Source organism: Ctenocephalides felis, unplaced genomic scaffold (assembly GCF_003426905.1).
Source record: "Ctenocephalides felis isolate EL2017-DRISC unplaced genomic scaffold, ASM342690v1 CF-g0.4_SCAFFOLD_03571, whole genome shotgun sequence".
Taxonomy (NCBI): domain Eukaryota; kingdom Metazoa; phylum Arthropoda; class Insecta; order Siphonaptera; family Pulicidae; genus Ctenocephalides; species Ctenocephalides felis.
Genome location: NW_020539725.1, coordinates 33,496,634 through 33,555,258, shown reverse-complemented (window position 1 = coordinate 33,555,258; position 58,625 = coordinate 33,496,634). Strand labels below are relative to the sequence as shown.

At 28.4% G+C, this 58,625-nt stretch overlaps 6 protein-coding genes and 1 pseudogene across 6 annotated transcripts; 4 read left to right on the top strand and 3 right to left on the bottom strand.

Annotated features, from left to right (window-relative positions):
• Positions 1–23,616: 23,616 nt before the first annotated feature.
• On the top strand, positions 23,617–30,266 carry LOC113385932 (pyruvate kinase-like). Its single transcript, XM_026623753.1, has 10 exons — positions 23,617–23,655; positions 24,214–24,349; positions 24,433–24,536; positions 25,535–25,654; positions 26,198–26,381; positions 26,946–27,088; positions 27,205–27,453; positions 28,808–29,050; positions 29,292–29,514; positions 30,076–30,266. The coding sequence occupies exons 1-10, from the start codon at positions 23,617–23,619 to the stop codon at positions 30,264–30,266; spliced, it is 1,632 nt and encodes a 543-aa protein (XP_026479538.1).
• A 1,124-nt stretch (positions 30,267–31,390) lies between these two features.
• Positions 31,391–36,124, bottom strand: LOC113385218 (TBC1 domain family member 5-like). The gene is given in 16 exon segments (XM_026623041.1): positions 31,391–31,753; positions 31,822–32,147; positions 32,470–32,622; positions 32,689–32,743; positions 33,235–33,374; positions 33,597–33,703; positions 33,768–33,857; positions 33,860–33,909; positions 33,977–34,109; positions 34,328–34,449; positions 34,562–34,612; positions 34,670–34,812; positions 35,020–35,136; positions 35,210–35,384; positions 35,727–35,816; positions 35,881–36,124. Coding segments are annotated over 16 exon segments (1,950 nt in total). The 5' UTR covers positions 36,036–36,124; the 3' UTR covers positions 31,391–31,710.
• Positions 36,125–36,726: 602 nt separating this feature from the next.
• On the top strand, positions 36,727–38,758 carry LOC113384857 (uncharacterized protein KIAA2013 homolog). Its single transcript, XM_026622624.1, has one exon. It carries the CDS (start codon positions 36,797–36,799, stop codon positions 38,663–38,665), a length of 1,869 nt encoding a protein of 622 aa, XP_026478409.1. The 5' UTR covers positions 36,727–36,796; the 3' UTR covers positions 38,666–38,758.
• Positions 38,759–40,131: 1,373 nt separating this feature from the next.
• Positions 40,132–42,583, bottom strand: LOC113385250 (tetraspanin-13). The gene is made up of 6 exons (XM_026623084.1): positions 42,345–42,583; positions 42,074–42,241; positions 41,904–42,002; positions 41,728–41,829; positions 41,535–41,663; positions 40,132–40,305 (listed from the first exon to the last, which is right to left on the bottom strand). The coding sequence occupies exons 1-6, from the start codon at positions 42,402–42,404 to the stop codon at positions 40,207–40,209; spliced, it is 657 nt and encodes a 218-aa protein (XP_026478869.1). The 5' UTR covers positions 42,405–42,583; the 3' UTR covers positions 40,132–40,206.
• Positions 42,584–42,858: 275 nt separating this feature from the next.
• Positions 42,859–45,569, top strand: LOC113384456 (chromatin assembly factor 1 subunit B). Its single transcript, XM_026622168.1, has 5 exons — positions 42,859–43,021; positions 43,406–43,636; positions 43,773–44,037; positions 44,297–44,483; positions 44,824–45,569. The coding sequence occupies exons 1-5, from the start codon at positions 42,893–42,895 to the stop codon at positions 45,545–45,547; spliced, it is 1,536 nt and encodes a 511-aa protein (XP_026477953.1). The 5' UTR covers positions 42,859–42,892; the 3' UTR covers positions 45,548–45,569.
• Positions 45,562–47,538, bottom strand: LOC113384457 (peroxiredoxin-4-like). The gene is made up of 5 exons (XM_026622169.1): positions 47,202–47,538; positions 46,550–46,667; positions 46,226–46,465; positions 46,000–46,165; positions 45,562–45,694 (listed from the first exon to the last, which is right to left on the bottom strand). Exons 1-5 carry the CDS (start codon positions 47,377–47,379, stop codon positions 45,626–45,628), a joined length of 771 nt encoding a protein of 256 aa, XP_026477954.1. The 5' UTR covers positions 47,380–47,538; the 3' UTR covers positions 45,562–45,625.
• Positions 47,539–49,074: 1,536 nt separating this feature from the next.
• LOC113385931 lies at positions 49,075–57,403 on the top strand (annotated as a pseudogene).
• Positions 57,404–58,625: the final 1,222 nt, after the last annotated feature.

The window sequence follows — 58,625 nt, the reverse complement described above, 5'->3', positions numbered from 1 at the left end:
TGAGCGTTTCAATAACTATGATATCATACTAATTGCAAATATAATTTAATTCGGTCGGGTGAATAAAAGTTTAAGTTCGGTTTAATAAAAAATATCTACTAACCTGAAAAATAATAAAAAAAAGATTAATTATTATTAAAATAGTTATAGATTCATACATGTATGCAAACAGTTACAGTGAAAAAAAAAACAAAACTTGTTGAAGTTCCTAGATTGTTAATTTCGTGTAAGGTATTATATTCAAGACTTCTTCATTACTTGGGTATACATTAGAAATGCATACTATTAAAATATACTGAAATGATTAGAATACCAAGAATTAAAGTTTATAAAAGAGTATTATGCGAAAAGTTGAAAAAATAGTTTTTTGTTCAAAATTTCAGAACGTTTGACTTTAATAGTACAAATATATATGTTTTACTTCATAGCTACTTCATCATAGTACTCTTTTTATAAGAAATAACGAAGAATGTATACTAACAGTTATGTCACTCCGATTTTACTTTGTATTACTTTTACCCACAATTGGTTTATCATAAAAAATCATGAACCTCTAACTTGTAACGTTTTTCTAATATAATTAAATAGTTATAAACCATGAAAAATATAAGATTGAAATCGTTTGAAATATATTAGAAATATCATAGTAATAATTAGTATTTAGACATTATTTTACTTAAATAGTAATTAGTATTAGTATTATATATGTATACAGTCAGGATTTAGTACTCTATGATCAGAAAATAAAATATATAGTCATTTCATAGTACTGGTAAATCTACAGGTTTATTTTTTATTTCAAAATCTTCTTCATTATAGCTACAATTTTTCTTCATCTGATACTGCAATAGTTTATTTTATTTTCTCCAACATCATATTTTTAACTTCCCGTAGGGCAAGTTATAGTAATCGCAAAAAAATCGAAAATGAAAATTTTTATATATCTTTACTTTTCAAAACCTTCTGAACATTTTGGCACACCTTAGAAAAATGGATGTATGTGTGTGTGTATATGTGTGTATGTGTGCCTGTTCGAATACAAATTTTCGTCGACGATTTCGGGAACACGGATCAACCGATTTGAATAATTTAAAAAACATTTAATTTGTATTGATAAGGAAATGTGCTGATTAGTTTTTGGCGAAGGCAGGTCTGGCCGTTCCGAAGATACGGTGCAAAAAGTGCCGAAAACGGTAACACAGCTTTTAAAAGAACGGAGCGTCCGATTTTAATAACTCAAAAAATATTTTACTTGTATTGACAAGATGAAGAATTGATCAAATTTTAATGAGGGCAGGTCTAGCGGTTTCGGAGATCCAGCGAAAAAAGTAAAAAAAAATTCCATTTGGCGGTCAAAAATGATCATTAGATATATGCACATCAAATAATCAGATATTTTATAGAGATTTCAACAATAAGTATAAATATGTTTACATTCCTATGGGTTCCGTACCAATGTTTATCCGTTAGACGGCGACACGGCGCTTAAGCGCTTTGATATTTCCAAAATATGTCAAAATACAGAAAAAGCAATTTTTTTTGAATTTTATAGTTTCTCAAAAATCTAATTTTTTCGAAATAATTTTTTTCAAAAATGTTAATCGTTTTTAAAAAAATAATAATTTTTGGTACGAGAAGTTCCAGCAATTTGCCTTAAGGCACGATGCCATGCGCCCCATTAGTTAAATATTTTTTCCACCTTAAAGTTCATGTCTCTGATCCGTACAAAGTCATGTACCAAGTATCTGATCCGGACATTATATGTAGATCCCCAATATCTTAAAGCGCTTATCAGTTTTTGCTACACTTCTTTTACATGACTCAGTGGCTTTAATATTGGTAAATGTTTGATTCAAAATTCCAAACAGTACCTACATGGAGTTGACGTATTCTGGATCCTGGCGCGGACAGAATCTTTTGTTTTGTTCATGATGCATTACCGCACGGTCTTCTCTTACATAGTCGGGGGTATCGTGAAACGCGAAAGCTCCAAAAACAGCAAGCGACCAGAATAACATGAATAACAAGCACGGCTGGAGGACTTAATGGTCCGTATGATGCCTAACACCTACCCTGGGCGAAGGTACGTCTACGTGGAAACCCATGCATGTTTAAGAGCTGTTTTACTATGAATTTTCTACAAGCAGTTTCTTATTGTTAGAGAATGAATTCGATAAGATGGCGCATAGTTTTTTTCACAAAATCCATCGATAGATACCCGAATTATTATTTTACTTTTTGTCTTCCGACGTCGCATGTATGAAAGACAACGAATTGTAACTTATACATAAAATAATATATATGTCAACTAAAACAACATGACTGAGCTTTTATATTAAAGTAATATAGGACCTCAACAGGTATTTGCAGTTTTATATTTAACCTTCAAAATAATCATCCACAATATAAGAATCTACTATGAAGTATTTGATTTTAAATTAGAATTATAAATAACTGATAAAGTACCAATGATTCATGTGAAGTAAATATTTATTTAAATATTTTTTTAAATAAATAAATTAGTACTGATAAAGTTCAACCATATATCATTTTTATTTTATCATTTCGTGAAGATCGAAACTTTTTTATAAACAGTCTCTATCGATACTAAGTACATAGTAACTAATAATAATTAAATTAGTGAATAAATCATTTCATATTAATCATCCATTATCAGTATTTATTGCGTTTATATGCAGTACATTTTTGTGTTTCAACAACTGAAAACTTTTAGATGTTATTTGTGCAGGAACATATAATTCACCATTAAAAAACGTTTTTATTATTATTTATGGTTTTTGACTAACAAAGCAAACTATAAAAATTAAATCATAATTTCATAACTAAATATTTTTATCGGACAACTGAACAACATAATAAAAATATTTTTTTTAAAGACAGAAGATATTTATAAAGCTTTTCTCAATAATAAAAATTGTTTGTCCAACGTAACTATAGATATTTCATTAACCTCCTCAAGGGTGAATTATAGTAATTGCCAAAAAATCTATAATAACATTCTTTATATATCCTTAGTTTTCAAAGGTTTCTCAACATTTTGGCGTGTCTTATAAAAAAATTATCTATGTGTGTGTGTTCAGATAGAAATTTTCGTCGACGATTTCGTGAACACGGTTTGAATAATTCAAAAAACATTCGATTTGTATTGACGAGAGGGCGTGCTGATTAGTTTTTGGCACAGGCAGGCTTAGCCATTTCAAAGATACAAGATAAAATGTGCAAAAAATAAATATTTTGAGAGAACGGAGCGTCCTATTGAAACGCTGATTAAATAATATGATAAAGAATTAGTTAATTTTTTTCGAAAGACAGGTTCAGCGGTTTTGCAGATACCATAAAAAAAAATTTGGCACAATGAACAATGTCATTTGGCCGTTGAAAATGATCATTTAATTAATGCACATGAAATTATCAGACATTTCATAGAGATTTTAATAATAAGTACAAATTTTATTTACATGTGTTCCCTACCAAGATTTATAATTTCTAACCGTTAGACAGCGACGTGGCACTTGCTTTGTCTATTAATATCTTCAATATTTTATCTTTAAAACAGCTACGCAGCACAATTGCTTTGAAAAAAAACCTGAATGTTGAAAAAAAAAATTACTACGGTACGGAAAGTTCCAGCAATTTGCTTTAAGGGGGTATTCTAGTGTAGAAATTCAAAAAAATCGATTTTTTTTATTTCATATTTTCAAAGTTTAACTATCTAAGAATATGAGTACGAGAAGGTTTTTGGAAATTTGAATTATTTTCGGAGATATAAACATTTTACTGACTCGGTCTCCATACTGGTTTGGCTTCACGCAAAACTTTAATAGCGTTTTTCTCAGAACAGACTTTTTCAGTACTGTTGACACGATTTCTCAAGTTTTAATTGACCGATTCATTTGAAATGTTCAGAGAGTCTTGTTTATAGACCTATCTATAGCTCGAATTAGGATTATCCCCAAATTCCAATTTTTACTATTTTTAAAAAATTCGAGAAACTCAAAAAAACAGTAAAAAAACTTTTTTTTTCAAACAGTCGCCAATTTGTAAAAAAAGAATTCTTTTTACTCATCGCTAGTTCGGGCGATTACGACATCATTGTAGATTATTAATCTTTTTATTTTTTGCATTTCCGATTACTAGGAGGGCTGAAATCATGTCAAGACTGAGGTGCCAATTTTTTGAGACCACCCACTTCATCAGCTGCCAGTTTTTACAATTTTCAACTTTTTTATTTTTTCATTTATGTTTTGTATTTTAATAATATTAAAAAACAAATAGTAAAAAAATGGATAGTGACATTTTGCAAACATTCATTGCTTTGTTTTACGACACTTTAAAAATGACCTAAAATTCATCGCTCTACACTAGAATACCCCCTTAAGGCAAGACGCCTTGCACCACTAGCTTAGGATAACAATAAAAATACATCTGTACACAATATGAAGCCTAAGATTACATCTTTTTTGCAGTGTAATGAATATTTTTATTGCAAGTTAATATTATTAGGCTTATATCACTGAACCGTCGCCTTATAAGACAGTTGCGTAACAAAGCTTAGATCGAATATCCGAGTCAGTCTCAAGTCATGCAAGACATCCGCAAGATCCGCCGCTGGATCCGATTAGCAATCTCTGCGGAAATCCAGCTAACGCAGCCGGAATGTCAAGATCTCATTTACAAATGGACTTACAGATATTAATAATATTCTGATCGTCTAAGCCGAGCACTCCGACGTTTCTATGGACGTGCACCATGTATAGGATTGGAACTAGTATGATTGAATGAAAGACATTTTATTTGAGCAGATAGTAATATTAAATTAAATCGTGATGTATACTTTGCAGTGTAATAGTACATACTAGATATTTCTTAATTTATATTTATATTTTTGCAAGAAACTAAAATTTTATTTAAAACTAGCAAACCCGGCGAACTCCGTTTCGCCATCAGATAATTTCGTGAGAAAGATGAAATTTTTTTTTTGTTTTATATTTGAAATGGAAGTGAGTAGCTGTCAGACAATGTATCTACCGGCACCATTTACTTAAAATATTGATTTGTAGTACATGCTAAGTATCAGAGATGACGCTGTATGTGAAAAAAGATTTTTCCGCTTTTCTGTTGAAATTTTTCTTCAATTTTCTTTGCTATAAACCTCACGTAGCCCGAGACCTTTCCAATGAATGCAAAATCGTCGAAATCGGTTCGTGCGTTCTGGAGTTATATCGTCAGGAAGGAAAACCCGACTTATTTTTATATAATAGATTATTGTTCAAATTGTAGAATCGATTGAAAAAATGTGAAATGAAGAAATAGAGTTAGAAGTAGATACAGTAATCATTTAATCATTTATATCGACCGAAAACTTTTTGAAACAATATTTTTTTATTTTTTTTTTTTTAATTTCAATAATTATTACAACTGCTAATTTATTAACATCAAGTAATATTGATAAATAATAATATAAATTTAAATAAATAAAAGAGCAAAGGATAAAATTTACATGAAAATAATATCCGTAATATGATTTAATGTAAAATATAAGCAAATAATAATAAAAATAAGATTAATAAATAATATAAATAAAATTTCAGAATAATGAAACAATATTAACGAACCAAAATATTAAATAAAACACTCAAAATGTTGTTCATAACATATTAAAGCAAGTCCAATGTTAATGTAATTGTTTTACTATTTGTTCAGACGTATTTTCGTTTTATTATATTGGCCATGAAGGTGACAACCTTCATGACATTGAGCTTTACACGGAATGGTTGCTACCCCTGGTAGAGGGGGCAGCGGAGTGTTTCAATAGTACTAATTGTTCACTTCAGAAAGTAAAGTCCGCTAAACAACATGTATAATAAATATATAAATATATCTTCTTTCATCATAACTTAGTGACAAATCAGTGATTCTAATAAGAACTGCAACAAATACATAATATACAAACAAATCAGTGTTTAATACAGTCCACAAGGGTTAAATTATAACCCAACAACCTGAATTATCAAAGGAGAGTTTTAATAAATTCCATAACTACAAAAAATAATTACAATATTATTTATAGTTTTGTAACTTAAATTACGGTTTAGCAATATTAATGCTTGTGAATTAATTTTAATTTGTAACTTCTAGTAGATTAGATAGTAGATTTTTTAAAATTACGACCATTTGCAGGTTCTTGGTTAAGGATGATTTAAACCTCAAACCCGAAAAGTTTTCAGAATTAATTAAAGTTATCTCAAAATAATATAGCATTTCCTTCATTTAATTATAAATATATATATATATATATATATATATATATATATATTTAAAAGTTAATTATGAAATTGCAAATTACCTTTATACCATCCCAAAATATCTCGACACGCTTTTTTCATATTAATTTAATTCAAAATATCATTTTCATAACTGCATTAATTTCCGCAGAAAATCATAAGGCGCATAATTAGACCAGCACGAAACACCGATTTTGTAATTATCTTCTCTCATATACAAAATCTACATTTGCGTGTTTTTCTCCAATGAACGAATGGTCTGATATACATTTGCCACTAGGATGTGGTTTGGAACAAATCAATCGTTTAATGAATGAATAAATTCGCAGTAAATTATTCGGGTTGGCCGGCATTCCCCTCTCAGATACAATGCTACGTGTATCATTAATTAAAAGCCTGCATCGAACCGCAGACAAGAAGACGCTACCAGCGTAGCCATCACAGCGATAATACAGTGGTTCCCATACTGATGGATGGATAATGTTTCCAACTACTTGCCACGATCAATTTTAAACTGCTACTCATAAATTAGAGCATTAAAACTCAAACTACCATGTGCTGTAATATAACATATAAGTTACACAAATATATGTATATAATAAACCACCATCTGATTAACAAATTTATTGAATTAGTAATATATGTATATATACCATTTTATACTAAATGTATTTTAGCACATTACTATATACATTATATAGTATATTACATGTATATATATCCACCTCCATTATCTCAAAAACAAGTGAAAAATATAATTTTTTCAATGGTTACTAACCAACCATCACCTTAATTCTTACGACGTTTCTTTCAAGATCAGGTGATAGACGACTATGTTCCGCTTATTCATAATCATGAGAGTATGCTTTTGTTAGTAGTTTTATTGCATTTGAGCTTTTTATTAAGTGTTCGATAACTGATTATAATTTATAGGTATAGATTTAGATATTTCATACGTCACAGATGCCATCAAAGACAGAAGCTCGATCTACCTCTCAAAAATTGAGTGCCACTACTACCAGCTCATTGCTTCTCTAATCAACTCTTCATCACTAAGAAGACTGAAAAGATGCTGGCCAAGCGGCCTTAAATAAAACACTAGGCTTCACTCATTGGAGTAAACTCTAGTTAATTATTTCCTTTTTTGTTTTTCTTTATTATTATTATTATTTTTTATTTATCTATTTATTTATTTATTTATTATTATTATTCTTATTATTTTTCGATTCCTTTGTGTCACAATAGCTTATGAGATTAAATTGTATCTTGATTGCTATTAATAAATGAATAAATAAATTAGATTTAGGTATACGTTATCTAATTATTATATAAGAAGTATTGTTATTTCTTATTTAGATTTAACAGTTTTTGGCTAAGGTAATAAGGACCAACTAAACCTTGTAATATATAAAAAATACTAAATAAAATAGTAATTTTGTATTTCAGCGTAATAATTCCTTTTAAAATTAAAAATAAAACACTGGATCAGTTTGGTGAAAAAAACAAATTAAATAAAAATAGTAAAAAAATATTTCTTGGAATAAATTGGCAATTGGACTGAACTTAGATCTACAGATGTTTGTGTGATACGATTATATATTGTATTAAAAAAAATCTTTGTTTCCTCTTGTTAATAATAATAAGGATGAGATGATGAATAAACAACAACATTTTCATCTTAAGCACATTAAATAAAATTATGGGAATAGAAATATTTTCTATTATAAAAATATAAGAAATTATAAATTATATTATATTATAAAAATATAATAGTGTACAGTTTGACCTCTACTTCATTAGTATTTAGAGCTTTTCGAAAGTTCTAGTTTATAATATAATCGTAACGATATATTAACTGATTGGTATCATAGACTTTTTTAATAATATTAAAATAATAATATTTATATAATATTTCATAATTTGTAAAATTTTTATTCGTTTCGGTGTTACCAATTACCAAAACGTAAGCCGTAAATTCCCTTCTTGAGAAACTTAAATTGAAAATGAAATTAAAGATTCAAAAATAACTATATGCAATCTCTAAAAATTATGCAAATACGTATTTCCTATATATTTCATGTATTGGAATATGTTCATGTATAAAAAAAATATTATTTTGTTATAAGTCATTATCTCCACTTAACTGTGTAAGAATGTTTTTTAATATATATTTACATCAAAAATTCGCGACATTAATAAATTTGTGCATAACTTTCCCTTTCTATAGAATATTTTCCGTTTGAGAATCGAAATGTAGGGGCGGACAGAGGCGTTATGTGGGCACGAAAGAAAAAGTTTTTCGGGTGCGGTATAGAAGTTTTGGCCGGCGTTAATTTTATTCCCCTTGAGTAGATAAAATTTTCGGCGTGCGTCGAACTTCTTTTGCGCCCTCCCTCTTGTTGTTACATGTCAGCGAGTTGTTTGCTTGTTAAGTTTAAGGTTTTGCAAGATGCAGAACGAGTGTTTTGTAATTGTCTTGAAGGAAGTGCTTTAAAGAGCTCTATTTAATTTCAGGACATAATTGCCTGAGGACAGATTTTATTTTCTGTCCCCATTTAAATGTTGTAATACTGGACTTAAATTTTAGGCTAAATTAATTTTAATATTTGAAGGTAATATTTAAATAGAATAAAATACAGATCTGAACATACTGTTTTCGCGATATTACCGATAGATTCACATAATGAATTTATCCAACGTTTGGTTTATAAAATAAATTATTCATAAATGTATAAAACTGCATTAAAATTAGATATTATGACTAATGATTTTCATTATCCACGTCTCCAAATCCAAATTCTGTTGCCGCATGTTCATATAATAAGCTTATTTCTCTATCAAACGCTAAATACAAAGTGAAAAAACTTCCTCAAAAACAGGTAATCAAATTTTTAATTTTTCCCTATTTCGATAGATTATATACCTTTAAAAATAACATTAAATCGATATCTTAAATAGTTTTTGAGTTACAGCCATTTAAAGAGTTTATATACTCGTATAGTATATAGTATAACGATCATTTAACCTTTAAACGCGTTTTTCTCGAAACTACATTTTCCGAATTTGATGCAGCGATTACTCAAAAACAAATGATCCGATCACTATCAATTTTTTTTTACATGTTCTATATATAGTTCTCCGTAGAATGAATTCTCGATTTTCTGATCGGATTAAAAATCAAATTTTGGCAGTCCAAAAACGACCAAAATTTTGGGTAAAATTCGACTTTTTTTAAAAAGCGCCGTCATTTTGTCAATTTTGAATTTTTTTTCTTCGTCGTAGTTCATTTTACAGACAATATTATCTAGTTTAACAAGATTTTTTTTTTTAATTTCATCCACGTAGAAGACCGGAATCACTGCAGCAGTGAAGAGCCTTTTTTTGTCGCGCCGTTGGAGATCGACGATAACTTAAAAAATATTTAATTTTTTTCTTCAAGAATTATACTATGTATTCTTAAAACATGTATAAATATATTCCTAAAATTGAAAAAAATTGAAATGATTGATAAAGTAGTTTTTTTAATATAAATTCCCAAAAATCACCTTTTTTTAGGCGGTTACACTAGTTGTGCCCCTTAATTTTATAGTTAATATCAGCAAATCTGAATTTGTCCGTTATTGTCTAAGACACACTTGCTTATTTTATTTTATACTTGAATTAAAAAAAAATTTAAATATTGAGGGTTCGTCAAGATAATTCAATTTTATATTACCTTTATAGAGGTATGTTGAATTTGATTAAAGATGTTGCATTGAAAATTATTTCTTATACTTGTTCATTGTTGTAATACATTTAGTTTAAGAAACGTATATAACATAAATATGACAAAATTTCATCGTTGGCCTGTTTATTAATAATACGTATCACCGTCAAATAAAAAACTTATAAATGATAACAAATCTGTCCAAAAACTTTTAGAAAAAGAAAAATTTGCTGTCACAAATACCGTGCTTACGGTAACCACGAAATAATAAATTTATGAAGGTACGTCAGAATCTACGATGGCAAAAAAGTAACTTTATAACTTTGCTCTTAATGTGAAGTTTTTTCTTTAACAAAAAGTGACATAAAAAGTCTCCGCTTATAGTTTTTGTATCTACGCCAGTTTTCCGACATAACGCAAAAACAAGAGCGAACTATTACATTGCCGAGGTGTCATTTAGGAAATGCCCGTTCGTGCGAGAGCGACCTGCTCACTATTGATGTCAAGTCGAGGACTTTAAATAAACAACAGAAGAAGCCATCATTGCCATACAGAGCATGAGTAAAAATGTTCGTTAAAATGCAATCCATAGAATTTTTTCAGATTTTGTAAAATATGTTTTAGTCTTGTACATTATGATTTTATAACCAACTACTCATTCAATAATATTAAGTTTAATAAGCAACAACTTAATGGACTAAAATTACAAAACTAAAACTCATTTTACAAAATTCATATTTTTTCAAATAATCAAATGAAACATTACATCACAATTTGAATTTGATAAAATTAAAGTAAATTTACAAAGTTTTACATTTTAATAGAATAGAAATTGAATAGAATAAAAAGCACATTGGTTATATAAGATCGCTGTAAGATAAGTAAGGTGTCATTATACTTTATTAGGCATTAATGTTTTTTTTAATGAAATTAATGATTGCTTATATTTTAAAAAGTCAGAAATGTAAGTAGGTAAAAAATCACTAAAATAGGTAATGTTGTAACAAAACTAGTGGGGTGCATGGCGTCGTGCCTTAAATCAAATTGCTGGAACTTATCGTACCGTAACAAAATGTTCGACTAGACTATTATAATTTATTATTGTAATATTGTCTAATATTTATAAAAATTATATAAACTGATTTGCAAAGTTGAAATTATTTGTTTAAAGTATATTAGAACTTTAGTCAGGATTACAAATAAAATCTGAATTATTTTCGATATACAAGAAAAAATTTTGAAACAAAATTTTTTTCTCCAAAATCATTTTTTTTGTTAAAACAAGCAGAAAGTTCTTTGAATCATTTAAATCGGACGCTTAGTCCTCTTCAAAACTGCAATTTTTTGCACATTTAATTCTGTATCTTCGAAATGGGCCTGCCTTTGCCAAAAACTAATAACCACTTCTCCCAAGCATTACTAATTGAATGTTTTTTAGATCATTCAAATCGGATCCTCCGTTCTCTCAAAAACTAGTGACGATAACAATAACTACCCTGCGGGAAGTTAAAAAATATGCTAATATGTATTTTTGTTTTTTAATATATAATTTAGAATTTTATTTTTCATATGACATCGTCCAGTTTTATAGCACAGCATGATCCATCCCATGTAAAGCTTATATAGTCACTTAAAATGCCTGTCATTCATTTTTTTTGAGAATTATCTATTGATAAAGCTGATTTTAATATTTAATGAAGTTGAATACGCTAAATATTCAAAATATGGCTAACTACTAAACTAACAACTAAATCTTGTGGCATGAAGTTCTAATTTCCAAAATAACAAGATAATTATCAAATATATTCGATAGCTTAGATTGAAGAATTGATCTATATATCCAAATGATTAAAATACTGTTAGTTAGTTAAATAAAATGAAAAATCATAAAAATTATTAATTGGAGTACGGATATTGGGTACTATTTTAATAGTAATTAATAAATTTTCACTTGTAGAATTATAACTATCTACAAATATTATGATTCAAGGCCAAAGGGTTTATATTATTATTTATTAAATGTCTATCGAAATATTCATTGAAATTGCACACTATTTCGATAATGTGTACCATGTGAAATATTAAAAAATCATAGAATTTTAGTTAAATATAGGTGAATATTGAAGAGAAACTTGCATCTTACAAATACTATACTTGTATGGCATGCATCGACATCAAACAAGATATGTCATAAACCCAGAGGATTTTGTGCTGTAACATTTGTTTTGCAGGGCATACTACATTTTATTATTTTCCACCTAGAAATAAAACTTATATCACAAACATAAATATGTAAGCACAAATATCAACTTCAGAATCAGAATATTGGCTTAAATTACCTATCTTATCCTACACTACAAAAACTTTTTATAGTATGACCCAGCTTTCGAAGTGCAGTACGAGAACAACATGTAATAATTTTGTAGCAGCATGGTTGGAATAGCTGCGTTGAGTGCATTGCAAAGTACTCGAACTCAAACACGCCCCTTGATATAAAGAGTTGTGTGTCAATGATGCGAGACGCTAACGGGCTCAGGTGACGCCCTTTTCATATCGTAAAACTCTCCCGAAGAGAGAAAGCAAAAGCAAAACGTCCGGAACGCCCTGTTACAAGGCTACGCGGATGCTCCAAGGCGTAAAACCCAACATTTCAGGAAGAAACTAAACTAAAAACCAGGTCAAAAACACTAACTCGGGCTAATGATCTGAGCTACGACCGACAACCGAAAAAAAACTAGTGATGCTTCGTGTGACGCTTCGACAATACATTTAATTAGGACTTAATTTAGTGAGCAGTAAAAAAATATAATCGAATTGAATTAAGTGAAATTATATTGTAATATTTCTTATGTATAAAAAAATTCATCATCTGATAATATTTTTTTAATTAACCGAAGTCCATTTTTTTCATTGTTTAATTATTTCTGAACAACAATCAGAACTTATGAGTTCGTTAAGATGTTGTGTTAATTTGACTTAATACTAGTCGGTTCTACATGTGGCAACTCAATCGGTTATCCCATCTCTTTGTGATGGATTATTATTACAATTTCTGTAATAGGGCGAATATTTATTGATGCAGCAATGCCAGATTGAAGCTACTTTCACTTTTAATAAATATATATTGCTATCTATATTTCAATATGAAAACCGTTGTCACTACTGCTTGATATCAGCTTGATATTCTCCAGTCGTTCTAGTCAATTGCCCACGAGCGAGCTTACATTTCTTCATAATCGAGATATTTAAGTATTTGCGATATTATTATACAATGTTGTTTTTGTTTATTTTATCTAAAATACAAGTTGAGATCGTAACTATAGATATATAGTGTCTTCACTTCCAAATTATCATTAACTTAGTTTTTTTTTCGAGTCATTACCAGGTATACAAGTGTTAGCATTTTTCCCAGTTATATTTAATATTTGTTAAGCGTGTTTTCTTCTTATCACTTATATTTCCACAACGGTTTTATCACATAAACTCCTGCAATTGATACAAAAATTTTCAAATTCTTTTCACAATTGATCGACAATGGTGTGCTTTATTATCTTATTCATATAATGATAGTAACAACGACGGTCTCGACATCAAAATATTGTAAATTTATGTAAATTCACATATTTAAGAATCTGCTGTCAGAAAGCATCAGTAAAACTATACTTTGTAAATTTAATTAAATTAAATTTGCACAATTTTGGTAATAAATTATAATTATTAGAAATACTTAAATTTCTCAAGTCAAAAATAAATAATGTTTATTAAAATTATTTTTTTCAATTATGGTGCTCTTTATTTAATGAAATATCCGTTTAATTTCTTGAACCTCAAAAAACAAATAATACATTTTAATATTTAATTCAATAAGTAAAATGGTAAATTGGTTTCTTCTACGTGTTAAATAATAAAAATAAAATTTATAAACCAGTAACTCAATAACTGGATTCCACAATTAAACGAAAACATTTTAATATGCATAGATAAACAAGTATGATTATAAATATGTATGTAAAATTTTGGGTTTATAGAGGCGTGAAAATAATTAAACAAAATACTCAAATAGTGTTTGATCGTGTTCATTAAACGAAAAAAGCTGAAAAACGCTTTGATTTTTTCACGCAATTATATTAACAGATTTTATAATTCAGAATATCATTTCATTTTTATTCATAATTAAATAACGAGGTATGTAAACGAACTTTTTATCATAATTAAACATAATGATTACAATTGAGCTCAACGAATAATGCGAACACAAAGACTAAACGTTGTAAAATTTCACTCGGCTTAATTAAGGATAATTGCCGCAATATTTTTCCAAGCGGCAGACAGCCAGGGAATATATTGAATCCGTTCGAATTTTTTATACAGAGTCGGAGAATCCGAAAACTCGCATTTGACGTGCTTTGTTCTATAGAGAATCGTTACGAAGTGCGTTGTAGATAATTGACTTAAGCTTAATTGTCCAATTTAGGACCGCACATATGCGGGCGCGGCAACTAATACTCTGCTAGTCATACAGAAAATACTATGGGGCCTCTAATTATAAAACCAAAGATATTATTTTCAAATTCATTATCGTCATCGATTAGTGAATATATTATAATTATTTCAATAAAAGAAAATAAAATCGACAAATTAATTGCATTTTACATACCAAAATAACAATAATAATGCACATTGAAAATAACAATAACTTTTCAGAGTTTTTCAAAACAAAATGTAATAATAATGTCACAAAATATTAATAAAAATTTATCAACTATTTAAATATTTCAATCGATCAATTAATATTTTTCAGTTTTGTGAAGTGGATCGCAGTCGTGAAGGTTGTTAATTCGCATAAATATATAAAATGAAAAACGAAAATGAACATTTTTCAAAAATATTTCATTGTGGTAATTTTTGCTGATTTAACGTATTTTATTGAAGCATTAGAATAACTTAAAAAAAGACTTTTCGGTACCGAATAAACTACGAACAAAATCTTAAAAGCACATTTAGAGTAATTTTATATTAATTAATAAGAAAATACTCAGACAAAAACATTACCAAAAAGTTGTTGAATCACTCACGCGTTTATTATTGTACTTATTATATTATATTATTATATTATTATATATACACTTTATAACATTTTCACTGCATTCGAAGGACTATTATTTCATCACTGTACATTGCGCCAGTATCTAGACTGTGACATTACTGACTTACTTATTATCACTTTATTGATTTCTTTTTGAAATTAAAACGCGAACTGTTTAGAAATTGACTTAAAGTCGGTTTATATCTATTAACTCTTTGGGGACGACTGTCCACCTGAGTGGACAAGGACGACGTACTCTGTTAGGCTACCTGTGAGGCACAAGTTATTTTATAAACAATAACTCAGTTTGCATCGAAACGTTGAGTAGATTACATATAGCAGTGATAAACAGTGTTGTATTTTGAAAATAATTATTAGTTATTTTAGAAATTTTAGCTTTTTCTTTGCTATATAGTCTTTTTTTAAATATGGCAAAACGACCGAGCGCTTTTAAATATGGCAAAACGACTGGTAAATTTTGTAAAGTAAGCAGTAGAAGAAAAAAAAACAAAAACCAATGTCACATCACAATTTTGTAAAAAGTCTTGTAAAACAGTTGAGAGGTGATTTTCGAAAATCTCAAATTTTTCCATCTCATCGTTCTCAGACATTATACTGACTAATCAGTGAATCGTGTTTGTCCTTAATATTATAAATAGTTGTTTTTTTTTTGTTAATTTCAATAATTATTACAACTGCTAAATTATTAGCATCAAGTAATATTGATAAATAATAACATTTTTCTTGATATTTTTTACCAAGATTTAAATATAGTTTATTTTTGAGATTTTGAATGTATATAAGTGTAATGTGTATAGAATATACAAATATAATTTAATTTAATGTATTGTTATCAATTCGATAGATGTACATAGTTTGTAAGACATAATGCCTATATAATGTATCCAAATTTCAAATGAAATAAACAATCTTATAAAACTAACTAACTAATCAGTGGCATGTTCTAAATGTGAGAGAAAGAAAAAGGGATGGTATTATCGGCGGCGAATAACATTTTATTGTGAAGCACGTCAAAATCAACCCGCTCAGCAGGTTGGAAATTGTTTTAAACATCACCATTCTTTACAAAAAGATCAAAAATTAATTGATATTATAAAAGTATGTCCTTAAAATTTTTATCAAACAAATTTCATAACATACACAATAAAATCAAGTTTACAGCCGGTACAGTAGATTTTTTTTTCTTTTTTTTTTTCTTTTTTATTGTTTCCACAGCAATCAGAACTCTTTATTATTGTTCTATAAGCTGTTTTGTGTATGACTTATGACCTAAGGTATTGATATGAGAAGCAAACCATCGGTTCGTCCTTCTCCTATGTGTGGGGTTTTTATATATTAGCTCTTATGTCTAATAGTGTGCATATGATTGTATGATGCAAGTATGTCCACGAAGGACGATTTCCACTTGGAATTATAATGTGATCTATAACCCCAAGTGGAAATTTGACATCAAAGTTGCCTGATGTCAGGCTTGGCGGTAGCGGGAATCGAACCAGCGAACCTGAGTCTAGTTGGTGCTAGCCCACGCTCTAACCGATTTCGCCACCGCTGGCCCGGTACAGTAGATTGTTTTGAAATCGGTGCCGTCCCCTAAGCAAACTCGGGAAGAAATTCAAAACATTGATGACTCATACGACTCAATAGGCTACTCACTCGAAAATCCTATATTTTCAACGCTAGATGTCGAAAAAAGACCCCTGATAAAGTAGGAGTCCCGGGTGAGGTCTTTCTCGATCGATCAGATCAGAATTCACTCTACTGTTACTCCTGTACATCACGTTGCTGCATTTTCTTTTCAATATCGTATTGAAGTAGTACCTTTTAAGTTTTTTTTGCTTTATTATTATTAATTTAAATAAATTCCAGTATATTTAAATAGTAAATTTTCTAATTAATGCCTAGTTTAATTATCACACCTGTCACGTTTGTCGGCAGCGCTAAATCAAATGATTGAATCATTTGCATATTTAACGCTCAACATAAATTAAGTTATATACATAAATTTGCAGAATTTTGTATGCGTTACGAGTTCTGCACAGTGCCATTGTAAATTTTGTATTTTATAATTACTCAATCGCATTATATTCGCGGATTACATATACCGAAAACAACAGTTCTCTATAATTCAATGATGGATGGGAATTGTTTCACATAATTTATACAAGCAAATTGCATGTGATATATAAACGCATGTAAATTATATTGACCTCAATATGTTTGATATTTGTTTAACAATGCACAGAATTGATCACATGATAGAAATAATTTCCTGATTTTTAGTTGTTATGCTAATTAAAGGAATTATTTGCAGTTAATCAAATAATGTAATTATGTAATTGAATCATTTGATATTTGCTCTCATGCAATATATATTAATAAAGACCTACTTTATACTTCAAAAGTTGAATTATGTAAACACATCATTTACAGAATGTATTTGAATCACATATTATTTGTGGCATATTGCTGTGTAACTAACAAAAATTCTGTTCATCTGGGCAAAGTTCAGAAGTCTGATCGAAATTGATGTCCAATTTGATTACCATTTATTATTTAATTAATAAAATATTTGAACTTAATATATCACATTCCCAAGGCAAATAGCATTTTTTTATATCAAAACTCTTACTTTGTGGTGAAGATTCTCATAACCTGTCATCGAAAAGAACATTCCATATTTGCATTTAACTGGATATAGATATACGATATGTAACAAAATAATTGAATTTGCCATTTAAATAAAATATAAAAGTGTTTAGTGTGGCGGTCCACAGATTCAATAGAATGATGTAACGCGAAGGCATTTTAGCTATCGGCTATAAATCTTATGTATTTGAGAGGGCGTTCTGTTTCTAAATATAAATGATAGATTTTCGAATGTTTTCGATTTGTATTCCTGTGACACCGTTTATCCTGATAAAAACCGTTTTGTGTTCGTTTTTCTTATTTATTCCGTTCGGAGATATAGGTAGGTACGACATCTTGTGATACATAACGCCCAACACAAATTTATGAAAAATGTATGAGAATATTTGTGTCGGTTTTCTGCGACAATATATATTATTGTGCATAATTTATTTATGAACATCTGTGCTTTTCTTATAAAATGTGTCAACGCCGTAATAAATTTCTTTTCAAAAAGATAAAAAATGGTAATGCTATAATTTTATTACTTGGATTTCGCAGATGGTAACAAAATTGTACGTTGAAACACAAAGGTACAAAATTTACAATAGATAAATTTAAATTTAAATTGACAATATTTTTTCTATATCTACAAAAAATACATTGTTCTAATAAATATAAAAATCAGATAAATGCGAGTGATTGGCTAATTCATAAATAATTAATTTGTAAGTTAATACCAAAAATTGCGGTTAAAATTATCACAATAACTTGATATTTGTGATTTATGATTGTCCAAATCAGCGGTGTTGTGCTAATTTTTTTTTACCGGAACACTAAAATTAAAGAACCGGTTCTCGTGTTTGTTCCGGACTCCGGTTCACTGTTCGAAAAAACAAGCCGGTTTGTTTCGGTTCATTGTTTATTCTTTTTAATATAATTATATGAAGGACGCTAGAAATCTATTGGAAAATAAATAAACAATTTTGGAAAATAATATTGTTTTTTACCAGAACATAATTTACCCTTGTATTTGTTTTAAAAAAAACTAGCACGTATTTACATTTCTTGATATCAATTTAATTTTTCATGAAAAAAAGCGTGATAGGCAAAATTCAACTTAATTATCCGGAGTGAACAAGATAGAATTGTACTAGAAATTTATATATATAAATATATATATATATATATATATATATATATACAGTGCCGGTCCTGGGGTCCTCAGTGCCCGCATGCCATTATTTTTCTAGCGACCCCCCTCCCCCCATTATTTTAACTTTTTTAACAGTTCATCATCAAAATTATACAAAAATTTACATTCATCTATACTTTTTAATAATTCCGTGTTTAGTACACAAAAAATTAGATATATGTAAACTAAAAGCGCAAAATTACATTGATTTTAAAATTATTTACAAGATCGGGGCAATTCGCGGGTGCTCATAATAAAATTTTTGTGTCTTCTATATTTTTAAATTTTTATTTTCAATCCAAACTTTTCAACACATCCGAAAATTTCAATATGTTATTTATTGCTTGTAAGAATATTCTTAAATTTTTAATTATTTCTAACACATGCGTAATATTCATATTTGGGTTTTGAAATCAGAGATCACTGGTTCTTAACAGTGGTGTTGTGCTAATATTTTTTTTGCCGGAACGCTAAAATTGGAAAACCGGTTTCCATGTTTGTTCCGGTTCCGTTCGAAAAGGAAAGAAAGAAAAATCATTTCAAAATCCATTTTGTGCACATATATGTATGTTTATTACAATAATAGAAACGTTTAATAAAAATTAGTTAAATTATATGGTTTATAAAATTCACTTATTAAACGACGTTCCGGCGCGTTCCGGCTCGACAACACCACTGGTTCATAATGTTTTCGTTATTTAAAATATCCAAAATTGTAACGTAAACTTCTCCTAATTGATATCGTAAGGGACGAGTTGTATGTATTTATTTTGCCATTTGTTGTTCTAAAGTGAAATTTTTAACGTATTTTAAAAATATTTTCCATATATTAGTAAAAGATGCAAAAAAGTATATGTTTCTTGAATGATATTGAAAAAACTATATTATAAATTTTATATCCAAATCTCGTTTTGGCGCCCCCTAAGGCGTGCGCCCGCATTTTTTGCATGCATTGCATTCGAAGTAGGACCGGCCCTGTATATATATTGCATAACTGCAATAAAAAACATAATATCTTTTCCTATCGGAAAGTTAAATAGACTGCATTTGTTGACTGTAAAGTTATTGTTTCCAATAAAAGTTACTAATATAAAATAGCACGAAAGTCCGCTGCGAAACATCGTCATTCTTATTCTGTCCTAAGCCAACAAGATTCCGTTCCAAGTTCGATTTTGCATAAAAGTGCCATGGACACAAAACAGCAGCATCGGTAATGCGGATTCAATCAAGCGAGAATGCGCATATTCTCTATGGTCGAAAGTTCAAAAGAGGAAAAGCTCTAAAACTTCGGTCGCGGACCAAGATTGGCTATTGTCATTTTATTTTTATTCCGCTTTGGGAATTCACAGAAGATTACATTTTAGTGCGTTTAACGCCCGCTTCGTACATAACACGATCGCAACTATTGCCAAGATATGTCAAAACACAAACGTCTCTAAGATAAACGACGAAATGGAATATTACAACGAGTTGAACGACCAAATGGATTTTGATTTATGTGGAAAATTTAGAGCAATACGTATAATAAAACAAACTTATACCATAGGAACCAATAACTCTTTCAGATATCAATAAATAAATAGAATTTATTATTTTAGCTATAAAAATAATATGGTTTAATAAACCGTGTCGGTATATCTGATGATGAATTTTAATTTGAAAAGTAAAATGTATATTTATTGTAATTAATTAAATCAATTTCGGCCATAAACTTATTTGTAAATATGTAAATATGATACCATATATAATTCTTAACCTTATAGGACAAAGTTTATTTTAATGCATACATCTGCTCATAAAAGTGAACCCTTTAGCTTGCCTGACAAGTACTTGTGCAGGTTGAAATCGCCTAGCAATTTGATTTTTGCACTTCTTAATAAATAAATACAAGTGTACAAAAATTTGAAGTTCACAGGAACAAGTAATTTTTGGATTAATTTTACATTGTTTGCATTGCTAAATGATAATGTGCTTATTATACATAATACTTCCAACGATACACAACTTATACATAAGTACATACCTATACACAATGCTTCCGATATAAATATATGTAAAATTCCTGAATTGAATCTGTACTAAGTTGTTAACCGAGTTGTAGATACTTTTGCAAAGTGCTTTGAGGGCATTTCAGAAGTAAGTGTAAATACCAACATCGGAATACGAATCGTTTTAAAATCCAATGCTCGCATTTCAAAACGCATCTCGAAAGTTCCTTCTATAAGATCCGCATTGAGAAATATTTCAAAATTCCTAGGATATTTTTGAAAGTTTTCAACTTCCGAACTATTCCAAAACAAAATTATTGAGAAGAAATCTCATAGAATCCAAAGTTATGCAGTTTCGTTTGTGTTTGGTCCAGCCATAGCACAAAACTTGTTTATATTATTATACGATAGTACGAGGGAGCACCAGGAACGCTTGCTTATCATATCTGCATAGATGCTTTCAAGTCTTTTATAATGAAAACATAATGTAAATGTGAGAGAATCCAACAGATGTTCCTTCTATAAAGTTAAAGCTTATTTGCGGTTTAATATTTATGAAATTTGTAAAACATGCAGTAACTTCTAAAGTATTTCAAGTATTTTTAAAACACAATCAAATATTGAAATTAATAAACAAAGGCACTTGTTGATTTACCCCTATGTTTGCGCCAAATTCATAATTTGAAGTCGAGAGCAAAATATCTGGACAGAAAGACCAGCATATAACACGCCAGAAAATTCGAAGTCAATCTGAATAGTTTGAGACCAAAATAGAAAAAAATCAAATCAAATCAAGTATCGAATAAAAGCCACACGTCACAACCGAACCCAGCGTACATTTTTAAAAACAAATCATCGTTATGTCTGATCAAATAATCTACGCAGAAACTAATTGCTGGTAAGTAACTAACTAATGTTCAACTTACAGAAAAATAACAAACAAAGTGATCTTATTGTGCACAAGAAACAGTTAAAAGAAATCGAATACAATAATGGGAAAATGTTCGAACAAATATTTTAAGTCTTTCGCCCTTTAGGCCCTATGACAAAATCAGTATAGTTAACTGCTATGGCAATTGTCACTTTCGTACCCTGGTACACTCGTACCCAGTCTCCCCTACCTACCGAAGTCATAAGATTTTAAATTTTTTTATATTTGTTTTTTTATATTTTTTATAAATAGGTTTCATATAATACGTAAGTGTTTTTATTGTCCTTTACTATGAGTATTCCTGAATAATAAAATTAGATGAAAAACAACTGCAGAAATATATTGTAGAATAGAATATTAAAAAAAGTACCATATAATATGATATATGATGGAATCCATTTTTTCGTCGAATAAATATTAATTTTACCTTCGAGGGGAAAAAACTACCATTTAGAAATTTATAGTGAAATGCAAAACATTTGAAGGATATGGTTTTACGTGATCTTGTTGGTATATGAATTTTCCGAATCCGTATTTTTGGGTCGCCGCGGCTTTTTCCGCGCCTCGTACGTCGTATATTTTGTATCGTTTGCCATTGATACCGAAGTCAAAGTGACAAACGTTCACTACGTGAGGTAAGTAAGGAGACTCAACAAGCTACGTGTATAACATGAAACTACAGAATTTAGAAAAGGGTTTACCAAAACAATCTTAAATCCATTCCATTTTATATTAATAGATTGGCATACATGCATAAAGTCTTTATGCTTCGTCTCAGTTGAGCAATCACTGGACAATCAATGCTCTGATCGTAGACTTGTCCAAGTTGATAGTTCACTTTTTTTTTCTTTCTCCCGTATATGTCTCTAATTTTAATTTTTAATTTTAAATTAGTAGATAAAAAATATAATTAATAAAAACATTTTCACTCTATTTTTTTTACTCATTTTTGAGGCTCTTGCTCCTACCACTACTTTGTCATTCATTATTCTCATCTTCCTCAGAGAAACAACTACAATAGAATAAAATCGTTATTCTTTTTTGCATAAACATAAAGTTAAATCTGCATATAATTATGTTTATAAATGAATTAATATGAGTTTTATTTTTAAATATTTTATATAACCCTTACCATGACTAATAAAACACGTTCGACGCCACTATTTCATCTTGTATTTTAAATTCCGGGCGCGAGGAAAACAATACTACTGTCGTTTGCCGAACTAACTCTTCTTTTAGGTGATCAATTTTGTCTTGCAAAGTAGCGTACATTTACGTCGAACTACATTTATTGTGCCATTAATTCCCACGGAGTGAATACTAATATTTATTATTTTTTACCAATAAGTATATATTATCGAGATATTAATTTGTTATCGAGATAGGAACTGCAAAACAGGTTCCGACTAAATTTCAGTAAAAATTATACTTATAAGAGCCTATTAGTTCCAATTTTGTGAGAACTTGTGATCCGATGTTGCCCAGATCTGTAAAAATAATTGACTCATTTGATTGCTTATTTAAGTTAATATGAAAAAATTGTGCGAGGTATGATGATGTGCCAGCTTTAAATTACACGTTCTACTTTTTCTTGGAAAAAAATATTTCTTATTAAAATAAGTTAAATAGACTAGTACTCAGCTAGATTTTTTGAAAACAATTGAATTTTCCGTCATGTAAATTATATTTTTTATACTTTAAATTCTAATTTTGTACTTTTGTGATTTTCTATAAATTTTTAGTCTTTCTAAATTTCAAAATGGAGAAATGGGCAGATCAGGAGTATATTTTGCCTTGGGTAAGAATTCGTCCACAATATAATAAACTGATACTTTTATAAAAAAACAATTAATCAATATACTTAATATTATAACAGTTTCAAAACTGATTCATGTACGGCGGGAGGGTACATTAAATAATGTAAATACTTGTACTGTGAATTGGTCAAATATTTTGATATTACATATCAAGACATTCAAATAGACATAAATAAAATACTGAATAAGATTTTTTTTTCTATCTTACAATTTTATCCATTAACTTTTAATCTCAGCTTTTATTTCACTACTTGTCTTTAGTAAAAATAATATTTATATTATAACATTGTTAAAACAATAATTTTGTTCAAAAATTTATAATTTAATGATATTCGATATCCGTGGAGATTCATTATAAGTAAAAAAGTCATTAAACGCATAAGCCAGTAAACGCATAATTTTTAAATATATACTTTTGTCATTTTAATTTATTAGCCTTATGTACATAATTCATTCATATTGAGTTATCTGGTAGTATATTATATATCTGATAGTTCTCATTATTTTGTAACAATAATAATAATTTATTACATTTTTAGGACGTTGCAGTAGATGCTATTAGAAAGTCTCAAATAAAATCTACAAATGCCCAATCTCATATTGAGCATATGAGTAATATGAAATATGACTGCGATCTTAAAAATAGTAGAATTACTCAAATCATGTGCACTATTGGTAATTTATTTTCGTGGGATATTTTTTATGTATTTTTATTTTCATTTTAGATAATTTTAATTGCTAATTATAAATCTAATAAGGTCCCAACTCTGAAATGCCGCAACAAATTGAAACCATGTTAGAGCTTGGAATGACAATAGCTAGGATTAATATGGTGCACGGCGATTTAGAGCACCACAGACAAGTAAGAATCTAAAATAGGTTTAAATTAAATAAATTTATATTAAAAATTTTCTAACACTGAGATTTGTAAATTTTATTAACGAAAATCAAATTTTAGTTCACCAATAATAAAATACACCTAAGTCTGTTTTTACACGGTCTTTTTGTACACGGTTTTGATATAACACGGTTTAAAAATTGAATATTTTTAATTTTTTTACACGATTTTATTCCATTTAGCACGATTTGAAATTTTATGTACTTAAATTTTTTTGTCAAATTTAATTTTTGCGAAGAATGTTCATATCACAAAAAAGTATTTATGAAAGAAAAAAATCTGAAACCATCGATAGTATCGATAGTTTGCGAACACTAGCTTAAAGATTTAAGTAAATTCTCCTTTAGTGCGTACAAACAATTTTTACTGGTCAAAGCAAATGTGAATAGCACTAATTTAGGGGAATTATTATTAAAATAAACATGAATTCTTGTTCTTGAAAATTCTTGTTTTTCACTAATTTTAATAGGTGTTAGAGACTAGGACAAATCACCCATTTTTGTATAAGATTAATGTCTTTTTTACACGTTTTTTTTTTACACGGCTTCTTCTGGAACCAATCTCCGTGTAAAAACAGACTTAGGTGTAATATATTCATTTATTCATTTATTAGATTGGATCTAATTTTAAATCTTCAATTTTATCGAAATCATATAACATACTCTCGATTTGAAATTGTTCGTTCAAATTACTGTATCATGTTAAAATTATTTATAATTATTTTACATCCAGACGTTTAGTCAAAAAGCTTGCTTTCAAAAGAGAATAATCAAATTCTCTTAATTAAGAATAATTCAAATAAGAATAAGAATAGACGCAGACAATTGGAGAAAAAAATATTGTGTTATATCAATAATGAACTCTTTCAATGCGAATCTATCTAAGCCAATACATCAGCATGTTAATATTATAACTTCCTGATAGAATCATATTGTAACTTATATTCTTCCTATATTTTTTAGGAATTAAATTCACTAAGGATGTCTAACAACAATTACAGTACGCGGCAAGGGATGCTCATGACTCTGGGAATCGCAATAGAACCACGTGGCTCGGAAGTCAGAACGGGTCAACTTGCAAATGTAAACGTCTTATTAAAAATAAGAATTAGATATTTAATTCATTTATAATACTATAAATCTATTGATAAATCTAACCTCGCGCAGATCTTAGGTATTCATTGATTTGCTTAAACTTATTAACGACTGAAATTCTTTATTAGTTGTTGCCTCGTTTTGTAACTTTGGCATCGAAACTACTAAACTGAAATATTGTTAATAGTTTTAAATCTGGTTTTTGGTTATCATTTCTTCTCCATGCCCATCGATTAATACTTTTTGGTCTGAGCACAATTATATTTATATATAAAACTTAACTAGATTTAAGCTGAATTATGTGTCATTCTTATACATATTAGTAACTCATCAACTAGTATGTATAAGTTTATAAAAATCCATACGTTTTGACAGAAGTTCTAGCCTCCATTCATAACTAACCGAAAAGTTTCATTCTTATAATTAAAATTTGTTCATATATATGTATATACTGTAACTCCTTCTAGGATAGCAATTCTATTTTAGATTTGTTATTAAATAATATACAGTCCTGATTTTTTTTGTTTTTAGCACATGAACGCAGTTCCAATTGAGGAGGGTAGCTCGGTGCGCATTACCTGCGACCCTGCATTTTATGCCAGTTGCGGCAGTGACTTGATTTATTTAAGTTGTGAACATTTGCGAGAAACAGTTAAACCTGGCAATCGAATCGTGATTGATAATGGCGAAATTATTCTACGAGTTTTGGATATAGGTAATAAATTCGAGTAGTCAAGTACTAAATTTTGACCAGGTTACAAACCGGCTAATTAATACAGAAGTCACTCGATTTGTACGAATAATTTGATATTTGAAACATACTTTATTTGTGGTCCAATAGTTTAGTCAAATTGTTCTAAAATGGACTTTGTTAGAAAAAATATAATTTTATAATAATATAATTCCACACCGCAAATTATTTTAAAATTGCTGTATTTTCAGTCTCTGAAATTTTGAATAACTCTTCAAACTACACATATTTTCATCAAAACAAATATAGACAAGAATCTGCATTCAATATATAACTCAAAGATGATACTGATTGTGTAAATAATTTGAAGCTGTTATAGTAATCCCGATATGTTAAGCAATAAATTTTATTTAATTTGAATAATAATAGAAATATTTTAGAAACTATTTTAATTTCACATTGAGTAATTTTCAATTTTTAGTAGAGTAAGTTATTTCAGCCTTAATCGGTAGCTAATAGGTATCAATTAACATATTTTAAATAATTATCAAATGCTCTGCTAATGAATTTATTTGTATTTATCGATAGGCCCTACTGATATGACATGCAAAGTTCTATCCGGTGGTAATTTAGGAAACGATCGCAAGGTCACTTTGCCAGAAGTTCCAATTGAAACAACTACATTGTCCAACCAAACAAAGCTTGATCTACTCTTTGCGGTCAAATATGAAGTATGTTCTCTTGAGAATGAATTTTCTTACTAATAAGTTATTGAATTAGCTGAAATTATTTTCATATAAAAATGATTCTCATGCTTGACTATTTTTGTTTATTTTACGATTTTTAGGTGGATTTCGTAATAGTAAAGCGCGTAAGATTTGCAGATCAGATAAAACAGTATAGAGCTGAGCTGGGAGAAGAAGGTCAGTACATCCAAATGATTGCCAAGATCGAAACACTTCAAGGGTTAGAAAATTTAGAAGAAATTCTGGAAGAAGCTGATGCTATAATGTTCTCCAAGCACGACATGGCTACAGAGATGCCAGTAGAAAATGTGTGCCTGGCGCAAAAATACGTTCTTGGGCGTTGCATACTGGTACACAATAAATTCATAGATGATACTTATAAACACGAATTGCATATATTTTTTTTTACGTTCAGATCTCATTCATACTTAACACTAAACATACCATAACGGGTCAAATGACTCATTTTGAACTTTTGCATTGAAAATGCACGTATAATTTCATTGCGTTTGCACATTTGACTTCATGACTTTTTTTAAGTAATTAAAGAAGAGTTATAAACAATTTTTTTTTCTTGTTTTGTTTTGTTTATTCTGAATAATCCTTCTTGTATACCGATATCTACCACAATGGGAGAGAATTTTTTGATTTATGAGATTGTCGAGTCATATTTGTAGTCAGTAAGTTGCACATTCTTCTAAACACTGTTGCGCAAAGTAGTTCAACGAAAATAGCTCAGAATAATTTCAAGAAAATATCAAATTTTAGATTGAAAATAGCTTTTTATTGTTAGAAAAAGTGGCAGAAATTGAAAGTCTTGGTAAGTACCTTTTATTATTTACCCAGAAAAATGTCGAAGCAAACAAGACATTACAAGTTCTTAGAAGATATAAATAATATTGGCAAAGAGTTTTCAGAAATTAGTGAAGATGAATTTTCTGAAAATGAAGATATATTGGTTGAAAATAAAAATGAGTCTGATTCAACAGATACTGACGATGAAGAACAAAATGATAAACGTTTACCTGAAACTATTTCATATTACAATAAAACCAAATTTGGTGTAGACATTACCGATCAAATGGCGAGGAAATTTACTAAAAAAAATCCAAGTCTTGCAGATGGCCTCTCCAAGTTTTTTTCAATATCCTTGATTTAGCTGGCATAAATGACTGGATTTTGTACAAGCAAACGACAGGAGAAAATATCTCGCGAAAAGATTTTTTACTCAAGCTATCAGAAGAACTTGGCGCCGATTTTCGAGAAGTCCGTGAACAACCAAAACAAGAAACAAATACGAAAGTATCGTTGCCTAAGTCTACTACAGATGCTTATAAACTTATGAGATGTCAAATAAGATACTGTAAAGAAAACAAAACCAACAAAATTTGCTCTAAGTAAATGTAAAAAATATGTTTGCGGAAAATGTACAATGGACACAATTATATGTAAAAAATGCGATTAACTATGAATTTTTTTTTAATTTCTGCTTTTGTAATAGAAATGCTCAACATACTTTTTTGCTTAATTAATTTAATTTTTATTTTTATTTTCTTCCTAACATCCATATTTCATACATTCAAGCATGAAATATAGAGTCGGGTCATTTGACCCGCTATGGTAGAATTAGGTATATATTAAGTCTTGGTATGACTATAGTGTTAAAACAACATACCTGACTAATGTACGTACTCCATTTATCAGGCCTCCAAGCCTTGTGTCTGCGAGGTACATACAGCACATGCTGGTACAACCGTAACAGTAAGCAGCCGAGCCATAGCTGATGCTCACAGCACAATAATCGACGGCGCCGACTGCGTCATGTTGGCAGGAGAAACAGCATTAGGCAGCAATCCAATCAACAGCGTCCTATTATTGGACAAAGTTTGTAGGCAGTCCGAATTATCTGTTTGGCAGACCCAGATGTACGGAGACCGTAACGTCAGGGTAAGAATATTCAAAGAAATCTAAAATCAGTAAAAAATAATAATTAGTTTCGATATATATATTGTTAACTAGAATAAGCTTACCAATAGCTTAAGCAGACAAGTGATTTAGACCACCATTTCATTGAAATACAACAACCATCAAGCTCATCTAAATACCACAATATATTTAGTATGCAATAATTGCTTAGATAATTATATTCCCTTGATAATTGAATGTAAGTTTTTCTTTCGCTGAATAGGCTATTCCGCCAAATGGTCCAGCAGAATCAATTGCAATAGGCGCAGTAGAAACATCAATAAAATGCAATGCTCAAGCAATTATCGTGTTAACAACTTCTGGAAGATCAGCAAAGCTTCTATCACATTATGCACCTAGATGTCCGATTGTGGCTGTTACAAGACATGGAAGGGTGGCTAGACAACTGCAGTTATACAGAGGAGTAAAACCACTTCAGTACATTTGTGAGTTCATTAAATTTTGGAATCCTAAAAAGCCATCAAGTTTAACTCTAAAAATAATTAGATTACAAATTTAGTCAAACCATTTCTTTAGAATCACTAGAGTAGTGAAAAAACGTTTTCATCGTTTTTGCGAAAAATCCTGAACAGGTGAATATTTAAACTGTTCGAAAGATATCAGTTAGGAATAGGATTTGGTAAAAAAAAATAACAATTTTAAAAATGATTAAATTCCAATACCTAAATCGATTATTTGCACTTACCCTTACATCTAGTTTGATTTTGCTCTGGTCGTAAACATCGTTAATTTTTGATTATTTGGAATTTACCATTTTTTGAAATAGATATTAACGAAACCTTTTATCCAACAACACTTTCTTCGCAAATTTTTTTAAAGCATTAAGATTGGTTGGTCGACCATCTATAAATACTACTACTACATAATAAATATACACAAATGTTACGCTTAAACGACTTGTTGCAATTTCAATCATTTCTATGGACAAAGTTAAATATATTATTTTGTCAATAACATAAAGGTCTCAATAAAATATATTTAATCAGATGGTATGCTCGAAGATTGGATGAAAGACGTTAACATTCGATTACAATATGGGATAAGTTATGGAAAAGTTAGCGGATTCATTAGAGCTGGAGATGCAGTATTAATGGTTCATGGATGTAGACAAGGAGCAGGATTCACTAATACATTAAGAGTAGTTTATGCTTCAGAATATGACACTATACCTGCATAAAATTAAAACCAAAAAAGATATTTTAATGTAATTCAAATGTATTCTGTATATTTACATAATCTTATTATCGTGTGTCTCTATTTTATATATAAATATATCACATATTTCGGAATTACCAAAGGCGATATTTGAAGGATTTTAAAATTGGTTTTGGACGTTTCAGATATTAATATAACTTGAAGGACTTTTTTCTTATAAAAATGTATTTATAAGATATTATTATATTATTATTATAAATATTTTTCTAAATAAAGAAACTGTATAAAACATTATTTTAATTTACGCTGTAATCATTAGATATTATGTGTAAGTTATTACGATTTTTTTATAAACCGGACCTGAAAATTCCAAAATCAAATAAATGTTAATAATCTTAAACAAGTTTTCTCATATGAACTTTAAAATGTCATCTGCGTATAATTATTGTAAAACCAGACTTAGTGATGACTAAATTTGAATAGAGAAAGTTATACTTCAAAAATACTGTCCGTTTAATATATATATATATATATATATATATATATATATATATATATGCTAGATTATTTGGTATTTTCTTACGTTACTAAGCTTAAAATAAGACCTTAAACTATTTTTGTCCAAAATTTACATAAATGCAATTATAATTACTCTTTGCATTCGATTTACAACCATTATTACATTATGCTAAACTATCCTCATATATGAATATTGTTTAAATCCGCTAAATTATTTAGAGCATTAATGCCATAAAGTTATATTTGGCACAATAATCGCGACACATTTGATTAGTCAATATATTTCAAACTTACAGTAAAAAAATGCTAAAAAAGATATTTCATAAAAAAATAAAAATTTACTTAGAAAGTATATTGAAGTGTTAAAATAAAATAAAGGCCATTGTTAATGCTGTATTGTGTTCATCAGAAAACATTCCAATGATAATGTGTTTTACAGTTTTCAGCAAATAATTTTTTGTCAAAAGGATTAAATCATTATGTTCAAGTTTGTACTTAATGCTCGGTCTATCTATTGCTTTAATTTAAAATAAAGTATTTACTCAATTTTTGGCTCTGCGTATTGAACTTTTCACTCACATATACTCATTTATATATATATATATATATATATATATATATATATATATATACATAATATGGGTTGAGTTCAAAGATGAACGTTACACCAATAAAAGATGTATAAATTGTTTATAATTTTATTTGATATTCCTGTTGCTGGCTAACACTCTACCCCTCATTCAATGGAAATAACTATAATTTTTACTTTACTTAAATCGTTATAAATTATTAACATATTTTTAATTATTATAGTTATTTTGCACTGCAAATAAACTTATAAACCCTTTAGACAATTTTTATTGATGTAAGTAATGCGCGATCTTTAAACTCAACTCATATTTAGTAAAATAATAAAATTAATATCACGCTATCATTAATTTTATGCTTTAGAACCACTCACGAGATGTGCTCTGCATACATTTTCTGGGCCTAAAATTTACGGCTAAGATCGAATAATCAAATTAAATATGAATGAAATAAGTATTTAATCAACTCGCCTTAATCCTGTTGGATCTTCGAGTGGTACACCTTTGGTGTTTTCATATTTCACAGCCAGATGCTCATTAAATATTTTCATTGGAACTTCCGCTTTCTGTGGAATCCTATGAGGAGATTTGGAGGAGTTTTGCTTCACAGGACTAGTCGATCCATGTTCAACATAGAAAACCGACTTTGAAGAAGACTTTGATGGGGAAGAAGTATTGCGATCCTTTTGCGCCATTGCCCTGACATATTTTTCGTCTGCTTCATAAGCGCGTTCGATATAGGAATCGCTTAATGAGCTGCCCATGCTATTATTGCTATGTTTTAACAATGAACATAACTGAAACGAAGATGCTAAGTGTAAGTGGCATTTTGCCTTAAGGCAAGTTGCATGAATTTCCCGATACATGTAAATAATCTACTTGATCAAGCTAATTAGATAAAATTTATGTCTATTTCAAAAAACAGGTTGCGAGTTCCAATTGATATCTTTCAGAGTTATAATATATGTATGTAATTATATTTATTGTAGAGCACAAACACGCGCTTGTATGTCCTAAATGCGCAGCCCATTATTCCAAACTTTAATGCATTGTTTTTATTCAACCAATTTTCACAGACTATTAATATTTAAGAATGTTAGTTTAGATTCTAAGATTTACCTCTTGTATGCCATCCAAAGCCTGAACTGCCTCCCGAGAAGAACCAGATGGTAAATTTTTTCTTAAAATTGATAAATACTGTAATAATTTAATTCTACTCAATGACATAACTGAATAAGCGTGTTGAAGCTCAGATCGAACACTATTGTATTCCTAAACAAAATTAGAGATTAGAATTTAAATCTTGAAACATAAAATAACAATTACAGTAGCAGTCACCTCTATTGAGAAACCATCGAGAACCCCTTTTTGATCACCAGTAGTGCTATTATTCCTAAAGAAGAAGTTTCATGTTAATTACAAAAGTTATTTGAAATATAAAGAGATAGATGATCAATAAATTTTTATATACTAGTTCATATGCTGCAATAGGAAGTTAATATGAAGATTTATATTTTACATAAAATAACTTTACTTGCAAAAACAATTTTGCAATTAGTTTTTATTGAGAAAATTTACTACCTAAAAGCAAGCTTTATGGTAATTGTTCATCATATTTTGCAATTTATGGTATATAAAATAACAATAAAACAAAAACATAAAATTACTTTCGTTATACATAACCAAAATTTTCAAAGTGGACTTTAGCGAATATCAAGAGCATTTTAGCATATATGAGTTCATACATTTATTTTATCACATAGATCTATTTATATCTCGTAACTAGGATTGATATTAGCAAATAAATTATATATCTATGTGTTTTTTACTCAGTATATTTAAGCAAAAACATTATTCAGGAATTTAATTCTATAAAATATTTACCTCCTTGTAGACGAAGTTCTGTCGAATAAGGAATTTCGCCTTATACTCGCAATGGTTTCTTTATTTACTATTGTTGTTGGTGTTTGACTCATAGTTGTTGGCAGGGTTATATAAGAAGTAGCCGTGGGCAAAGCGTAGAGCTAGAACATTATTAAAAAAATTCAATATATACCAGATGCAGATACTAAATTGAAAAATTATTAAAATTAAGAAATTTTTTAAATCGAATTAGCATCGAACAGAAAAACAAAGTTCTGTACCATAATATTTTTTAAAAAGAAATAGGAATGTGATGAAATAATTTTTGTGTTGCAATATTTTATATATAGTTTTTTTTTAAAACAAGTGTATTTTAAAATTACCTTTGGATGCATTAAATGTAGTGCATGCTCAATAATATATGTTATATCAACAGCCGGTGGATATCGCATTAATAATGTTAAACAAGTAGTGTAATCTGCTACTAACACTGAAAAAAAAACAGAAAATTTAAATAAAATATGCATAAAAATTACATTTATAAATATTCTCACATTCATCACGAATGGCCATAAGCATAGCTACAACAATAAAATTTACAAGCCCAAAATTATCTCCTTCTGCAAATATGGCATCCCACAAACAAGAAGATCTAAGAGTGCAAATTCTCTTCCAAAGAGCAATCTCAACCACCGTCTAAAAATAAATATGCATAAATAAATATTAAAAGATACAAGTTTAAAATATTGTAATTTCTGCATACATGCCAAACAGAGGAAGTGGTATGTCTAGCTTCTCAAGATGTTGCTTAAGTTCAGGATCATATTTAGAAAGTAAATTTATTCGAATCCAATTTAATTGCGTCACAACTTCATTTTCAGGTCGATAGTCTTGGACTTCCTGAAGAAATTAATAAAGTAATAACAAAATAAAGACTTATCATTTTTAAAAGCCATGAGTATCATAGCAGTATTGATTTCCAATAGGAAGATCAACAGGAAATTTAATATATAGTTTTAGTAGTCATATATGTACATTATTTTAAGAGGTATAAACATATCTTGTACAAATAAATATATTGTTATTAATTATATTATTAATAATATACAATAACTGAATAAACTCACATCAGACTGGATTTTAGTAACCAATGGAAAGTATCCCCCAGTTGTTGGGATCATATCGTGAATTCTGTAGCAGCATTCTATACTAGACATAATGTGTGTAAATAATGTGCTAAAATTACATAAAAAATAATTAGAAATAATCTAATATTATATATGAATAATAATATTTAATTTATGATATTCCATACCAATTCACATTATTATATGAATATAATACTTACAATGAATCTGCTTCTAGATATTGTGGATTTAAAATTTCTATTATAACATCGCTGCAAAAATAAAAAAGTTATTAAAATTTAAACATGTATATAATTTATATAACTTACTTAATCAGTGCCTGATCTTTTACATGTAACATTGACTGATGATCACTATATAGAACAAATAACAAAGGTGCTAAAATTTCATGCATTCCTTGTCTATAACACATATCAGGATGTTCTCTTGCATAACAAAACAATATAGATATCTAAAAAAATTATAGTAGAATTATATTTTACATTATTATTATTATTTATAATGCATAATTAAGAGACAACACATATCAGGATGTTCTCTTGCATAACAAAACAATATAGATATCTAAAAATATTATAGTAGAATTATATTTTACATTATTATTATTATTTATATTGCATAATTAAGAGACAAATTAATATTAATATCATGATCATACCATAATATTCTGAATATCTTCTCTCCGGAAAAAGTCAACTCCTGGAAAAGTTCTAACAACATCTTGTTTTATAACACCTATTAGCTCCTGGTCACAAAAATGTTTATTCCAAAGACTCTAAAGCCAAAAAATATCTATGAATAAAATGCTATAATGATACACATTTTGCAAGAAAAAATAATAACTTTACCTCATCGTTTCTAGATAATGGGTCATCATCCAAAATTTTATTTTGTCGAGGATCTGAAATCATTTCACTTTTTAGACCAGCATATCTTTCTCTTTGTTCTCTAATTGTATCTAGCCATTGGCTTGTTTGCTGAGGCAATACTCCTAATAAAGCTCTCCAGCATACACTACGAAAACTAAAGAATAAATAAACATTAATAATATATACATTAGCTTTCTTCGTGTAAATAAATATGAAATTCTTATAAATATCAATCATCAAACTACAAAAAGAAAAAACTATCAACAGCTGACAATTATTAAATATAGTTATCGATTCAACACTGAAAAATTTTTTTAATAATTTGATGTGTAAACATCTTAGTCTCATTACTGACAATGAATTGGCCATACAATAGAAATCAACGATAGTAAAAAAATAATTCATATATCAAGATTCCAACAAAAAGAACTTCTATTATAAGATGGAACATGCAACTAGTTTTTAGAAAGCTGTTCAGTATAAAGCAAATAGTTACCGAGAAGATCTAAGCCGGCCTACAACTGCTTTTCTTCTGAGTTCTGTCCAATTATCATCATAAAAATCATAGATTTTGTGCCACTGTTCTCTGTAAACGAGGTTATAAAGATTATTGTTGTAAATATTAACTATTAAAATAATAAAATACGAACTCATATTTATTTATGGATGTGTATCGTTCAGGGGTGCTCTGAGAAGAATCTCTAGAATCACAAACACTTGTTGTAGTTGAACTAGATGTTACATCTGTAAGGCTATCAATGCTTTCACTCTTCAGCTCATTATCATTACTTTTATCTTTATCCATATTTATTTTTTATACACTGGCATTATAATTTGTATATTAATTATATCACAAATGCAGGCAAAATGTTAATAATAATTAATAAATATTAAAAATTTCTTTAATAAGTCTGTGAATTCTGTGTTTTGACAGTTACATGTGTTTTGTCATTTTAAGCCACATGTGGATTTTGACATATTTTGACATATTGTCCTACGGGAATTCGGGAATAGAAATTCTTTGTCTTTGAATAAAAAATAATAAAGAATTGCTATATGTCAAACGTATTTCCCTATTTCTATAGTATAAATAGTTCAATGTTAATATATAGTTAATATATTTAATAATATAATTATTTTTTAGTTATTATCACAATGCCGGTTATAGAGTCCATCATATTTATATCATGAGCTCTAAAAAGTCAAAATGTTAACCTTTTTTTAAAATCAACAAACAGGATTTATTAAATCACTTCGAATATCTACAGTCATCAAATTTGTTATGTGTTTGTGAATTATTTCAATATTGATGTCGATACATTTCACGTGGGATGTCAAAGATCTTGTGACTATTTTGGTTGATTTTTTTTCCAATCAAAACATATTTTAGACTAAAAATGTAACAAAGTTATGAAAACTATAATTCTTAACACTGATTTAAAATCCAGAGTATCGTATGAAACCACAAAATGGAAAAAGTATTCCTACATGTGTTATCAAAAATTTTCAACATATGATTAGAAGGTGAAAGTTGATGTGAATGATGTTAAAATATTCTTATGATAAATGTTTTTGAAAAGAAGCAATATGGATTTATCAGATATAGCGCGGCGTCTGAAGAGGAACTTCGATAGCTATTCCTCATATCGTCGTTTCCTCATAGTTTTAATACTGTTTATTCTAATGCTTTTATATATGGCACCATCAGCCTTCAGATGGTTGCTATCGAGTTCTAAGCCTCTAGAAAATTATGAATATCGTTGTATATCAGATAGATTAGCAGCATACAATTTCAAGAGTGCCGAATATGATGTGAATATCAGACATAAACCTCTGCAAATAAATGAAAAAGATTTTATACCATATGCTGGTAACGGTTTCTTTGGATTGGAGATATCTGACATAGGTCATATAAATATAAAATTGGGCAGATCACTAAATCTTCCCATATTTTATCACCCATTGGTTTATGCATCTGCTGCAAATGGAAATAGCCTCGAAGCTACAGTTGTTGAATATAAAAAAGGTATCATTCACAAATACCATTGTTTTCAGAGCGGCTATTACATATCACATGAATATTATGCTCATCGAACTTTACCTCAGGTTTTTGTTCAAGACATTAAATTTACTAATCCAACAAATTTATTATATGAAGTAGATTTAGTGTTAGCTCATATTTCAAACTGGCCTACGGCCACAACACAGCAGGTTAAACTACAGCATGGTTCTTCTATCTTGGATTATCAAGCTACAACAGGATTTGTACAACTACCAAATGAGGAGCGCATCATTGCTGTTAGTGTAGTTTGCAGAAAATTGTTACCTACACTCATACTGAAGAAAAGGTCATCCACAAATATTGAGCTCTTAATGACCATTGAATATTCAGAACCTATTTTGTTACAAGATTATTCTTTGATGAAAGATGTTGTGGAACGCAAAGCAATAGATGCAATGAAAAATGCTCTGAAGAAAGCTCAACACGAAGGCAAAGAAATATCACAAGCTTTTAGAGGTCAACATATGCAGGTTTGGCAGCATTTGTGGTCTACTGGGTTTACAATTAGTGATTCAAAAGCAGAAAATTCTATTAATGGAGATCAGATAAATGCTACGATGTACTATGTTTTGTCCCAAACTCGTTCATATGAGTTTGAAGAACATATTAGTCAAATACAAAAGAATGAAATTTCTAAATCATTGAGTTATACAGAGGGGTGTTACGAAGGATACCATACCTTGCAAGCTGATAATTTATGGAAAGATTTAAATACTTTGGAAAATGTTAACACAGTGGTTAAATCTTGGTTACTCACTCTAGAAAAACAAGGCTGTCATAATCTTGTTAAAGCAGGTGCCAGTGGGATTAGCCAAGCCATGGTTCTTAGTTTTGGTGGCCTTCGCTTTAGTAATCAACATTTAGAATTCAATATACATCCAAAATATTTGCATCGTGATTACCATTTTCGAAAATTGAATTATGGTAATTTAACTCACTTAAATATTAGTGTAGTAGTAAGAGATGACAATAAAGCTGTACTTTATGTAGCCGTCGATAGAGCTGATAGAAATTATTATGCTTGTGATGGTGGTTGCATGGACGATCCCATTCAATTAGGTCCTACAAAGAAACTATTCCCAGTTAAGCTGACTGAACCTTTGACTGCAATTTTATATATAACTTCTGACAAACAACATATGGAAGATTTGAAACATGCTATTCATGTAAAAGAAGTCAATGAGGCGCCTGCTCATGAACATCATGTGATTGCTTTACACAAACATGGCCATAGATTAGGGGGTCTGCCTACACTGTTTTGGGTATCGATATGTTTTCTAATAATTATCTTCCATGTATTTTTGTGTAAATTGATAATGACAGAATGCTGTGATCCACCAGATAAGTATCGCGGGAGGTACAGTAAACCTTGATTTCTAGTTTTTGATAGTAATATTTATTTATATAGAATTATGTAGTCACAAAATATATTTTGTTATGTACATACTGTACATACCAGTGTACTCCAATAGAATTAGCATATGTACTATTTGTTCCAAAAGCTGGACTTGATGTTATGCATTATATTATTTTCTTCTATTTTCATTTTATTAGTTATATGTTATATATAATTATATTAGTAATAAGTTATATTATGTTCAAATATTTGTATGTATGAAATTTGTATACATATAAAATTATAAGAAGTTTTACACGAAATTATAAGAAATTTTATTCTACTATTTATTACAGATGTCAGTCACAAAACTTATTAGTTTTTAATAATTATAATTTAGTTAATAAATTAAACATTTTCAGCTAGTGTGGTGAATATATATATATATATATATATATATATATATATATATATTTCATATTAAATCAATGAGCTAAATACTCTAGTATAATTTTAACTTAACTAAAAGGCAAGTAATTCTCTAATATGTTAAATACATGTATAAAATGCATTTATAAAAACATACACCGGTACACATTTAAATTGGTGAAGAAATTTTATTACATTGAATACTATATATTATAAAGAGTCTAAAAAATTCTGTAATATATTAAATAAATATTTTATAGCTGCCTGATGGCTGTAAAGATGCTTGATATAGGATGTCTTCAAATCTCTTCTCCAATGTTAAACAGTATTCTGAAATTAGTTGAGTAAGCTCCATTTTAGTATACGAAACAAAAGTTAAGAATAAATATCAAAACCATTTGTTTTAATTCTTCCAACAAATATAATCTTCAGCAAAATACATGGTGGAGCAGACTGCTTGTAGATATTAATTAGTCGCACTATTAACGTATGGAACAGCTGTTTATAATGTATGCATATATATATATATATATATATATATGTGTGTGTGTGTGTGTGTGTAATTGTTCTAGGATTCAATTACTTTTTTCCTTCGTGGCCTGAATTGCCACAAAATTATAATATAATTTGAATTTTTAACTCATTGATTTAATAACTGATAACACAAAATCTCGCTTGTATACATTGATATTGATATAATCACTTTGTAAAAATCTACTTAATCTATTTACAGTTCATAATTTACATTTGAATCTGCTTTGCATACTGATCAATCAGAAATCTACAGATTCATCGAGATCTATCCGTTTATAAATTTTCTATTGTATGAACAGTGAATTGAATTGCATAATTTCTAAACAAAACTTATAAGCCTATTAATCTCATCAAGAAAAATATATAAATGCACATTACAAAATTTGCTTTAATATTCAAATCACTCATAAAGCAAGTCACATTATCTCAGAACATTATAATTTCACACTGACTAATAGTGCAAAAAATTTATTACCTACAATAATTTAAAGAGAGCTAAATTATATTTAGTTTGTAAAAAAAACTTAAAAGCTAGTTGTGATATTTGATCAATTTACTAAACCAAAATCTTTGGAAATTGATTTAAAGACTACTAAATAATTTATAATCTCATTGTCAGTATAAATAATTATGCCTGGGAAATATAGCATGTGCCTGTTTTTCTAATGGATCACATTGGTTCCTGTAGCGATGTGTGATGATAACAGCTAACACCTAAGAAAATACTCCTTCTTCACTATACTTAATATTGCACTCAAAATAAACCACAAATACCATATTAATTAAACAATATGTACCATGGTACATATTGCAATATGATGTCCATATGCCATGCATAATTGAGTTAAATAGAGATTTGAAGAAAAGCCTTACAGAAATAATTAGTGGTACCCATTATTCTCACAAAATAAGAACATATCATGCAACTGTTGAACATTTATACTTATAATATATAATGGAAATATAAATGTTTTATTGAATTATTAGAACTACTTAACTATTTGAAAAAGTTAAAATAATTAAGCATTATTGATAGAAAGTCTTTCTTAATTATGTATTAACTTCAAGATTATGTCATTGCACACACATTTTCTGGTAAGAAAAAACGAGATAATGATTAGACAGCTGAAAGCATTTCTACCAAACTGTCATCGTAACCCAACAATTTAGATTAAAATATAATTTATTAGTTACATATATGTATATAAGTATGTCATGAGTGGCAGGACTTTAGTTACATTAACTTCATTAAATGATGTTGTAGCAAAACTAAAATATTGAGCTCCTTTTAATGTATCATCGATGAATAAAGTTATATTGATATACATATATAATATTTCAAATAATTGAAAATATATTTTAAAAAATGATAATTATAAAGTTTAATTAACCCTTTTCCACAGTAAATATGTTTAGTGCAAAATGAGTGATAATTTACATATAACATGCAATTGGCTTGTTACATACTATACGTATATTATTATGAAAATGTATTACTATTTCACCAACCCATTGTGAAGTATATTACAAGCATATGAAAATTAATTATAGAAAAGCACTAGGATTAGCACGAGGATCTTTTTGATTGCGATAACGCACTGTTAACCAGACCCCAACAAACTGCAAATTCATAAGCATTATTTGTTAGTAGCTAATTTATATGTATATATTAATAAGTAAATTAACAAATAGCTTATAAGATTTTAGAATGAAATGAAAAACATATTAAATATTATTTAAAGCTTCAATCAATATAAAAATAAGTTTATAGTTATATACAACTAGAATTATTTAATATATGAAATTATTAAATAGTAGAGTTTGAATAGATAAATACTAATAATTTTAAAAGCTTTTGCATTTGAATTACTGAAATCCATTATAACAATGTAATTATTATTAAAAAAAAGTTATATAATATTAAATTTTTCTCAACACTATACCTCAGTGAAACTGAAAAATAATCCTATTCCTCCACAAAGTTTAAATGCATGATCCATGGTAGATTGAATTTTATATAAACACGGTTCACAATGGCAGTCTGATCCAGATCCATGTGGACAACATCCCAGCTAAATGTTAAAGTGATTATTTGAGAATAAATACTTTTATAAAACATATGTTAATTTTTGCTACCTCAATAGGATTGCAAGAGGTTGTGTTTGAATGGCTATCAAAACCGCAACATGAAAATGATTTCTGTACAGTTTGTCTTACAGTTTCAGATCTATTCCAGCCCTGAAATATAAACATAAATAAAATTACGAATACATTCAAAATACTGTTCAATATAGTAGTGAGGTATAATATACCTGTTCTGCTAATCTTTCCTGTTGAGTCGAATTAACAGCTAATGCAGCACATGCGATTGAGAATTGTATTAGAAATAGCAGGAATAATATTACCATATACTAAACAGCATTAAGGTCAACATTATAGTTGTACAAAATGTTTATATATGTGTTCATCATTAAAAGGATACAAAAAATAGCATGACTTGATGATGTTTTACTGCTCCTACTAATCCCAATATAGATATCATTATTAATAATATCCCACAAGCCAATATTCCTCCAATAATCGGCAAATTCATAACAACACTAGCTGCCTGGCCGTATGCTGCTACGCCAATTAAAATAAATGAAACGATCTATAACAATAAACGTTTATAAAACTAAAGTTACAGTAAATTCTAAATAGCACATTGTTTATAATTTTGTCCACATAGGCAAAAATGTTGATTATTAACTTACAATGTATAATATATTTAGCGCCGTAAGGGCATTTTTTGAACACGTGAATCCTCCACACATTTTAATTATTCTAATAATTTTCTCTATGTATTTTCAATGGATAAAATAATTTGTATATTATTTAATATGTAAAACACTTTTAATTTCTAGTATCACATTCATGGAAATGACCCCAAAAAAATCATGGTATTAAGAAATTAGTGAAGATAGTTTAATAGCACATTTTACTTATTGCTCAAACGTGGAGATTGTCGTAAATGATAAAACTAGTTAAAAAAAATATTCGATTTATTTCTAAATATAGTCACAATATGTCAAAAGACTGTCAATATTTTTAGTAGTGACTGATTATAATAAAAGATTAACAATTAAGAGTGTTAACAGAGCAGCGTAAAAATCCCTATTTTTTACTTCCATGCGCAAATCTATTGGTATTGTATCAGGCAACACCACGGAAATGTCAAAAATAAACCGCGAACTTTGTTATTATTGTTTAACCTTCGTTTAAGTTTTTAACATTTTATTAATTAGTTTTAAATGAAATAATAATGAAGTGCACAATCCCGGAAATTTCATGGCATAATCGCGATCCTGTTTTATCAATTGATTTACAGCCAACCATCGCGAATAATGAATTTAAAAGATTGGCTACTGGTGGAACCGACTCTCATGTTCTGGTATTAAGTTTGTTTCTAGGAATGAGAAAAGCAAAATATATATATATTCCTAATTATATTGCTTAGTAAATAGGACAGGTGCTGGGTATTTAGATGCACTTATTATGTTAATATATAAAATTTAAAGTCCTAATAATTTAACAATTACATATAAATAAGCAAAATCAAATGTACAAATATATTTTATTACCCTTTCCAATCTCTGAAGCATCAAAATAATTTACAGTACTGCACAGGCATTATTAAAAAAATTAACAAACTGATTAAATTAATTAGATTTTAGAGTTTCAGAGTTTGTAAGCAATTAGTTTTGACACAATATGCATTACATCAATTGTGAGATTTATTATAACTTTAATATGACACATTATCATAATTGTTTAGATATGGTATATTCAAACAACCGTTGATGGTTTGGCAACTGTTGAAATAGCAGCTGATCTTACTAGACATGAGAAAGCAGTTAATGTAGTGAGATGGAGTCCATCTGGGGAATATCTCGCATCTGGTGATGATGATAATATAATTATGATTTGGAAACAGAGAACTGATGCAGATCCACCTTCTTTAGAAGAAGATAACGAAGCTGATAAAGAGATTTGGTCTTCTATTAAGGTTTCTATCTCTTAATGTTATGTTTTATTTATATGTGATGTTCTAAACATTTTAAGAATATATTCTCAAAATATAGAGATTTAAGCTGTTCTTATCTTAGAAAACCCTGAATTTGTTTAATTAAATTCTTTACTAGGTTTTGAGAGGACATCTTCAAGATGTGTATGATATTTGCTGGTCTCCAGATTCATTATTTCTTATAAGTGGATCAGTTGATAATACTGCAATTTTGTGGGATTTAAACAAAGGGAAATCATTAGGAATATTGGATGATCAAAAAAATTTTGTACAGGGTGTTGCTTGGGATCCTGATAACAAATATGTAGCGACAATGAGTAGTGATCGAACATGTAGAGTGTATGATATTAAAACAAAGAAGGTTGTTAGTCGAAGTTCTAAGGGTAATTATCATTCACATATTTCATTCTTAATTTCTTAGTTCTAGTCAAAGTAGATATGATCCTTGCCAGAAATGAAATAGTTTATTCAATAACATGTTATTTCTTAGATCACTCACTTACTTGGAAATTTGAAAAAAAATTGTCATTAAACTAATAGTTAATATTAAGTCATGTTTTTTACTATTTTCCAATAATTGTATGTATTAAATATATATATATATATATATATATATATATATATATATATATAAAATTTTAGGTAAAGCTGAGGGTGAGAATAATATGTGTCCAAGAATTTATCATGATGACACTCTACAAAGTTTTTTTAGAAGATTATGTTTTTCACCAGACGGTTTACTTCTGGTTGTACCTTCCGGTGCAATAGAAAAAGAAGGAGGGAAAGTTCTTAATACTACCTACATATATAGCAGATTCTCCTTAAAAATGTATGTTTTTTAGAATCATAATTATGATAGGTGTATATCAAATTTATTTAAATATATCTTAAATATTATTTGAGAGTATGTACTTAGGTGGAAATTGATCAATGTTTATTTTGATTTCGAGTCTTCAATTTTAATTTCATACCAGTATAAATATTTGGTTTTATTTTGGCACACTTTGATTTTATTTCCATAAAATATCAAACTATGCTAAAAGGTTCTTTGGATATTCTACTTTTAAAAACAGGAAAAATCAAAAATATCAAGTTTTAAATTATACTTGTTAAAATAATAATTATATGAACCAATTAACACTTACATTTTTAAATTATTTCTTTTTCAGACCTATCGTCACCCTACCCTCGAAAGAATATTCTATAGCTGCAAAGTTCTGTCCTTTATTATTTTGTTTACGTCACAAAACTCCAGTTATACCTTTACCTTATCGTATGATTATAGCGGTTGCCACTCGCAGCTCAGTCATATTATATGATACAGAACAATCAACACCTTTTGCTGTGATTTCAAATATTCATTACACAAGGTTAACTGACATATCTTGGTCTAGTGATGGAAAAATTTTGGCTGTTTCTAGTACAGATGGTTTCTGCTCTATTATAACATTTTCAAGTGATGAGCTAGGTGAGATCTACAAAGTTGAAAAGAATTCAGAAAATAATAACAAAGAAACCGAAAAAAGCGCAAAAATTAATTTACATGTACTTGATGAATCTGCAATGGATTGCACAGAAGGTACTGAAGCATTGAATGATGAATCACAAGATGAAATAAGATTAGTAATTGAAGATTCACAAATTGATGGAGAGGATATAGTTCCATCAACTCAGCAACAGAAACAAATCTGTGCAGACATTGAAAGTGAAAAAGACTCACATAATGATCCTACACAGAAAACTGATATTAAAGATGACATAAAAGAAACAGCACCTTTAAAGAAGGATTCAGTCACAAAAGATGATAAGCCAGTAACAGTTAAAACGCCAAGAAGGGTTTCACTGATTACCTTGTCCAGCCCTAAATCTTCCAAAATAAAAACGAAAGAATGAGACTTGTCATAATTTTTAATAAAATATCAAATTTATTATAAACCAGCTTTTATTTAAAATTGTATTTCAAACTATAAACTATGATGAACCTGTCTTAGAGTCAGCCTTTTCGAAATATTTCTTCTTTTCAATAGGATTTGGAATTATCTGCAAAAAAAAAAAGTAAAACATTATATATATTCTTATCACATTACACATTGTTTACTTTTTTTTTCTATGTTTCTCTATGAACTCTAGTAAAGAAAATAGATAAACAAAATATTAAAAATATTTTTCTGAAATCATAATTTGTTTTTATAATGAAATTTAGTAAAAAAAATTGTGAAGACTACTATTTATATTTTGTAATAAGCTTGTAAATGGAGAAAAATTAATTATTATTTGTAATAGCATATTTTGTTGCTAACCATATTTGCATTATTTTGTAGAAACAACAGATAAATTATGTTTACCGTATCTTGGCCTGGTTTCCAGTTTACAGGACAAACTTCACCATGCAGATCAGTAAACTGGAATGCCTGTACAAGCCTTAAGGTTTCATCAACTGAACGCCCAACAGGTAAATCATTCATAGTAATTTGTCTTAAAATTCCCCTTTGGTCAATTATAAAAAGTCCTCTAAATGAAAAAATACATGTTTATATGGGGCTATAAATATTACAAATTAAGTAAAATTACCGAAGAGTGTGGCCTAAATCTTCCAAATATACGCCATAATCTTTTGAAATTGTGTGAGTAAGATCTGATAATAATGGAATTCTTATTTTTCCAAGACCACCTTCTTTTCGTGGTGAGTTCATCCATGCCAAATGTGTAAAATGAGAGTCGACTGAACATGCTACGACTTCTGTATTTATTTCACGGAATTCATCAATTCGGTCAGAAAATGCAAGAATTTCAGTGGGGCATACAAATGTGCTAAAAAAAAGATGTTAGGTCATGTTTTAAATGCCCATGGTATGGCTTATAACATAACAGTAGACCAAGTGTGCCAATACTCACAAATCCATTGGATAGAAGAAAAATACTAAATATTTTCCTTCAAAATCTTTTAGTGATAGTTCTATGAATTCACCATTCACTACCGCGGTTCCTTGCCATTGTGGCGCTGGCCTAGAAACTATTATACATAGTTTTAAATGTTAATATGAGCTCAGCAAAAGAATTGAGTTAGGTATTTTAATATTATAAAACAGAAACATGATAGATACATGGAGTAAACAAATAGGAGGGTCAAATATTAAAATAAGTGAAAACTTAAATAGAAAAAGATCTTTTAAAAAATTAGTTAATTTTTCCTAAATACATTCTACTTATAAATCTATGAATTAAATTTTGTTGGATTCTTATTGAGCATATGATGAAATCATGTAATTAATACTTTGTTCTACAATTATATTATCTTAAATTTCTTTTGAATATATTGTACATTTACTAAGTACAAATCTTAAAAGATATACAGCGCAATATATCTTGCAACTGTTTTAAAATTTTTCAAAAATAAAATGTCATTATTTTTCAATTAATATCGCTGCTACAACTGCCAATAAAAGCTACGATGTGTTTATGAAAATAATATTACTGGCAATATAATATTTTAAAATTTAGTACAGTTTACATATAATATGTTTACAAGTTTTTACAAACTACTTACTAACAGCTTTCGTCCACTGTAGTTTGTGATCAGATTTATCTGTTCCTTGAGGATAAACAGTTCCTCCTGCGTAGGACTGACATGAGCCTTCGTCATTTGACATACTATTAGCGCAAAAGACATAAAAAACTAAATACAGTCCACAAATGACATTTCGATTTTGAAGCAATTGTTTCATTTTTGATAAACTATTTGATCGATTCAGGGACTTTCAAAAACATACGTGCAACGTGTAAACCTCGGCTATCTAATTGTTTATCTATAACCTATAACCGATATCCAACAATCCATCCCACGTCAAACAATAACCGAATCAACGAATCAACATAAAAATGGATGAATTGAGGTAACCCTAATCAGAGACTGCAAGGCTTCTTCATCTTCTGTCTTAAGAGTTAGCGATAACGCATACTAGTGACTTTTATTGTAGAACGTATCAATAATTTGAATGTTCAATAGATTTTTTTTTTTTTAATTGGCGTATGGGGTTGCTTTAAAGTAAAATATTAATTAATATTTTAAAATATATTGATTTAAATACACTGAGAGAATATTTAAAAAAAAGTGTTGATTATACAATTCTTTTTTCAATATTAAATTTATCATAAACTTTTTGATATTTGTTCCACAAATAACGTTAACAAAATAATCAAAAAGTTATCCCATTCATGTATATTGCTAATTGCCTACAATTGACTTAGTATATGGATACGTTACATTAAAAAAAATAAAATGCAATATAAAAACAAACAATCTCTGCTCATTGTGTGTACTACATTAACAGATCGCAGAATTCATACAAAAATAATAGAAATATAACAAATGCGTCTAATACAATTGTAACACGAAGAAAACAATATCATTTCAAATTTTTCATGGATCACAAACTTTATTTCATGAAACGTCTGTACATTTGAGACCAAGGTCTGTAAACAATTAGTATATTGTCTAGGGTCTGTAAATTTATTAAAAATATAATTATTACTACACAATAAAATATTAATTATAATTTATTAATATTAATAGTAATTACTGTTTAAATACAGATCAACTTTCTCTAACAAGGCTAGACACTATACTAAAACATAAAAACATATAGCATGTATAAGAAACGAATTCATATAGATAAAGGGATAATGATGGATATTTTTATATAATTTAAACATTCACGATTATTATTCAATCCCTTCATTTTTAATTAACCATCATTTTTTTCTTCTCACATTTATTGATTTTATCAGTATTCAAAGTGCTCATATCTTCATTTTGTTTCCATTCTAACAATATCTATAATAATATAGATTTATAAATTGTATAAAAATATTAAGGCAATATGATAATATAATATATTCATTATTTTGGGTGTATTAAAATTAGAAAAAAATGTACAAGTTACATGCTAAATAAACAGAATCCATAATTTTTCATAGATTACTGATATGATTATCTAAAATTCAATGCAACATATTTAATCAAAACTGATAATCTTTAGGCATAATCGCATAATCAAAATATAATAATGCACAATTATTTTATATAATTATATTATCCCTTTATTATAAGTTTGTATGAAATGTTTATCGACATATGACATAAGTATTTCATGTCATATAAGACAAATGCAAATACTTTTTAATTTACGATTTTATATAGATTTTAATATTAAGCATATGTGTGGGTAGCATGCCTTCCTCGGCAACCCGATCAACCACGACCCACTTCTTGACAAAAGTCACTATTGCTGTTTTAACCTAATATTCAAGCAGCTATCTCCTATCTCCCATCAAATGAGTAAACTTTCAGTTTTTGTCAATAGCATATTTCGATGTATATAAAAATTAAAATAGAGGAGAATATGTCTCACAACATTTTCTCTAAAGAAATATGCACCATACACACAATAAAATGGACAAATACCTAAAAACGAATCATGTGCTTGCATGTGTGATTAAATATCTAATGTAAATATAAAAGTCTACCAGATTTAACATTCACGCTCCAAGATGAGTGGTGTTATCGAAGATAATTTCATTGGCAAACTGCTTGTTGAAATGAAATCAAATTTCAATAAATCAACAGCAAATTGCACGGAAGATGTTTCTGGTAAAATTGTCAAGGATAAAATTGTAAAAGTCGTTCCTAAACCACAAAAAGTAGACGAAAAGGAAGAGAAAGGTGATACTGTTAAGAAGATTAGTGATTTAAAAGTTCAAGATAAAATGAAAGTTCAGAAAAGAACAAAAAGCTGTGAAGTTGAAAGTGTCAAACGTTTAAAAGTGACTTCACAAATTGTGCAATCTTTTAAAATGCAAGATGTTCAAGCAGCAGATAATGATATTAATAGCACGACGACTTCTGCAATTGATTGTGAGAGTGAATCTTCAAATATATTATCAAAGGAGTTGAAAAATAAAGAGGACAAAGATAAATTTTGTGATACAAATGCTGGCTTAGTTGAAAAAACGAATAAAATGGAAGATACCAGGGATGTTAAGGAGTCTGTTTCACCAGGACGACGTTCTTTGAGGCTCAAGACTTCTGCACCAGAAGTGATAAAAGGTTTGCATGATAATTACAGTGAATAATGTTGTTTTCTAAATATTAAAAATTGTCTGGTTATATGTAATAGTTATAATACATATTAGCGAAGAATTATGAATTACAAAATCAATACTTTATAGAACTTTAATAGGATTCAAATAAATTACAATTTGTCAGATCATTACATTACTGATTCTATTCATTTATTTCTGTTTTTTACATTTTAATTTGCAATGATTTTTTATATAATCTAATTACTGAAATTATTTCTGTTGGTGTCCTTTTTATGTATAGATTCAATATACAAATATCACTATATATTATATTATATTTTATACATATACATATATATATATATATATATATATATATATCCTAAAACAATTTAATGGTAATTATCTTATTGCCTTAATATATTTTCCTGTACCTCAATAATTAAATGTGCAGGCAACATTCAATGTGAATCCAGGTCCTAGAATTGAATTCCAGCTAATCATAAATTATTTTAACTTTGAATATTCCAATTTATATTTTAATTGAATTAAAAATCCATAATTAAAGCTATATGTGTTGTTTTCAGTAATGTTTTGGGATCCATCTAAGTCTACAATTTTGTGTTTACCTTTTTCTTTGCATTAGAATGTGTTTTTTCTTGTCCTATTATTAAGCTTCAGGATAAAAGTTTATTAAGTTATCACAATAATATATTCACAAAGTTGTGAATAATTTTTTTTTAGATGTTGATGCATCAAATATTAAAAGATCTCCAAGGCGCAGATCAAAAGAATACAGTGATAGTGTTTTAGCAAATGCTATAGCAAGAAAAGAAAAATCATACGAATCTTCAAATCCACAACCCCGGCTCTCAAGAAGAATTAAACCTACAGCTAAAATATTAGCTAATAAAGAATTACGTTTGGGAATTGAGATGCAAAATGATGCTAGATCATTAAATAATGATATTTGCAAATTAAAATTCAAAGAAAATGAACGAATTAGTAAGGCAAAATCTGATTCTGGAATTGAGTCTGTAATAAGTTCAGGTTCTGAAGATAATGAAATTCTCAATAACAAAAATAATCTAAAACAAATGCAGGAGAAACATTTGAGCATATTAGGCTTAAGGGCTGTAGATAAAAGTGAAGATGATTTTGCAAAATATGAAAACACTCAAATTTTGATGGATACTGGAAATAGCAGTATAAGTCCAACTGATAGAAACCTAAGGTAATGTTATTAAAAAACTTAAATTTTTATGCTAACTATATGAATTATTGCCCTATTTGTTATTTTTATGTTCAACTAAATATTTAATTCCATTTTGAAATTAAGAAGAAATAAAATCTTTAATTTATTAAATATTTTATGATAGTTTCTGTCAATAATCTTGTAAAATCAAAAACAAATGCTAGTGTATTAATTACATTATTATATCATATTCTATTATTTCATAATTTAATTTTATAATTATTTCAAACTATATAAATATCAATCAGTTAAGTATTTTTCTCAAATTATAAACTAAATAAAATTAGTATTTTATATTTATATAAGATTTTAATTTTTTATTTTATTCTTTTTCTATTAACATTTATAAAACTATGCTGATTTTTTGTTGACATGTTTTGTTTTTTGACTTGATTTCCAATTTTTCAATAGTTCAATCACATACTTGAAATATTGAACTGATGGCCAGTTGGTTTTTGAAGCGTGATCTATAGTTTACCTGATTTTCTTTTTGGGAATCAATTATTATATTCAAAGTATAATATTCATAATTCATTAGTTACTACTTAAATCTCTACCCAAATCTTTCAATTCCATCTGCAATCACACTTTACTTCTTCATGACTTTCTTCTATACTTTATTTTGTTTATAAAAAAAATATATATACAATATTTTTACATTAAATCATTGTATCTACTATATTTCTTATGTTCCATCATTTTATTGCATTATATTTGTACATATATCTTTTTTATATTTTCCATCACTAATCTTAGTTCATTGGTTATTTTCATTTTTAATTTTGGGTTGTTTGGTACTTACTGCATTTTGCAGCTTGTCAATATTGTTATCGGGCATATATTTACATTTTATTTACTATACTTTTTAACGCCAACGCTGTACTTTTAATCTATAATGATTTGGTTGTCCTGCTTTCTTTACGTAAATGCTCCTCTTTTAAATTAAATCTATAATCTTTCGGGCCTTTTTGTTGTATAAAATAATTTTTTCTGAATGAATTTTTTAGGCGGAGTCAACGAGATCGCACGAAAAAATCTGATAATAAATTGGATGATAATTCAGTACTGATGAAAGAAAGTAACTATAAGAAGTATTTTAGGAAATCTATTATTCCACATAGTAGTTCATTTGCTGAAGGCGATTGTGTTAATGATACAGATAGTAACTTATTTACCTCATCAAACTTAGAAGTCGAGAGCACTAACGAAATGCTGGACAATAAGAAGATAGAAACAGATTTGAACAAGTTTGATAAAAATGAACCAATGGATTTAGATTGTACAATCAATATAAGCAACAAATCATATAAAGAGAGTAGAAATGATACACATGATGGTACAGATATGCTGTGTTTATGCCAAAAGAGGAATAATATTTTTATAAATTTGGAAAATAGATTAGGTAGATTTTTATTTAATTTAATTATAATTTACTGAAGTATTAAAGTAATTAATATATTAAAAAGCATCAAATTGAGTAATGAGTAATTGAAGGATATATATATTTTGTCTTCTTGCTCTCGCAGATCTTCTATATTTGATCAAATCGATCTTCAAATGTTTATTTTCCAATAAATATTTTTAATGCTATTTATTATTGCTATTTGAAGGAAATATTTACTGCGGTGCAGTAGACTCCATAGACAATCGATTTATTGGTTGTTCCAACAGTCTGTTAGACAATGGCGTTCCAGTTGAAAGTAATAGTGATGTGATGTTACTGAGAGCTAATAAACACTTACCTTACATTATTATGTGTTCTAATCATGTCAGCAGATTTACAAGACATTTATCTTGTTCTGGCTGTGGTGCATTTTGCACACAAGTAAGATATTGTGCATTAACTTGAATCTAATTAACGCAAAACCAAAATATACATCTTATTTCTTCAAATATTTTAGGGAAGTTTTGTTATATGCAACAACAAACATCTTTATCACAGGCAATGCAGTATTATGAAGAATAACAATTCCATATGTCCCCATTGTGGAATTTTATCACCAAATTTTAATATTCAACTTCAAATAAAGAAAGGACATAATATGGTGTTCACACCAAACCAAGATGATTCAACGTAAATTGAAAATAGTTTATTATGTTCTGTATTTATTACAAGTATAAAAAGTCTTATTCTTAATTACAGTATTTCTGCTAGAATGAGTTTTTCAAGTGAATGTAACATGAGTAATTCTGCAAAATTCAGCAATGATTTCAAGTCAAGACCACGTACGCCGCCAATTTTGAGTCCAGATGTTGTATCTATGTTGGCTAATATGAAATATTTAGAAAATAATCATGATATAGGCAATGCTGATGAACTTTCGAAAGCCATCAAAAGGAATAACTGCGAGAAAGTAATACAGATTTTAGGTAAGGTTTTAGCATATTAGTGTTATTGTAAATAAGAGTTACTTCATTGTTTATTATTTTTTATATATTAAAAAATATTAACATATAATTTAATTAGTTTTAGTATATGTTTATTATAGTGGTCTTGATGTATCTGCCGATAACTCTTATATTTAAATTTTTTTTTATATGATGTGAGTGGCACGCCGGCAATCAACTGCGTTGTAATGTATAAAAAAGTCTTGCTTTATTTAAACTAGCCATTCAATAAGTTTAAACACTTCTTTAAAAAGTTCGTTTTATATTATTTAATTTGCACTAACATTACATAATCAAATTAAACTTAATGTTCTTATTTTATTTTTATAATATATAATATATTTGTATCATAATATAATTAAACAGCATAAAAATTAAATTTTTCATTTTCATTAATATAGCTGGAAATTTGGACATTAATAGTATAATTAACGAATCTACCCAATCCACTGCATTACATCAAGCTTGTGAATTAGGACATATTGGGATTATACATATATTAGTTGTATTAGGTGCTGAGTTAAACGTTTTTGACAAATTCCAGAAGACTCCATTAATTTGTGCAATTTTAAGTGATCAGCTTGAGGCAGTGCAATACCTGATAAAAGCTGGGTGTGATTTATCATTAAAAGTAAGATATTTTAATATATCTTATTCATAAAAATGATTCAATTTCTATATTATATCAGTTGCTATTAGATTACATAAATACATATTTTGCATTTGGTACAAATAGCATTTATTTGAGAAAAGTATTACTTGATCTGACTAGGGTCCAGATGGTATGACCGCATTACACCTGGCTGCTAAAGATGGTAACTTGGAGGCCTGTAGATTATTGGTGACATCCCCTAGAATGTCATTGAAACAGATAGATTTACTTGATGAGGGTGGCTGGACCCCCTTGGTTTGGGCTGCTGAACATGGTCATGCTTTGGTGATAAGGTACATAATACTGATATAAAAACATTGTTTTATATTTTTCTGTACTACATACAAGTGCTATCTGTTTCTTAATTACTCTTTTTGCTGACCACAACTACTTTTCATTTTGTATTATTTTTTGTATAATAACTATTTCATAATACATTTAAGATACCTTTTGGAGTGCAATGCTGATCCATTTATCTGTGATTCTCAACAAAACATAGTATTGCATTGGGCAGCTTTGAATGGAAATCATAAAATAACTGAAATGTTGCTAGATCGAGGATGTGATATCGACAGCACTAATGTGAATGGGGAAACACCATTGTAAATATATATTTCAAAATATTTACATTGAAATGGTAAATAATGGATAATAAAAATTCAAGTTCCTTTACAGACATATTGCCGCCAGGTATAATAATTATCAATGCGCTTTAATATTGATAACTAGAGGGGCAAACGTAATGAGTAGAAATTGTGCCGGTGAAACCCCACTTGAAAGTTGCGAAATTATTGACGGAGAATGCTATAATCTTATCAAAATTAATGCTCAATTACAAAAATATGTGCCCAACAATAGAAGAAATATGGTTATTGCAAAGTAAATGCATTATTATATTTATAAAATATTTCTATTGATATTATTTGCTAAATTTGGTGTGAATAACAACTATTCAATTTTAAATTTAAATTTGCTGTGGAATGCAAAATTCATAATAATAATATTTATTACAGTGATATATCGCGGGGAAAAGAACTAACCCTATACAATGCATCAATACTGTTGATTCAGAATGCGAACCGAGAGACTACACATATACCACTAACCTGTACATAACTTCTAATGAAATTCGAACTACAATTCATCACGATAAAGTCATTGGCTGTGAATGTTCTGATAGATGCTCTGGAAGTAGTGAGAATAATTCTTGTTGTTGTTTATCTTTGAATACTAGGTGTCTATATGATGAAGATGGCAGACTTTTGCCTGATTTTGATTTTGAAGATCCGCCTATGATTTTTGAGTGCAATGACAAATGTTCTTGCAATAAGGTATGCATATGATTTTCAAAAATCTGTAATACATGTTTCATTTTTTCAATATGCAATATTTATTTCAAGTATATCTATTATATAAAAATAAGTCGGTTTTCCTTCCTGACGATATAACTCCAGAACGCACAAACCGATTCGACGATTTGCATCGTTGGAAAGGTCTCGGACTCCGTGAGGTTATAGCAAAAAAAATGAAGAAAGATTTCAACAGAAAAAACTAATTTTTTCACATACAGCGTCATCTCTGATACTTAGCATATACTACAAACTAATATCTTTTGTTTGATTGCTACTCATTTGTTTGGCCTACTCATTGTTCTCTGCTCAGTTATTTCATGTGACAAACCGGCATTGTGTTCACTTTGAAATGTGCAAAAAAAGTAAAAAAAAGTTATTCGTTCTCTAACATTTCAATTGGAATTCAAATCAATCACATGTATTGTGCAAATTTTTATTTAATTTCAACAGCAGGCAATTTTTTTCTTCATCTTTAAATCACCAACGAAATGTTATATAAAATGAAACCATCTGGTGGTGAAACGGAGTTTGCCCGTTTTGCTAGGTATATATATATATATATATATATATATATATATATAATCTTGATTTTCAATGTTGAATCATATTTAATATATAAAGTAGTCAATTTATTTTATAGCAGCTAAATGATGATCAAATAAGTGTCCACGAGAATAATGAATTATTTATATTTTTTATTTTATTTGAGTTTGATTTTAATTGACTTCATTTAAATATGAAATTTTAATATTTTAGATTACCTGTGTGAACAGGGTTGTACAAAGAGGTTTTTCACAGCGACTAGAATTGTTTCGAACAGAAGTTGTGGATGGGGTGTTAGAACTCTAAAGGATATTCCCAAAGGAGCATTTGTTGCTGAATACACTGGAGAAATTTTGACTGATTTTGATGCAAGAGAAGAGAGGATGACAGTTTTTGTTTCACTTATATCATTCAGTAAGTATTGAGTTGTGAAATTAAAAATTCAACATATATGGAATTTGGAAAAATTAGCATAAATATAGGTATGTGGATTATTATTCAGTATAAAGAAAATTTATGGAATATTTAACATATTTTATAGTTTAATATCACTTTCTTTAAATATGAATGACATAAAACCTATTATTTAGGATACTTTTGTTGCAAATGGATAAATTCATTAATTTCATGACATATGAAGCAGATACATATTTGTATAATTTTGTTTAATTATATATTTTTCTTCTAAGATTGATAGATTAGCGATTGATTAAATACTAAGTAAATAATTTATAAATTTTTGATTTTACAATAGAAAATTGAAATATAGGAAATTTACTTATCATTTGGTAAATCCAAACTTAAAACCATTGATTTATGTATTATATATACAATTTACAGATTATTATATTCGTATTTTAATGAGCATATGTTTCATATTGTAATTAATGTTACTACTACTTCTTTGTATACTTTAATTTTCATCTTTAATGGACAGGAATCTGAATCATACTGCTTAGATGAGGCATTATGGCAATGTTTCACTCCTCTTTCTGAATCATTCTTGTGAACCCAATGTTTGTCCAATACGTGTTTCACTGATCACCAGGATATAAGATTTCCACGAATAGCTTTCTTTGTTAATAGAGATGTAAATGCTGGAGAAGAAATACGGTAAGTGTCAAGATCAAATTCACAAGCACTTTTTTTATTATAATACCAAATTTTTTATTTATTGAAAATATCTCAACTCTAATATTCTTTATTTCCGAAATAAATTATAATACTTATAAAATCAAGATCATTTTGCATATATTTTAAAACATTATTTTCACTTTTTAATTTTTTTTTACATTTTAAAACAGTTTCGATTATGGCGATAAATTCTGGGAGGTGAAACATAATGATTTTATGTGTATGTGCGGCTCAGAACGATGCCGATACTCGGACAACATGGTGTTAGCAAAGGATAGTAACAAATTGAACAGCTAGATTTGGAATTCAGTCTTAATTTGATGAATACATAGTTATATGAAAATATAGAAAGTTTTTCCATTTTCAAAAGTTTTCAATGGCGCAAGAATGTTTTTGCGCTTTATTGTGCCCTCTGGCGCATATCTCTAATCCAGGGAACGGTTATTTAGGAAACCAGATATTCTAATTAGCTCAAATTTAGCTTGCAATACTAACTAACTAAGTCTGATTTAGTTAATGATTATATTTATTATATTATATAATTTTTTAAATAATTTATGTCTATTATTTATGGAGAAAAGTAATATATATATATATATATATATCTATATATTATATATATATATATATATATATATGGATTAGGTTTGCAATGAATAGTATGTTTAGTAGTATGTGAAATTTCGGCGAACGGCAAAGCTATTTTTCTGTGTGTTTTAGCAAAATTTGTACTCGTGTTTGTTTCGCGGGTAGTTCTAATTAATATTGTAACCTAAAGTTGTCATTTTTTTTAAAAAAAAGTTTTTTTTTAAATTCACTGCCTATTTTATAGATTGAGAATCCAATATTAAATATATAGTATATTGAGCATTAAGCATTTTGAAGGGGCAACATGCAACAAGTTCTTATTTTTTACTAAGCTTTCTTCTGAATTTTGAATAGGAAATGAAAGCTAAATGCATAAAAATATACAGAATATGATTACGTGCCCAATGCCTGATTGAATGATTATATGGAATGAAAAGATAAAATATATGCAATGATCTTTTTTTTTTCATCTTCTCATAACAAATTATTACATAGCGAATATTTATTGCAATCCTAAATTATATAATATATATATATATATATTATATATATATATATATAATAAAGAGAACTGATAACAAAATTATTATCTAAGTTGTAATACTTAACTTTGATAAAACAAGTTTGATTATATTATCTATATACTACCATCACTTATTTTTGCGTTTATGATGTGATATTTTAATAAATCGTTTTTAGTATTAGTATGCATCAGGACACAACTATTGAATGTTTTCTGATAATGGTGGGATCCGCGGCCTTCTATCCACCTTAACCATAACAAACATATCCTTTTTTTTTCTAAACATCCAAAACATTCATAAAGATGGGAACAGGTTCTAGACCGATAGTATGCGGAGTCAGTAATAATCATACCACAAACCCACGTTCAATGATTCTTAAACTGACGAAATAAAACTACCACTGGGCGTTATCTCCCAAAAGTCCACGCTCGCGTGTCGGAGCTGGGGGTTCCTA

Excerpts from the sequence above, each read along its gene's own strand:
- LOC113385932 (XM_026623753.1), top strand. The coding sequence starts at position 23,617 with ATGGAGAAATGGGCAGATCAGGAGTATATTTTGCCTTGG. Across the intron at positions 24,537-25,534 it reads ATTTAGAGCACCACAGACAA|GAATTAAATTCACTAAGGAT; the intron begins GTAAGAATCTAA and ends TATATTTTTTAG. Across the intron at positions 29,515-30,075 it reads AAAACCACTTCAGTACATTT|ATGGTATGCTCGAAGATTGG; the intron begins GTGAGTTCATTA and ends ATATTTAATCAG.
- LOC113384857 (XM_026622624.1), top strand. The coding sequence starts at position 36,797 with ATGTTTTTGAAAAGAAGCAATATGGATTTATCAGATATAGCGCGGCGT.
- LOC113385250 (XM_026623084.1), bottom strand. The coding sequence starts at position 42,404 with ATGTGTGGAGGATTCACGTGTTCAAAAAATGCCCTTACGGCGCTAAAT. Across the intron at positions 42,242-42,344 it reads CGCTAAATATATTATACATT|ATCGTTTCATTTATTTTAAT; the intron begins GTAAGTTAATAA and ends TTATTGTTATAG. Across the intron at positions 40,306-41,534 it reads TATTTTTCAGTTTCACTGAG|GTGTTAGCTGTTATCATCAC; the intron begins GTATAGTGTTGA and ends GTATTTTCTTAG.
- LOC113384456 (XM_026622168.1), top strand. The coding sequence starts at position 42,893 with ATGAAGTGCACAATCCCGGAAATTTCATGGCATAATCGCGATCCTGTT. Across the intron at positions 43,022-43,405 it reads GAACCGACTCTCATGTTCTG|ATATGGTATATTCAAACAAC; the intron begins GTATTAAGTTTG and ends ATAATTGTTTAG. Across the intron at positions 44,484-44,823 it reads AGCAGATTCTCCTTAAAAAT|ACCTATCGTCACCCTACCCT; the intron begins GTATGTTTTTTA and ends TTTCTTTTTCAG.
- LOC113384457 (XM_026622169.1), bottom strand. The coding sequence starts at position 47,379 with ATGAAACAATTGCTTCAAAATCGAAATGTCATTTGTGGACTGTATTTA. Across the intron at positions 46,668-47,201 it reads ACAGTGGACGAAAGCTGTTA|TTTCTAGGCCAGCGCCACAA; the intron begins GTAAGTAGTTTG and ends TATGTATAATAG. Across the intron at positions 46,166-46,225 it reads GATTTAGGCCACACTCTTCG|AGGACTTTTTATAATTGACC; the intron begins GTAATTTTACTT and ends TTTTTCATTTAG.